The sequence below is a fragment of the Desmodus rotundus genome, chromosome 10 (assembly GCF_022682495.2).
Source record: "Desmodus rotundus isolate HL8 chromosome 10, HLdesRot8A.1, whole genome shotgun sequence".
NCBI classification, from domain to species: domain Eukaryota; kingdom Metazoa; phylum Chordata; class Mammalia; order Chiroptera; family Phyllostomidae; genus Desmodus; species Desmodus rotundus.
Window position 1 is genome coordinate 110,828,661 of NC_071396.1, and position 70,240 is coordinate 110,898,900.

At 50.7% G+C, this 70,240-nt stretch overlaps 2 protein-coding genes across 2 annotated transcripts; one reads left to right on the forward strand and one right to left on the reverse strand.

Annotated features, from left to right (window-relative positions):
• The first annotated feature begins 4,291 nt into the window (after positions 1-4,291).
• Positions 4,292-50,430, forward strand: C10H18orf63 (chromosome 10 C18orf63 homolog). Its single transcript, XM_053912253.2, has 16 exons — positions 4,292-4,392; positions 5,607-5,775; positions 8,063-8,141; positions 9,880-9,936; positions 14,430-14,541; positions 15,105-15,146; positions 16,633-16,709; positions 17,899-18,008; positions 18,834-18,930; positions 19,038-19,123; positions 20,272-20,455; positions 24,719-25,759; positions 25,944-26,033; positions 27,293-27,317; positions 48,942-49,088; positions 50,312-50,430. The coding sequence occupies exons 2-16, from the start codon at positions 5,642-5,644 to the stop codon at positions 50,428-50,430; spliced, it is 2,400 nt and encodes a 799-aa protein (XP_053768228.1). The 5' UTR covers positions 4,292-4,392; positions 5,607-5,641.
• Positions 50,431-58,195: 7,765 nt separating this feature from the next.
• Positions 58,196-69,507, reverse strand: DIPK1C (divergent protein kinase domain 1C). The gene is made up of 4 exons (XM_053913219.1): positions 69,310-69,507; positions 62,646-63,311; positions 58,717-58,881; positions 58,196-58,402 (listed from the first exon to the last, which is right to left on the reverse strand). The coding sequence occupies exons 1-4, from the start codon at positions 69,505-69,507 to the stop codon at positions 58,196-58,198; spliced, it is 1,236 nt and encodes a 411-aa protein (XP_053769194.1).
• Positions 69,508-70,240: the final 733 nt, after the last annotated feature.

The following is a 70,240-nucleotide window of genomic DNA, read 5'->3' on the forward strand; positions in this document are numbered from 1 at the left end:
ATTTGTAGATTATACATGTGAAAATATCTTCTTCCAATTTGTACCATGTATCTTCATTTTATTTGTTTTACTTTTGAAAAAGCAGAGAAGATAGTACCGTATTTTTCGGACTTTAAGACGCCCCGGATCGTAAGATGCACCTAGGTCTTAGAGGAGGAAAATAGGGGGAAAAAACCCTCCACCACCCCCCCCAGCGAGGCAGGCTACTTTTGGACTGTAAGTCGCACCCCCATTTTCCTCCCAAATTTGGGGGGGTGCCTCCTATAGTCCAAAAATACTGTACGTATAATGCATAAAAGCACAGGTGATAATATGAACCTTCACTCATTTTCCACAATTATCAAAATGTGGCCAGTTTGGTTTCTTCTTTATCACCACCCTTATTGCCCATGGGATCGTTCTAAAGCAATTTCCAGTTCTATACTTTCATCCATCAATACTATTTAAACACATATGTCTATAAGATAAAGATCTTATCAATATTATCAAAGTACTATTCCCATCTATAAAATAATTTATTAGTACAATCACATATAGTCAGTATGCAAACTTTTGTTTCATACCTAACTTTTTAGAGTTGCTCCTTCTCTTTCTGGCTCCACCCTGCCAGCTGGTCACCGTCCTGCCTCCTGGCTGTGTATTCGCTAAGCCCTCCCTTGCAAGGTTCTCCGCCAACACCCCACGGCCGCCCCGCCCTCCCCCTCCAAGTCCGAGTGTCACCTTCTCCACGCTGCCTGCTGATTTCCTAACAGCTTCTCCCAACACTCCCTGGCTCCCTTTCCCGCTTTATTTTCCCCCAAAGCACCCGTCGCACTGTTTTGCTCATGTATCTTATTATTTGTCCTTGACCTCCAGTAAAATGTAAACCCCATGAACGCAGGAAATGGTGTTTGCTTAATGCTCCATCACTCAATCCTAGAAAAGCTCCCCAAGCAGAGCAGACACTTAGTAAAAATGTGCCAACGTGAGGAGAGGCGCCTGTACTGCGCTCGCCCCAGGCCTCCCCTTCAAGCAGCGCTGCATGATGCTCCCATCATGGCCCGTGAGCCCCCGCAGGTCGGGCCCCTGGTTCCCGCAGAGAAGAGCTGGTGTGGCACCAGTGGTCCCGGCCAGGGCCCTTGACATCCTCGAAGGAGAGGTCAGCTGCATCTGCGCGGTAGGGACCCTGGGGAGCCGCAGGCACAGAAGCCCTGTGCTGGCCGCGCTGGCGGGCAGTGCGGCCCCGGATGCCCAAGTCCTCCCTGAGCGTCACTGTGTGGCGGCATTACAGGGCAGGCCGGAAGCACGTGGCGCGCAGGGCATGCTGGGAGCTTTGGGGCATGCTGGGATTGCCCGGCTTGTCTGGAGAGCTGGTTCGCGGGGCATGCTGGGAGTGGCGCCTTAGAGCAGCGGGGAGGTCACAGAGGCGCGAGGAGCAGTGGGCTGCAGTCCCACGAGGTGAAGAGGGACGGGAACCTCTGCTGAGGGGGCCGCAGGGCCAGGAGGAGGCCTCTGGGGACCTGCCTGCCACCCACAGCTTCCTCCGCCTCAGGAGGCGTCAGCTAAGCGGCTTCATGTTGGGTTTGCAGGGGCGTCTTGCGGCTAGGACGCAGCCCAGTGGGGAGGGGGCTCGGCCGTGTCTGCGCCACCCGGGGGTGCAGCATGCGTGGACCCAACACCAGTCACGTGGGAGGTGGACGTGCGCCAGCTGCAGCAGTGGGCCGGAGAATGCCCCTTCGGGGGCCCTCGGTCCGGCCTTCAGGGCGTCTCCTTTGTCGGTCAGTGACCGTCGTCACCCTGCAAACCGCCTATTTACACTGAGGAAAACCTCGGGGTGCTTCCACCCAACGCAGCGCCGCAGTGGGTGCGAACGGCAGGCGCAGACAGGAGAGAGGAGCCCACCGCACTTCCGGTCCGAGCTGTCCTACGGCCCGCGGAGGGGAGAAAGGCCGGAAGTGGCGCCCACTTACCGAGGCCCGGCCCGCCGCTGAGGAGTTGGGTTCCAAGGACTGGGTGGGGGGGCACTGGGGGGGCGCCCGTGCTGGCGGTGGAGCTGTGGCGGGAACCGGGTGTTCATGCTTCACCCAGACCCCAGGTGCTGACGAGGCTGCGGCCCAGGTCCGGAGCCTTACCTCGTCGCGTCGCTCTCCGCGGATCTCAGAAAAGAAGGCAACCCTTCCGTGTTCACAGGGCGCTAATTATGACCCTAAAAAACGTTCAAGGTGCTGCTCAATAATCAAAGTAAAGACGTGCTGGCCTGTTCCTGAACAGATCCGTGTTGTGTACGTGCAGTTTCCTGATCAGCCTTTGGAGATTGATGGTATTTACTGGGAAAATGAGATAGAAAGTAATTTCAGGAGGAAGTGTGTTTTAGAAAGAAAAGTGACGTCGCAGATTTTCGTCCACAATGACGTGACCCATTTTCTTTAAACTACACCGAGTTGGGCCTCTGGACCCAAGCCGTGATGGGTTCTGTGCTGTATGTTTTTTCTCATTCATCGTTGATGCCTTTTACTAAAACGCGTCACAGGATGTGCCTTCGGGCAAAATTGTGAAGGAGGTTGTGTTTGCCTGGCATTTACATAGGAGAGTGGAAGTGCAGAGAGGAGGAAGGAGTGTTTTCACTTTTAGTCTCAGAAATCATTGGGTCGTGAATCCCTTGTGCGAATTTGTTTATTTGCGGCTCTGAGGGCCCTTTCTAAAGAGCCCAGTGGTCACCAACAATGACAGCTTCAAACGCTGGTTCTGGGCCAGCGGGGCAGTGCCCGAAGTGAGGCTCAAACTCCTTCCCCAGGTGGGGCTTCAGACTAGTCGCCCTCCAGGTGCCGGCCCACGTGGGATCGCTTTTCTTATTAAAGAGAGAAGATACGTCCACGACAAAGCGTTTGGCGTGCTGGACCCCCAGTTTTCTTCTGTGTTGTATTTGTGCCCGTTAGAAAAGTGGAGCTTATGGTCAAGAGCTGAACAAGCAGCACTGTTCCGTCTCCGGCCTCTCTGCCACCTACAGCGCCACAGCCCAGCAACGTGGGTTGCCTGCCCTGGTGAACACCTAAGGCTCTGCCCCTTACTGTGTATCAGGTGCTGTGGAGACAAAAAAAAAAGAAAAAAGAAACAGCCCAAATGAAAGAACAGATCAAAGCTCTGGAAAAAATACAACTAAGTGATGAAGAGATAGCCAACCTATCAGATTCACAGTTCAAAACATTGGTAATCTGGATGCTCACAGAACTGGTTGAGTATGGTGGCAAAATAGAGAAAGAAGTGAAGGCTATAAAAAGTAAAATAAAGGGAAAAAGTACAGGGAACCAACGGTGAAGGGAAGGAAACTGGGACTCAAATCAAAGATTTGGAGCAGAAGGAAGAAAGAAACAGTCAACCAGAACAGAAGGAAGAAACAAGAATTCAGAAAAAATGAGGAGAGGCTTAGGAACCTCTGGGACTACTTTAAATGTTTCAACATCTGAATCACAGGGGTGCCAGGAGAAGAACAAGAGCAAGAAATTGAAAACTTATTTGAACAAATAATGAAGGAGAACTTCCCCAATCCGGCAAAGAAAATAGACTTTCAGGAAGTCCAGGAAGATCAGAGAGTCCCAAAGAAGCTGGACCCAAGGGGGAACACACCAAGGCACATCATCATTACATTACCCAAGATTAAACAGAAGGAGAGAATCCTAGAAGCAGCAAGAGAAAAGGAGACAGTTACCTACAAAGGAGTTCCCATAAGACTGTCAGCTGATTTCTCAAAAGAGACCTTACAGGGAAGAAGGGGCTGGAAAGAAGTATTCCAAGTCATGAAAGGCAAGGACCTACCTCCAAGATTACTGTATCCTGCAAAGCTTTCATTTAGAATGAAAGGGCAGATAAAGTGCTTCCCAGATAAGGTCAAGTCAAAGGAGCTCATCATCACCAAGCCCTTATTATATGAAACGTTAAAGGGACTTTAAGAAAAAGATCAAAACTGTGAACAGTAAAATAACAACAAACTCACAACTATCAACAGCTGAACCTAAAAACAAACACAAAGTAAGCAAACAACTAGAACAGGAACAGAATCACAGAAATGGAGATAACATGGAGGGTTATCAGCAGGGGAGGTGGAAAAAGGGGGAAAAGGTACAGGGAATAAGAAGCATAAATGGTAGTTAGAAAATAGGGAGAGGTTAAGAATGTTATAGGAACAGGAACTACTATAAAGGACACATGGACAAAATCAAGGGGGAGGGTGGAGGTGGGGGAGGGAGGGGGGTTTGGCTGGGGTGGGGTGGAGGGGTGGGGAGAAAAGGCACACAACTGTAATTGAATAACAATAAAAAAATTTTTTTTTAATGTTACAGGAAATGGAGAAACCAAAGAACTTATATGTGCAACCCATGGACATGAACTAAAGTGGGGGAATGCTGGTGGAAGGAGGTGTGCAGGGTGGAGGGGAATAAAGGGGAGAAAAAAATGGGACAACTGTGATAGCATAATCAGTAAACTATATTTATAAAACAGAAAAGTGGAGCTTAAATTCCAGTTTTTCTTTAAAGTGGTATGTAAGGCAGACTTCAAAGGTGAGTTTTCACCTGTGAAATGTGTCCCTAGTAGAAGTTTTACAGCCAGATAATTAGTAGAAAGGGAAACTATGTAATTTAGAGATTCAGTAAAGATTTTCTTTCATGCAAAATGATGAAAAATATATTCCTTAAACTTGACTGACTTTTCAGAGATAACCTGAAACAGCAGAACACTTTGCTATACATTTTGATTTTTAAAAAATTATTATTGTCATAGGAAAGATCGCAATGAAACCTTAAGAATAGCCAGGAACTTTAGAAGGACTTTATTAAATAAAGACAGTATGATAGAAATGTATCTAGTACCTAGAGCAGAGTAGGTATTTAATGAACAGTTGGTGTTTTATTATTATTTGTACTCAAATGATTCTATTTGTGGTATAAAACCAGATTTGAAATTCTAAATTATATAGTTGGGGTGACAAGAGTGTTCTAAAATGTATTGTAATGGTTGTGTAACTCAGTAAATAGAATAAAAACTATTCAATTGTACACTTTAAATGAGTGACTTGTATGTTATGTGAATTATATCTTAAAACACGTACCAAAAGAATTCTAGGTTATTAGAGAGCCTGAAGTACAGGGAACCAATGGTGAAGGGAAGGAAACCAGGACTAAAGGGGAGGCTGCCAGGAGCAAGGTACCACGCTAAATGTGGGGAGAGATATAGAAATCTGTAACACAATCTTTGCCTAGAAGAGACTTAAATTTTTGATTAGAGCAAGATGTTTTTATTGATTGATTTTAGAGAGTGGGAGGAAGGGGGAGAGAGAGAGAAATATCAATTTGTTGTTCCACCTACTTGTGCATTCATTGGTTGATTCTTGAATGTGCCCTGACTGGGGATCTAACCCACAAGCTGGGCATATTGGGATGCTCCAACCAACTGAGCTACCTGGCCAGAGAGCCTTAAAGGTAAAATGGCAGTGATATTTAACTGCTGAAGTTTGCTGATTTATTTTTATTATCTAACTCCAACACAATATCAAGTATTCTGATGAGTTGGTGTTGAAACCCTGTTGGTAGGAGGGTTTACTAACTTTTTATTGATGGGCGTTTGGTTTAAAGGCCTGGTTGCTGAGACGTTCGGCTGACAAGAAGAGATGAGCGACCCCAGGCAGCAGTCACTGTTCTTCGTCACGGTCCCAGATTTGCAGAGACTCTGTGCTGTCAGGGCGACACTGCGCCATGGGGGGGCAGATGCTGAGGTCAGGAGCACACAGCTGAAGATGTGCAGGTGAGAAATACATTCTACTACGACACTTCCCAAAGCTTCTGAGACCTGTAAGAGCTGTTTTAAAACAAAATACTCATTCACTCATTCTGTGTATATAATTGTAAAACAAATTCAGTTTTGTTCTGTGCAGGTACAGAAGACTTAAAATACTTGAGGTAGACTGTCTCACTGTGAGTTGTTATATTTATGACTTCTTGTGTGAATTTTTTTAAAAGATTTTATTTATTTATTTTTAGACAGAGGGGAAGGGAGGAAGAGAGGGAGAGAAACATCAATGTGTGGATGCCCCTTGCTTGCCCCCTACTGGGGACCTGGCCCGAACCCAGTCATGTGCCCTGACTGGGAATTGAACAGGTGACCCTTTGGTTCGCAGGCTGGCACTCAATCCACTGAGCTACACCAGCCAGATGTGTGAACTTTTTAATTTAAAATTTTTATAGACATTGATGAATTAAATCAGGCTCCCAAAAACTTAGAAGTAGCAATTAATAAATACTGAGTACCTTCTGTTTATGAGGCACTTTAAGAGATACTGTGAACATTTTAGATTAATATAATTTCTTAACATTCAGGTCAGTATAAGAGTATTTCTGAAGAGTATTTTTCCAAGAACGCTGTTGAAATGCCCACTCCAAGACAGTCTTTGAAAAGCAGCTGAGTGGAGGATCCACCATGTTAGTCCCTTACCTGGTTTGAGGCGGTCAGAGGAAGACTTTGAGAATACGTGGTGGGATTCTACCTGTAGCTGAATTTCTTGAAGATGAACAAATGCTTCTGAGACTGCTAGGAGTCAGAAATAAGAAAGACACTTGGGTATCCTCCATTTTCTCTTATTCACAAAACTTTTTTCACCCATTGTACATATTTCCACCCAGGGGCATCCAGCAGCCTGTACCCTTCCTGCTAACGTGCAGTGTGATAGCAGTTACCTGTGACCCCTTTGGGAAACACATAGATAGAAAACGTGTGTGAGATTTTCTGCTGTTGCTCTCAAATTGAAGGAGACCATGGCCACACAGTGGGGTGTTGTCAATCGTCCTCCCAGTAACTGAGAGGCTGAGACAAAGGCAGGCCCTGCAGAACCACGTACCATATCTTTCGGACTATATGACGCACCAGACCATAAGACACACCTAGGTTTTAGAAGAGGAAAATAGCGAAAAATTTTTGAAGCAAAAAATGTGGTCCTGCTCCTGCCTCCTGTGACCCTGCTTCACCGCCGCCAATCCCCCCACCCGCCCCTGCGAGTGAGGTAAGCTACATTCGGACTATAACTCGCACCCCCATTTTCCTCCCAAATTTGGGGGGAAGGGTGAGTCTTATGGTCCGAAAAATATGGTGCCCGCCGCACCAGGGTTCTGACAGAAGGGGAGGCTGCCAGGAGCAGTTGTCTAGTCTCCCTTTTTGAGGTAACCCCCCACAAATTCTCATGGTTTTTAAAATTTGTTTCCTTGATGATTAGTAATTTGGAAAATTTTTGTATTTCCAATTTTATTCCTTTTTGTGTTTTTCCGACCTTCTCCTTGATCTTTGAAGCAGAATTATTGATGATAATTTCAATTGTGGTAATTTTTGTTCTAAATTTATTTGGCTGCTGAATGCTAAACTAAAACCATTAATGTCATTCTGGCTTGGAAAAAAATTCATTTTTGAAGGAAAAGAATCCAGTCAATAATTCTAGCGTTGAAGTAGTTGGTAACTTTACTGATAGTTGAATCCTTAGACTGCCCCCCTTGTTCCCCCAGCCACGTAAAAAACAAAGGAAAATGGAAGAAACTGGAGTTAGAAGAGATGGATTCTTTAGTGTTAAGACTTCTTCAAGTCTATAGTTAGGATGGAAATGGGGCTTTAAAAGAGGAATTCTCATTCACAGATGAAAGAGGTTAGGTCATTCAGATGCAGGGACAAGTTTACATGTTAATATCAGTATCTAAACTTTTATAATTCTATTAATTCAAATCTTGGCTGAGTGCCTCTAGTGTTCAAGGTACCACGCTAAGTGTGGGGAGAGATACAGAAATCTGTAACACAATCTTTGCCTAGAAGAGACTTAAATTTTTGATTAGAGCAAACCGATTTTTTTATTGATTGATTTTAGAGAGTGGGAGGAAGGGGGAGAGAGAGAGAAATATCAACCCACAAGCTGGGCATATTGGGATGCTCCAACCAACTGAGCTACCCGACCAGGGCCAGAACTAAGTGATTTTTAAATGTTCTGGTAAAGTAAAAACAGACAGTAGGCAAGTCCACTTTAAAATTAACACTTTCATACATTTCATCTCCACAGGCAATTGCTGTTTTTACACCAAGATATTCTTGCATCACCTGTGCCTGGAATATTTAGCCAAATTTGGGTGGTGATGGCGGTTAGTATTTTAACATTTTATATATAAAGTATTACTACTAATTACTTTGGGCAATACTGGTACACAGTAATTCAGGTACTAATTATAGCTTAAATTAAAGATGGTTTATGAAGATAAGTTATATTGTTTTGTAGTTTGATTGACCATTAACAGACTTTAACTTCGATAAACCTGATGTTTAAAATTCATTTTCATGGTTCTAATATTTAGTTTTCCATGTCATAAATGTTAAGATAAAGAGTAGGAATGAGGATGTTGTAGCAGAATTTTTTAAGATACAATCCTTTTCTCATATTTTATTCTTTACAATTACACTTAATATAAAGGAAGAAAGTTCTCATTCCAACAAATCTCTAATTGCTTTTACACAATTTAGATCAACATATTTTTTTAATTTGGAAATTTAATTTTTACACTTAGTAAAGATTATATTTCCCAGTGCTATATATAACTGGGAATGATAATGAAGTACCAAAAATCTTTATAAAAATGATACTCTCCTGAGATTTCTGTTAAAAATCTTTCTGAAAATCCTCTTACTCTGAGGTTTTAATTCCCCAGAATCTGGTGAAATCAACATTTGTTAACAGTGCTGATAAGCCATATAGAATATTCGGGTCTTTTCTTTTTCTTCTAGGTTATGTGGCTATATGTCCAGCTTTTTCTTTTCATCTTTAATATGGTTTTTAAGAAGAACAAGCTATTAGTGAACAAGTAGACACTAATATCTCTTAATTGTGTTTTTTTTTTCTACCTGAAGAATTTATGAAACAAAGAGGAGACTGTTTTAGAGTTCTAGTAAATTCAAGTATTCTAATCTTAGAATAGCCATCTGAAAAATATGTTTTGCTTTTTTACAAATAGATTGCATGCTATAATAAATTACAAAAATATTTAAAATGGAATTTTCATGTGTACTATTTTGAAACTTGCCTTTCACTTTCTCTTTAGCAGCCTCTCCTGGATGTCGTCCGTGTCCGTACACACAGCCTTCTCGTTTCTAAGGCTGTGAACTTCTGCTGTAAGGGCACACAGTGGGTTGATTATCACTTTCTGATGCACACCTTCAGCTTCTAGTGTGCTCTTGCAAACAGTGCTTCAGAAAGCAGCATTGGAATTTATTATTTGCATTTTTCTGGTAGTTTCTAGGGGTTGAATTCTTAGAACTGAGATTGTAGCACATTTTAACTATAATCTCGATACTGTGAAATTGCTCTCCTAAAAGCTGTACTAGATTACATTTTAACAAACCGTGTTTGAAAAGTTCTGTATTTCCACGTGCCCACAGACACCGGGTATTTGCAGACTTTCCACATCTGCCAATCTTTTAGGTCACCAGTACTGGTTGTTAATTTGTATGGCTTTCATTGGTGAGCTGGAGTGCCTTGGCCATTTGAACTGTCTCTTGATGTTCCATTTATGTCCCCTTTCCTTGTGAATGTCTAAAACATACTATATATAAAGAAACATATTAATATTTATTATATGAAACTTACTGGCCTCTTTCATCATATGGTCTCTGGGTTCATGTCACCCCCAGAAAGGCTTTCCTCCCTTGGGGGGAATCCACCCACAGATGCATGTCAGGAAGAGGTTGGCGTCCCCGAGGTGCAGGGGCCGTCTGAGAGACGTCCAATTCTGTGCTCTCTGCTGCAGAGCCTTTAAAGTCTTTTAGGTATTGCTTTATTTAATAACACATTTGTTAAATCATTTTTATAAATGTGGATTTTTGTTATAGATACCATTTTATAAAGCTGGAAAACTTAATGCCTATCTTGAAAAATATGGAGCTGAGGTAAGTGTTTAAAAAGATATAAATCCATATGTTGTTTATATTGATTTTGTATTCAACTTCTTTTGTCAGCCAACAGAACCTGGAGTATCTTTCTCATAAGTGCATGTGAAAGAGCAGAACAATTGTTTTCATTTTGTAGAGACAGAGGGGAAGGGGCTTAATTTTTGCTGGGTAACTTCTTGTGGGCATTTTACCTGGCTTAGTCTTACTTATCATACATAGCTGCCAAGAAGTGATAGTCTCATTCTACAGATGAAGAAAAACCCTGAGATAAAAATACTGTTTGTAACACTATAGCTAATAAGTGGAGACACAAAACAGTATAAATGGTATTCGTGGTGATGATTCTGGATCTTAGCAAGGAAAATAGGAATACATGGGTTGAGCACCTTGTGTGTCCCGGTTACTCAGGGCAAGGAGACATGGCTGGCGCTCACGTCACATCTCCACTTGTCTCTCGGAGGCACTGTACCCTCCCTTACTCCAGCAGGCCGACCTGCTGAGGTCCAAGGGACTGAGGCTTCTGGCCCTCTCCAAGATGAGGCGTGTCCTTTAGCATCTAGGAGGATGATGAGGTCTCCCCAACCCCGGAGGTGCTCACACAGTTCCCTGAGGAGCCTCTGAGTCACCGGACAGCAGGTCTCAGCCATCAGTCACAGTCCGCAGGAGAGCAGTGTTCTCCAGGAACCATGTGGAACGGTGTTGGTGTCATCTTTGTGCTAACACAGGTCTCAGCTATGAAAACCAAATTCACAGGGTACCATTTATCTAGGACTAGAAGCTAGGTCTTTCATGGATCTCTACAAAACTCTGTCCTTTAGCGTGACAGGTGTCTCAGTTTAGTGGAGATCCCGTTGCTGTCTTACTGGCTGCTTGTGGAGAATGTAACCTTGTTAATGTATTGACTTAAAGGTCAAAATTGTGCTGTTTTTTGACAAGTGTGTCACAAAAACAATAGATACAATATGATTTTAGAGATGAATTCTAAAGATTAAGTTATTTTTAGCATAAGAATAGATCACATTTGAGTACTGAGTTAGTAAACAAATATTTATACCAAGTATATATATCTTAAGATTATAAGAAAAAAATAAAAAATTAAGAAACATAGCTTCCGCAGTCATTATACACTAATAAAAACACACTTTATGAACTATTTTCTTCCAGTCTTTTACTTAACATCTTTGGCTTTATCACTGCAAGTTGTCCAGTGTCCAGAGTCTTTTTGTTTATACTCTTACCCTTTTTCCACTTATCCCAGTTCCCCATTGTTACTAAGTAAACTTGCTTTGTCCCCTTCCCCAGACTTCCAGATCCCAAATGCCTTGACACTCATAAGCTTTCTCCCAGCCTGACTTTCTTTCCCTCTTGGGCCTTCACGGTTATGCTCAATTTTTCTCTTTATGGATACTTTCTAGATAATAGTAATTGTAGTCAGTGGATATTTATTGAACACCTATTATATGCTGAGCACCCTACTTGCTTCTGGAGTTAAAGCCATTAACCAGATAAATTCCCTGCCCCAAGGATAAATTTTCCTCCTTTTTAAAAAGTTTTTGGAGTTTGTGTAGAATTTTTATTATTCTTTCTATAAATGTTTGGTAGAATTCACCAATAAAGTTATCTGGGCCCGGAGTTATTCATAAAGGAAGGAATTTAAGTACAATTCAGTTTCTTTAATAGGTAATGGAGACATTCAAGTTTTCTGTTTCAAGGACTATGTCTGTTTCATCTAAGGCGTCAGATCGGTGACATAAACTTACTTATGGTGTCGCCTTGTTTTCCCTGGCTGTGGAGTCTGTAGTGATGTCTCCTCTCTTGTTCTACTTATCAGTAGCGTGTACCCTTTTTTCCTCCCTTACCAGTCTTGCTAGAGGCTTCACAGTCTTACTGATCTCAAAGAACAGCTTTGGTCTCTTTGATTTTTCTCTGTTTTTTATTTCATTGATTTTCATTTTGGCCTTTATTATTTCCTTTCTTATGCTTATTTTGGGTTTATTTCTATTGTTTTTTCATTATGGGGAGATGCAAACACAAATGAAACGTGATCCCATGCAGTGGTGATGATAGTGCCTTTGGGAATAACCAGGAATTGGCATCGGATGTAACAGGAAGCTAAGCTGGATCTAGGCAAGACAGCACATCACAGAAAAGGCCTGGCACTGTCCAGCCCAGTGGCTGGGGGAGGCTGCCCCCAGCCCGCACACAAAACATGAAGCCTCACCTAAGGCCACGATGTCACTTGATTTGTGCTTGCTGTTTTCAGTTACCAAGCCCTTCTTACCTTCTCACCCAAGCCCTTGCCCACAGAGTACTAGACTGAACTTTCTCCATAGGACAAGGTCCAGTAAGGCACGGGGTACATCTGCTTCTGTTCACTCAGCACAGAGCTGAGCTCACAGCAGGCACCCAATGAAGGTGCTGAAGGAATAAATGAGTAAACGCATCTCCTGGGAAACCTTGTTATCAAAAATAAATGATCCTTATTTTCCTTTTTCTAGTGTCTTAAGGTGGAAGTTGATGTCACTGATTTGAGAACTTTTTCTTTTCCAACAGAGACACACTTAAGTGCTATAAATTTCCTCGTAACCATGTTTGGCTTTCATTTTCCTCAGTTCAAAATACTTTCTAATTCCCCTTTGATTTCTCTGACCTATAGGTTAGTTAGAAATGTGTTATGTAGTTTGCACATATTTGGGGGTATTCTAGGGATTTTTTAAATCCTCACCTGAGGATATGTTTATCAATGTTAGAGAGAGAGAAACATCGGTCAGTTGCCTCCCACACGCGTGCCGGCCGGCGTTGAACCACAGCCTTTTGGTAGATGAGACGACGCTGCAACCTACTGAGCCACCCGGGCGGGGCCAGAGATCTTCCTGTTACTGTCTTCTAATTTAACTGTAGCTAGAGGACGTGTTTTGTATGCCCTGAATGTTTTAGAATTTACTGAGGCTTGTTTTATGGCCCAGAATATGGTCTGCCTTAGAAAATGATTCTTGTCCCCTTGAGGTGAATGCGTATTGTGCTATTATGTCACACAGTCTACAAATGTTAATTGGGTCACATAAGTTGAGAGTGTTAAGGATATCCTCACTTCCTGTCTACGCGTTTTATCAATTATTGAGAAAATATGGTACAGAATTTGCCCGCAACTGTAGCAGACGGGATCAGTGAGACCACTTTTGCCCTGGAAGGCATCCCGGGCACCAGTCAAGATGTGTATGGAGGGTACAATTGCCCTAGCCTTCCTCTTGGCATGCCACAGCTGCGGTGAGCCCCTGCATCCCACTGAACCTGGGATGAATTTGGCTTCCTTAGGCAGATCCGGATAGTTGATGGGATTTGTTCAGCTGCCTGGGTCCTGGACCCTGGGGGCACATGTGAAGCCAACATTGCAGCTTGGCCGCCGCCCGCTGCTTGGAGCCCTGTTGGCAGGAGCCCTAATTCTCTGTGAGACAGGTGAACAGATTTGGTCCTATCCCCACCAACAGAATGCTTACTTGCATCCTAGGAAATTCACTAGAAGCCCAAACGGTATGAAAATGAGGGGGATGATGTTGGGAGACAGTTCTCCTGGGCACCGTCTCTTTTCTGCATGTCCCGCCAGCAGAGGCACATGCAGCATTTCCCTCTGGGCTGTGTTTGCACAGGTGGGAAGAGAACACAGCCTTGGTTCTCTCCGCAGCCCGGAGTAGCTTCCTCACAGGCTCGTGCTGATCCATACTCACAAGGGGCTCTTCGGTCTCAGAGTCTGCTCTCTGTGTGGCTCCCTCACCTCCAACTCTTTGTCTCCCAGACTCTACCTCCCTTGTCTCCCTGGACTGTCAGCTGTGTCTCCTCAACCCAGGGACCCCCCTGGCTCTTCCAGAACCCCCACACCCCCGCACCGTGCCTGGAAACCCACTTCAGTCAGCGTGTTGGTCTCTGTCTCTTAAGGACTGCCCCTCTTTGTTGCTTGATGCACAGTGTCCTGTGAGCCATTGTTTCATACGACTTGCCCAATCTTTAGTTTGTCTCAGGTGGGAGGCTAAGCCTGCATGCTACTCCTCTCATTGGTCAGAAGTCCTACTTTTAAAAAATCCTCTACAAGGAGAGATGCTTTGCTGGTGCCCATGTAAGTGTTTCATTGTTTTCAGGAGCTGAACTAGATGGCTGCACAGTAATGAGGAATATTACAGTGCCGTTCTGGTTGGTATCTTCTGTGCAGAGCAGGCCATGGGGTAAAGCGTCAGGGCCTAGCACAGGTGCTCTAGAGGCTTAGGGTTCTGGGTCAGGACAAGCAGGGAGAGTCAGGCTGTCATGGCTTCAGAGAGAAAAGAGTTCAACGCTTCTTAACCTTAGGACCGGCCACGGTGACCATGGCGATGACTACAGCTTACATCCAGAACAGCCCAGCCTGTGGGGGGTGGTCCAAACGCAGGCATTTCCTGTGAGTTTGTAGGGACATACTGATTGCTGTAATTTACTCATATTTTGTCCTTTAACCTTTCTAGGTGGAGGCACCACAAAGAGTAATTCCTGTAATTCTTCAAAACTGCCTTTCATACTCACTCACAGCTAGACTTGCTCCAGCCTGGAATAAAACTGGCCATCTCTTGGTGCAAGGTGACTTTATCTCTTTTAGTCATTGTGACTTTCTGAGGCAGGTTACTTCTGTTATGGGAATCTGCTTTCAGGAAATAGTTAGTAGAGCGTAGCCCCACCCAAGCATTCTCAAGCAAGCCCACAACAACATAAATGTCGTCTCCTTGCTTGGGGATTATATCCAGAGGCCTGCTGTTGTTTCTTTAAAGAAATATGTTTATTATATAATACTTGATGCTTAGAAGAAAAAAATACAAGTGATGAGAATTACTATAAAATAAACAGAAATTACTAATATTGCTGGAACCAAAATGGTATTGAGTTTTATGTCGAGGTCTGACCATTTTATCAGCATTTTATACTGCAGAATAAATATTTAAGGGTATAATAAGGTATTTTTATCCTTTTAACTGAAGAGATAATTTTTTAATGATTATATTCTTTATGTGAGCTGACATTTCTTTGTATAAAACTGCATTTTAAAGAATTTTCCTTAACTTTGATAATTTTACATAAAAAGGTTATATTTATCAAGCATGATTTATGGGTTATAATAATATGGTATATCCTATCAATTTTTTAAGGAAGAGAGTTTCTTTCTCAGATGGGGAAGCAAAATGCTGTTGGTAAGTAAAAATGCTTAAGTTAATAGATGAAACATTAATATATTAACCGTTGTTGAAGTGTTACAGATCGTTGAGTTGTTACAGGCGTGGTGGTTAGGTCGTATCAGAATTCACACAGGTGTCATTACAATCACAATTTCACCTGGGGAGATCACTTCTGATTCAAAGTACATAGCCTACCTCACTGAGAAAAGTTCACTTCTCTCAATTTGAATAAAAGCTATAATTTTTTTTCTTTACTTAAATAAAATTATGACTGTGAAAGAGTTTAATTCTTACAGCCACTTATAATGTGTAGTTTCCAGTAAAAGCTTTATTTCTTATGAGAGCATGATTCTTCTTTTAAAAAAAGTCTAAGACACAGATGATCTAAAATAACAGTTTATGATATGGTCTAACCTAATTCAGTGATGCTGCATTTTGCAGGCAGACAACTTCCTAAACAGTCGTCCCGAGAGAGCAGACAGGTGGAGGTCCTAAGCCCACGTAGACATGACTGATCGGGCGCGGCAGCTTTCCCCACCATTGGGGCACAGCCCCGAGTCCTGGGCTGACACCCGTAGTCCGCAGCGCTCCAATCTCAGTTGCCCTCCTCGTGCTAGTTCTTGCTTATGGGCAGCGGCCGTGATGTACTGCAGCTGTGGACGAGTGGGTTCCCCACCACTCTTCGTTCATCCGCGAGTACCACCAGGAGACGACAGCTGTCAAAGATTAGAGATGACAGTTTAGGAGAGCAAACTTCTCCACTTCTGTGTTAGAATTTTGCCTTTTACTGAATGTAGTATTCCACAGCCAGACTGACAAATTGGAAGTGTAGAGCTCCTGGGGTTTCCACACACTTAAGTTACCCTAAGACCAGTTCTCAGGTCAAGAAACAGAACTTTCCCAGTGCCCCCCCCCCCCCGCCCCTCCTGCTTTCTTCTAGGTGTCACCCCTTCCCAAGGTAACCGTATCTGACTTCAGTGAGTGCTTTTAATTAAGAGAAAGCAGGGCAGAAGCCCTGAGGCCACATCCGATCCAGGGGAGCCTGCCAGAGCACCTGAGGGCATTGCTGGGAAAAGACTGCTGGGGTCAGAGTCGGGCGGCACCTCCCGATTTAAGGAGACAGTCTCCATTTTGCACACAGAATAGGCGTCAGACTCGTAAGAGGAACTCATGGAGTTTTCCTCTCAACTGTGGGACCTCATTTCCCTTCCTGCAAGCCTGCCTGTGACGCCCCCACCGCTCGCCCACACGGCTGGCCCCCGCACGGCCACGTTGTCTCAGCCTCGGTCTTTCAGAGGCCTCAGCTGCGACTGCCAGGCACAGTGCGGGGCTGCCTTTCACTGTGCGTGGAGATCCGTCCATTCTTACCAGATGGGTAATTCTCCATACTTAATTTATTCCAAGTTGAATAAATTAAGTTCATTCTTTTGTTACTGAGGTAGTTAATTTGAGTGGTTAGAGTAGTAATTCCAGAAAGTATAATGAAATATTTTATTTTCAGTATTAGACATCAATGTAACAGAAACTCAAGTTTGTCTGAGCATAGAAGCTTATACAATCAGACTGCCGCCACCTGAGGTACCACATATTTTTATCTCTATGCTTAACTTTATTATATGTGCTAGATACTTAATACATTTTTATTGTTACATGCTAGCAGGTTTTGATTTTTAATGAGAAGAGTGATAAGATTTTTAAATTTTCAAAATCCAGATTAAATTTTTGATATATCGATGTTGTTATTAGTCCGTTTACCCAAAGAAATTATCGTCAGCTCAACACAGATCCAGTCATGTTATTCCCTTGCTCAAAAAGCTTTTAGTGGCCTTCAGGACTCCCCGCTACCCGTAACACCCAACAGCTACACATAACACTTCTTGCCTTCTTAGGAGAAGGGCATGTCATTTATTTTGCTGGCCTCGTAGCACCCAAGTACATGGCTGAACTGGTTTTGTCTGCATAAAGCACTCTCAAGTTTGGTCTCCATTGTACTTATTTTAGCAGACACACGGTCACACTCTTTATTACTGAAAAAGATGGACAGCTCTGGGAGGAGGTGGCCTGTCTGCACCCTAGAATGAGGCAGACTGACCGGCCTTCGAGTGGTGGCGTGGAAACCCACAGGCTCCTTGGGGAGATCAGGCCCCGCTCCCAGCATGACACGGCATGCACGGCGCCAGCTCTGCCCACAGGCCAGCTCCCACGGGGAGGAGGAAGGAGCTGTCCCAGCTCTGCCCACCAGATGAACCGCCTACCTGCCTAGGGGGGCGTGAAGCAGGCGCACAGCGACATCAGGGCGGTAGAGCTCCTGTGAGCACAGGAGCAAGCCCCAGAAACGAGGAGGAGCTCCGCTTTCTCCTTCCTGCCCAGCACTGCACGCTCAGCATGTGCTTGTTCACTTCATTCAAGTTCATTCCCTCCACTGTCATCTGTCCTTAGCCCCTCTCAGTCTCGCCGTACTTGCCTGCTCAATGGGGCATTTGTCAGGTCCCAACTGCTGGAGCAGTTAGCTCTTACGTGTCTGGGAAGCAGTGCAGAACAGGGGGTTCGCGTGGGCGACAGCGGGGACGGGGGAGCATGAAACACTTGCAGTAGTGTAGAGGAGAGACAGCGTGAGCTGGAACACGGACCACGTTACGGGCAGTGGCCGATCCAGTGTCACCGCAGCCTTCAAAATCATAGCTGCTGTGTGTGAGTCTTCAGGGTTTCTTTTTGTTGCCAAATTCTTTTAAGGACTTACACATTAAAATCTTATTTCTATTAACAGCTACAAGAATTTGGTATTTCTCAAAGTGTTATAAAGGACTTTGATACTCACAAGAATGCTGTCATTGAGGGACATTGGATTTTAAGCAACAGGTGCTACGTTTTGCCAAGGTGAGGTTTCAGTCTGTGGTATCTAGAGGCGGTGCATGCTGTACCGTTTTTCTCTAATTTTGCTTCAACACTGATATGTGCAAAAGTAGAAACCATTTTGTGAATTTTCAAAACTGAATTATAACTTTAAAGAGATATCACAACTATATTGTCATACTTCAGAAGCCATCAGTTCCCTCTATCAGGTGACTAAAATAGTTTTATTGTATAGTAAATATATGACATACCTTTATAATGCATTTTATTAGATCTATATTTAAAGTAAAATTTCTAGATATCTCATGAGATTAAAACTATTACAATAGTCTCAATATAACCTTGAGAACTTTTACATATAATTAATGATTCATTATTATTTGATACGAGTTAAGTTTGTACTACGTTCAGAAGAAAATGGCTTGTTACTAATATGAATAGGACTAGTGGGATGAAATTTTAACCTGCTTTATGAACAATAACATTAGCAAGCACGCAGATAATAATTTAATCATTCAGGAAAGGGTAGATGGGAAATACAGATTTAACTCGTATTTATTCAACTCTTAAACTTTTCCCTTAAGTCTAACAATTACCAGGCATATCTATTTGTGGCATATTAGTCATTATTTTCTGTTTATAACTGGCATGTTGTTTGCATCAATTCAATTTAGTTTTTCCCAAAAATTCTAGTTGAAATTTAAATACAGTGTATGTTTGGAATGAGGAACAAGTGATTAGTTTACCACTCATGTGTTGGTAGTTGCTAAATCTTGAACACGTCTAAATGGCATGGTTAAACCATCCCTAAGCATTGGCTCATGCTACGTCACCACTCACCTCTCACAGCATGAAAATGGGACAGATACTCAGCATTCTTCATGCCGCGCCTCCTGACTGCCCTTTTCACTCATACGCAGACTTCCAGACGCACTGGGATGACCTGGTAAGGGACAGAAACACACGCTACAAGTTACCTGGTTTGGCTTCTTATCATGTAATCTAAGTCTAGCTTTCTCTCCAGAGAACTTCAGCTTTGCTCTTCATTTTCAGTACGGCTATAAGCTTCCAGAAGACCCTGCAGGTGCTGAAGTGTACTGCAGCGTCCACTTCGGGATGCTGGGAGGGAGGACCTTTACATATCCTTTACACGCAGGTGGGGGCAGCTGCTCTCCACCCTGGTGTCGTGTCACTGTCACCCTTCTCTGTGTGCAGATGGAACCGCTCTCCTCTCCACTCCTTTTCATTTGCACGAGTTTTGTTTTTCTCAGCATCTTCCCATTTCTATTTGAGGGTGAGTTTCACAACAGCATTTCTTCCCTTAAAGTCTGTGCGACAGTTCAGACAGCGAGGGAGCTTGGGTAGACAGGAATAGCACTTACCAGATTTCTAGCAGACAGGTAGAAACTAATCATGGATTCTCCTTAGCTGAGGGCTCCCTCCAGTGGTATTTTGGTATTTCTAAAAGGGAGGAGTTAGAGTTAGTTTGACAAAGAATTTTATTTTTGGAAAACTGTTTTACAGGCAAAATTTAGAGGGCTTGACTTGTACTTGATGTACTCCATAGACTTAAGAAAACATCTTAACGTTAATTTTAAAACTCTGCACGTGAAAGAGCCCAAGTGAAGAGCTCGGGTGAAACTCTTCAGTCTGCATCCTGACCCTGTGGTCCCTGTCCTTTTGTGTTGTCACCTCTGGGTTTCAAAAGGGGGGAGAGAGGAGCCACAGTGTTCTTCCTCTGTCCTGTTTCCTAACCCAAATGGTAACGTAAAAGGAAAGTAGACAGAGAGGGATTTCGATCATTCCCTTTCGTAGATGCCAAGTCATTTTTCCAAATCCTCAGAAGAGTCTTCATCAGAAAAGCAGCTGCTCTGGAGCCTGAATGAAGTCTACCTGTGCTGCTTCTCTGCACTGACCCTTCCCTGCCTCTGGAGATGCAGCCTGCTTACGGTTGACTGTGACCTCTTTCATAATCTACGCAGGTCACAGTGGCTTTCTTAGAAATCATCTCTGCAGTGCCATAGTTTGCCAGTCTGTATAGAAAGCCATCTCCTAAGGATACAGTGAGTTGTCTTGATTGTGAGTATTAAAACAGAAGTAGTTAATATTATTCCTGTGAGGAAATGTGCTTTTTTACTTTGGATTATAAACTTGGAATGAGTTAGCTTGGAATAAATAAGCAAATGTAAAGGAGTTAGGATTTAGGTGTGCACACTTTTCAGCAGCTGCTGTGTCATACTTTTTCTCAGTCCACAAAGATGTCCCACTGTTCTTTAACACTGCTCACGTACCCTCTCCGCTGCGTCAGAAGTCAGCCCGTGCAGTTCTTCCCAAGGGTAGATTTGGAAGGCGTGTTGAAAAGTTTTCTTTCAGATGTAAAGTCCAAATTGCCCCATATCTGTGGACTTCCCATTAAGATGACCACGAAATCGTGCTACTACACACAAGAACTAACTAAACCACGTGTACAGGTAAGAGACCTGTGTCCTGTCAAGTTCTCTGGGACATGCTGTGCACCTGTCTGACTCAGACCTCAGCTCCGTGCTTCCCTAGTGGCTGTTAGTGTACTTACCACTTGTCGCTGCCGTTGGTTAGTGTGGCGCTTAGTGAGCTCTTGTCGACGTAGTTTACCGGTCTGTCTAGTGTGAGCCCCTGGACTGGGGACTGTGTCTATCTCCTCGTCCCGAGCACCTGGGACAAGAGTTCAGCTTTCCCAGTGAGTGGGTGACCTCACAGAATAGTTTGGAAACGTTTGCCTCATACAAACCCAACTTGACTTTGAACTTCTTCCACTTCATTTGAGTCTGAGTGATTGAAAAAGGCTTTGAGTGATTTCACTTATAGAGATTAAATTATCTCAATACCATTTTCATTGTAAGATGATGTGCTCAGTGAAATCTTATTTATGAAAAGCAAGGAGAAATTAAGTAATACTGGTAAAGAAAATATGATAGCTATCTTCACACTCACTGGAATAAGATATTTTTGATCAAAGAAAACAAAATTAAAAGGAAAGTTTTTAAAGAAAATCTAAGGAAGTTAAATTTTCAACAGTGATCTTTCTTTGGATAACAAATAGTTAACATATTTTCATCAAAGGCAAGATAAAAGTTTGAACAACTGGAACAGTTTGAAATAGCGTGTGAAGTAAATAAACACTTCCATGTCTGCTCGGTTGCCTCTCTGTGCATGTCAGTGTCCCCTGTTGCTTGCAGCTCCCGCTGCTCCGGGGATCTGCCCTTCCTGTGGCGTTGACACGCTGCGGCTCCAGCACGCTGCCTCATGGCGCTTCTTCAGCTTTTGCCAACATGCTGACTGTTTCATCTCTTTGTAATCCCCCACTGCAATTCGCCAGAGCCGGTGTGATAGGCCCCATTCATCCCCTCAGGCCAGGCTACATCACCCGCCACTAGCCAGCATGTGGAGCTTGTGTCCTCAGCAGGAGCAGCACCTCAAACCCATGGTCTAAATTAAAACCATGGCAGCTTAGACGGCTGGGCTGTGGGCAAGGCCATGTCCTCAGAAAGGAGTGTGGAGGGACAGATACCATCCACATCTCTGTGATGATGAATCTGAAATTTTTGCCCAGATATAACAGTTTAAAAAGTTCAATTGTTGGACAAGTCCAAACCTGAGGAATTTAGAGGATAGGCCACACTTTGTGCATTTTTACTGAATATGCACAAATAACACCCCTTTTTATTACAAAATCACAAGCATGTAATTCTGTAACATACCATCACACTCAAGCACACCGTAGGACGTTTTAGGTGGAATGTTCGAATTGCTGTCCATCCCGTGTGAGACATTCACGTACCCTCCCAGCCACACTCGAGTAAGCCTTACTTCTGCCGGCCTCTGTATTTATTGAATCCTAAATATTTCTAGCCCATGTCTGTTTTATCCAAATGATAAACTTAGGAAAATTTGCTTCTTAACTGTGAAATAACAGATTGGAAATTCAAATATAAAGATATTGCTCCTGAGAATAAAAATGGTGCCCACTCAATTTTATTTAGTACCTTCTGTATGCTAGCTGCTTAATTTGTGCATATTATCTCATTTAATTGTCAAAATAACCTCTTGGAATAAAGGATTGTTTTCTCAATTTTGCAGAAGAGGAAACTGAATCTGAGAGCATCCAAGTAGCCAAAGCCATACAGTTCAGTATATTGCAGAATTAGGACTGAAACCCAAAGTCAGATTCTTAATCCTGAAGTTGGAAAAAGTTGAGGTGCGTGGTTAAGATCCCAGGCTGCGGAGACAGGCTCTCTGGGCTTGAACTCCTTTACTCCTTGTGTAGTCTGGGCAACTTATCTGATCTCCCTGTGCCCCGGCTTCCTTGCTTGTAAAGGGGGCGTGGTGGCGGTGGTAAGAACAGCACTTGTCACAAACCGGGCTCTCTAGGAGGCTGGCTCTGAAATGGAGTCTAGTGCACATGATACTTACTGGGGACTACCATGGAATCAGCACCTACCAGGTGGGCATGGGGTGAGGAAGGAAGCCAGCTTGCCTGAAGGGAGAAGTCAGAAGCAAAGCAGGTGTCAGGTAGCCCTGGCCAGCCTGCCGTTATTTCATCTGTACCGCCTTGAACATACGTGTCTGTCTCACAAGGGCCTTTAAAGACCTAACAACAGTTCCTAGATATCTGATACCATGTCATGGCCCAGTTCCCCACCATCTCTGAGGTTTATTTGTAGGCATTCTATATAAGTCAGAATCCAAGCAAAGGCCATGGAACTTCATTTGGTTTTTATGTCTGTTAAGTCTCTTTCATTCCGTAACATTCCAAACCCACTTCTCTTTATTTAAGCCAGTTATTTCCTGGGAAAACTAGATCATTTTCCCTGGCAAATGTCCTACATCCCAGATTTGGCTGATTCTTCCTTGTATCATGTCATTTAAAGTTAATGTATTCTTCTAAACCCCGTATTTCCCACAAACCTGTGGTTGGATCTAAGTGTCCCTGAACTCTGGTTCAACTTCAATAAACACTCAAGCTGTGCAATGCGCAGCCAGATTTTAATAGATAAAACACATTTGATGGGTCATTTTGGTCAATCCATTCACATCTAAGAAGAGGTTAAAGCTTTGGGTTTCCTTCTGTAAGTTCATGTTAATGTACAAAGGTATATAAATTATGTGGAAAGTTTTAGAAATTAAAAGTCAACTTTAGAAATTTTAGTAATTAAGAAATTAAGAAATTCTAAAATTTCGAAATTTTAGAAATTAAGCCACATTTGCCAGTGACGCCTGGCAGAATAATGGTAGCAGTGCGGTGAAGTGTATGTTATTTGTGGGGTTATGACTTCCCAAAGCTTTGGTTTGTTGACCATTTAAGTATTTTAGGTTCTGTAAATTATTTATGATCTCATCTGCTGTTTCTGTGGGCCCTTGTTGTAGTCTTTTTATAAATTTTGAATATAAACCTAGAGGTTCCCCCCTTTGGGCTATTTACTGTATTTTAGAAATTGGAAAAATGAGTAAATAATGTATTGACAGGCTAGGGGGCAAAACAAGCTCCTGGGAATTATTTCCATCAGAGGTACACTTCTGAGTGACAGGTAGAGGTAAAACAGGTGTGAAGATAAACATATTCCAGATGCACACTCTGGAGAAGTTCTGTGTCAGGACACAGGTAGCCTATTCTTGTACGAGTCTGCCTATAATGAGCTGGTTTGTTTTTGCTTCTGTTTTTATTTTGGCATGCCAAGTACTAGGCATGTTGTTTGAAAGTTACTGTCGTTTGTGAAACCCAAGAGTCCAAAAAAAATAGCTGTTCTTTGATTTTCTATGATCGATTTTAACTTAGTTCTTTAACTCTATTTTTTATCAAATGGAAAAAAATTCAGTCTAGACACTTTAAAATGACTCAGTCACTTCTGGCAAGACATCTGCTGTGAGGAAGCACTTCATTCAAATGTAAGACCTGTTCTTCTCCTCCTGATAGCCTCTGTGTGCAGGGGAAGCCTTCGGAGAGGGTGGGCAGGGGTGTGTGGTAGAGGGTGTCCCCTGCATTTGCCTGTTGTCCACTTCAGGGCAGTGAGTGCCCCAGCACTGTTTCCAGATGCCTACGAAGCCAGTGGGTGGACCCTAGGCTTCTGCTAACTCTGCAGCTAAAAAACTAAAGACGTTCATAGTTAAACTTTTCATTAGCAGCTGCACACATGTGGCTTTACCTCCTGCCTGCCTTCAAAACATGGTGTGCGTGCACCTGATTGGTTGGTCCCAAATCACATCCTGAACCCTGGCTACAAAGCAGAAGATGTCCGATTTCGATTTCCCAGCTCTAGAAGGAACACTAGAGGAAGCGTGGGGTGGGCGTTGAACCCAGCCCCCATGTCCATTGTGCAGTCACAGCTGCACATGGCAGGAGTCGAGGGAGAAACAATGGAGTGACGAGACAGCAGCATGGGCTCGTTTGGAGGACAGCTGGTAGCTGATCATATTGTTAAAGTTGGTACACAGAATTTAAAACACGTCTTCATCTTCAAATATGTCATGAAAGGCTGGTGTCTGAAGAGGGGTACAAACCATAAGATATACATACATTTTCTCGAGAAGCCTCCTTTGGTTTTTGTTTCTGGGTGTTTTGGTTTGGTTTGTTGGTGGTTATTTTTTTTTACCTGTTTTACATATTATAGTGTTATGTCTGTATTTTGATGTTTTATATCATTTTTTTCCATGAAGTACCTTATTACATTTTTAAAATCTCTTAATCTGTATTCTTACAGGAAAACAAAATCAAGCCACCCAATCTGACCTCAAAACAAAGGTTCCAGTGCTCTCTGACTCGGGCCCCTTCCACGGGACCCACCCTGGCTCAACACCTTCCCGAGCGTTCAGCAGCCACAGACCACAAGGTGGAGCTTTGGGTCAGCCAGCAGAAGCCCCACAGGTGCGCAGAGCTGCCTCTCCATCCAGACTCTGCGCGGAGCACAAAGACAGCCCTGTCTGACAAGGCGCCGCTTGGACATGTGGAAGTACTGCAGCCCACCAGAGGAAACACTCAAGTTCAAGACACAAAGTTTAGCCCCCAAAGTAACATGGCCCCTAAATTCATACCAGTCTTCAAAAATCGATCAGTACAGATGAACAAAAAGGTCTTAGAACCTGGCAACCTGAAAAGGAAACAACACATTACATACCTAGAATCAAAAACGACGTTAGAATCTAAGTTGTTTTTGCTTAAAACCAGTGTGATCCAGAATGACAAACCGAAGTTAGACCCAGTTATTACAAAAAGATTCAATCGTGACATTCAGATGAATGCTAGGAATTTAAACCAGAAGACTTCTACAGCTCTGCAACAAAAAAAGACTGAGTCCTGTGAAGAGGTGACAAAATACCCCCCTTTTAACAGAAAATCATCAGCTGTGGGTATCAACGGAAGTCAGCGACTCTCTGATAGCTCAGGATTTCAGATGTCAGATAAGAATTTAAGTGTGATAAGAAGTGCTGTTGACCACCAGGTGAATGAGAAAGAAACTTTAACAAGCAAATACATAGCACAAGTTTTAGGGAAAGGACACGAGTCACTAAAAGTAGAAAGACCATACATTTTTGAATCCGACACAGAAATGGAAGATGCCCAACTGCTACAGCATCAATCAGTAAATCAAACTAAAGAAACTGATGTGAGTGACCACAGCCTGATAGAAAGTAAAGCAGCCCCCAGGTCCAAAAGAAAACCGCGTCAGGAGCCTTCAAACACTGTAAAGCAGCCTCGTTCCAGTAATGCCCGTCACGGACGATCCAGTTCTCCTATGAGCCAGGTAAGAAAACAGTTTTAATCTGGGGATGTTTTCATCTAGTAGACCGTGAAAACCCCTAAGTAAAGATTTAAAGGATTTTCCCAAAGTCCTCCAGAAGCACACTGAGACAAAAGTTGTGCCCTAACAGAACTGCAAGTATATATAGTTAATTTATTAAAGATGTGATTCTTTAATCTGATTGCAGATACATGACTTGGACAAATCAAAACCTGAGAAATCTCTCATCATCCCTCAGGCTTACAGCATGAATGCAAAAGCAGGAGCTATCCCTCAGGTAACTTAGGTGATATCTTTTGATTTATTTTTCATTCTGTTACTCGAATTGGAATTGCCAGGTTTAGGTATCTCCAACCTCTTGATAAGAAGTAGCTACTTTTAGAGTCCTTGAAGCCTTAAAATCAGCAAGGATATAGGAAATGTTGAGGACAGTACAGCTCTTGAGTCAGCACTGCACACAGCATTTGCTATGTGCAGCTGCGACCCCAAAGAGGGGTGAGGTGGAGAGAGGTCCCATTGCCTGCCCGGCCCGAGCACTGAGTGGGGGGCCGCCCGGCAGCCGCAGACTGCCCAAAGGTATGAGTCCACAGCCTCCGGAACACACACCTTCGGGGACTCTTCCCCAAGATGATTAACCTTCAGTGATGCTCCAATTCAGTTAAAATTGACTCCAAAAATATTGCAGTGGTGACTAAGGGTGAGCTCAAGATCCAGCTGATAACGCTGAGTCTACAGCACTGAATTCAGAAAGCCATGCATCTGGAAATTACATTTTTTCCCGTTCTGCCATCTGTCTATTCTAAGAACAAACACACTGCGAAAACGTCCACAAACACATTTTTTTGCATGGAAATATTGGAATACTTTCAATTCAAAATCTTTATGAGCAAACTAGAAAATGTTTTCTTTTTTTCTTCCAAATGCTATTTCCTTTTATAATTAACAGAATTGGCAGCCTGATTTGAGTTAACCAAAAGCTACTTAAGTCACCTATATATTTTACTGTGTGTTTTATGCAGTGTGTGGCACCTCCCCTTTTAATGCTCTCAGTAGGTGTGCGTTTGAATGCCTTAAAACTTTCACTTTTAAAATAAATGAATTCTATTCCAGATTTCATAATTTTTAGAAACACATCATTTTCCCACTTTGAATTACTTAAGACCTAAGACTATCTTTAAAACACAAAATCATTCCTATCACCTAGAAGGAATAACATAATGAGAAAAATTATGGGATATCATTATAGCAATCAATTTCCCTCAAATATAAAATTAATAAATGCCCCTATAAAAAATTGAGAAGCACAAAAGAGTTTCAAGAAAAAAGCTTGGAAAACCACCTGTAATTTCTCTTCATAGAGAAAAGCACTGGGAATGGTGAACGGACGCTCACACACTCCGGCAAACAGGAATTAGGCTCCATACGTGACGGTGGGCCCCCTTCCTCCCTCGACAGCCTCATTTTTCATGGTCGCGCACGTGGTCCACATGAACATAGTTAGCTGTGCCTGCTCATTGACACTGATGTTCTTCCCAGCTCTTCACCATGACGACCGCGTCGTGTGAGTGGTCTCAAACAGGTGTCTGCGAATGCCCGTTTATGTGACTGGTCTTGTTAGTTGAAAATATCTTTATTTCGCCCTTACTATTTCTACTATTGAAATTTATTTGCATTCAGTTTTTATTATTGAGAATGTGCTTGTATATATGACATGTTGGGGTGTCTGCCATATCTTTATGGACTTACTAAATTTCACTTTATCACAAACTGACAGAAATCCAACAGCCAGAGCCTGCCGTCACATAACCAGACTTGTGGAGTAGAGGTGTCTTGGTTTGCACCTACCAGAAGCTCGTGCTCTGTGCTGGTTGTGGGTGAGGTGCAGGGTCGCTGAAAGGGTGCCCTGGGCCCAGCCTGCTCTTCAGCACACCCTCCCGGCTCCTGGCAGAGACCTGCCAGCACGGGTGTACTAAAGCAAACGTCGAGAACAGCCTCCTGGTCCATGTTACGAATAAATTATCTAACATGTAAGGAGAGAGAAAAAGAACAGAGCTGCTCACTAGTAGTATTCCAGCTTTCAAACATTTTAGGTGTTTAATTTACAAAATGTGGTATAATTTTTGTGGTAAGATATTTTAAAAATTCTCAGTATTCCATTGAAAAAATCATTTAATTTTTTAAAAATATCAGAGAGCCAAGTTTAAGTGGAACTTTGATTTTTTAATGTGATTTACTGCTTTGCTACCTCTCTAAACCATTGCAATTAAATGCAAAAATGAACATGAACCCTACTTCATAACTGTAATATTAAATTTTTTCTCTTGAAATTCTGCCTAATTTCCTATATACTTTTACTGTAAGCATTTCTGTTTTCCAGAATTATCTCTTCTTTACAATTATCTTCTCACTTTCATAAGGAAATACCTCTAATTTAAAGCCCATCTCGAGTGTGTCTTTCTCATCTGGACACTGGCACAATAGGTGACTAGCAGACTGCAGGGGAGAGTGGCCGTCACTCTGTTTCTGAGGCTGTGGAGAGAACATTCGGCGCACGAGGCGGGCGATCAGTGTGTGTGCTGGGTAGCACAGTCGTCCGCAGCGGCACTCGTCCCTCCCACCCCACTCCCTGTGCCCGGCTGCCTTCCAGTGGCGTCCAGTGTCGTGCCGTCAATGATGACGGCTTACATCGTTAGTGCACCAAGCGAACTAATTAGAAGACAAACCCCCTGCTTAAGTAGTGTGTAGTATCTTCCAGTTCTTTAAGTAAATATCCTTGATTGTTCCTCCTCCATTCCATGAGTGTCTACAACTTAGAATTTAAAGTGTAGTAATTCATTTAGAGAAATGTTAACCTATATGGCAAGGCCTGCTGATGTTAGGTTCAGTCTGTTTTGTGGTGTAGAAGTAGGTTTCTTTTTATCTTACAATATTCATCCTAATGAAAGTTCCCCCCAAATACCTGTCTACACATGTGTGCCTGTGTCTGTGTGGCTCACCATTCATTTACTGTCCATGTTCGGGAAGCGGCTCTGGGCCAGATTTCTGTGCGGGGTTCACTGCAGAAATCAAGGAGGATTTTGGCTCATTTAAAGATTATAATTTCAAAAGCCAGAATAATTCTAAATTCAATTAAGGAAAACTAAATCGCACTTCCGTTAGGTTTTTGATGATCTGTGAGCATCGCGCACACCCCCTGCCCTGCCCCCAAATCATTCTTCACATTCCAATTGTGAGAGAGTTTTATAACCATTATAACTTTAGAGCCATCCAGGAATGGTTTCTGTTATCAAGAATCTTGTAAGGGCAGCCAGTGCGTTGAACCCTGTGACGGTCTGACAGAGTCCCTGCAAGACTCCCCTTCATAGAACCCTGAGAATACTTTTCATGTGCTGTGCGCGTTTTAAACTTCGTAGTGTTTATTGCTTGCTACATTTGTTTTTAGTTATATTTTTATGTTATACATTATTATACATTAGTTGTGCTTACTATATTAGCAATATTACTATAGCAAACAGGTAGAAAGTGTGGGTTTGTCATCGATTAGCTTCTGTTTGACCAGCTCACTAACCAGATTTTGCTCTGTTTTGAATTTCTCGTTGTCTGGTATGCTGGAACTAACAGTGTATTAGGTAGTTTATTGATACTTCAGAATGCTCAGTGTTTGTCTACAAGTGTCATGGATGTTGTGGTCATTATATACGTATGCTTAAACTGTGTTGTATCCTACATAGTGTCTTTTTTAAAATAAAAAATAAAGGTATGTCAAATAGCTGTATTTTTCATATGTCACAGTGACTGTAGATAGGATGGAGAGGCTTAGACACATTACAGGTTGTTACCTCTGTGGCTCCATTGTTTCCCGTGCATTTGCTCCTGGAACCACGTGACCTAGTTTGAGTCTCCCTCACTTCATAGGACTTTTGTTCCAAAACACCCTCATCTTTCATTTGACTGCTCTGTATTTAACACCTGCCATGTGCCAAGCACTGCTGCAGACGCTTGTGATGTGTCAGTGGATGCTGACCTGATATTCCAGTAGGGAGAGACGGAAAGCAAACACAATGAACAACATGTATGATGTGTTAGAAAGCGACACGGGTAGGAAGAAGAAGAGAGCAAAGTAAGGGAGATGGTTAAGGTAGGCTTCCTTGGGCAGAGACGTGCAGGGAGGAGCGCGTTAGCCACACGGCTGTCTGAAGGGCGAGCCGTCCAGGCCTCAGGGACAGGCTGTATGCCCGGACTGCCCTGAGCGACTCGGAGAAAACCCGATCGTATGAGCAGGGCGAGGGTGTTTACCCTGAGTGAAACTGGGCTGAGACCAGAGAGTGACAGGCTCTGACTCAGGTTTTGACAGGGCCATGCTGACTGCAGAGCCCAGAGGAGAGCAGGGCAGGCAGAGAGGCCTGGCAGCGGCCCGGGCCGCAGCAGCAGTGCTGGTGTGCTGGCGGTGGTGGAGGAGGGGGTGAGCGGAGGCCCTTCCAGTCTGTTACTGTGAGGAGCAGGACCCCTGGATCGGGACACTGAGAGAAAGGGCGGGGTTGGGCTTGATCTTGCAGGAGGATGGCAGCATGGTCAGCAGGAGAAGAGGAGCGGGCGCTGGGGCTGGAGGAGGGCTGGGGCCAATGCTGGGGTTCACAGTGCGGTGGTGACGGCTGTCTGAGGGTCTCTTTCCTCCGACTGATGAAGCACAAGCCCGCCTGAGCGTCAGGGAAAAGGGGGAGCAGGTAGCGGGTGGCAATCCCAGTGCAGACGTCTCCTTTGGGAAAGGTCATCAGCAGCTGTCTCTCATTCCTTCCTGACATTGGTCCCTTAACGGGGTGGTTCTTCAATGACCCCCTTCTTGACTCACCAGCCTCCTGTGGCCTCTAATCTTTCTTACGACTTCAGACCCAATTCCTCTGTTTCCGCTGCTGGTTGAATGCACCAAATACACATTGGGATGCGGAGTACTGGGAAGAAGGGCATCCCAGAGAGACGCCACGAGCCCAGGCAGGACCAGCATCAGGTCCTTGGACACGCAGCGCAGCCTCCCTGCTGCAACACATTGCTTTCCATCCTTGAAACACAGGTGTGTTTCAAGGACTCTGTAGTGCTGATGTCAAGGCAGGGTTCACAAGACACGTTTATGTGAGCATCTGCCCGGGTACCAGCCGTTTACATACAGCTTCTTCCAGAGCCCTTCTTCACATTCGGAGTTCTCAAGCTCTGTCTCCTCTCTGCTCTCACATAGACTCGTTTGCTCAGGGACGTCTCTCATTTCACGCAGGGAGGCTGGAGGTAGGGAGTGAGGGTCTGGGATGATGTGAGCAGCTCACGTATTTGAACAATCCCTTCAACACTCACGAGGTGTAGGCGGGGAGGGCCTTCCCACCTCTCCCCTGGGTCTCCTGGGCATCACTCAGTGGGTTCAGGCCAGGGCCGGCCTGGAGGTCTTCCCAGTTTACGGCACCGAGAACTCTTTGAGAAACCAGTGTGACTTCTCTCAGTTCTTAGCAGAAGGGCCTGTCCTCCCAGAGATCATGGTCAAGGTTTCTGGGGTCTATCTGGTGTCAACATACATTCCCCCAACAGTCCCCAGGCCGTACGATTGCTTTGTAGATGGTGAAGCCACAGGGCTGGAGACCCTCTGAGCCCTGCAGCCCACGTGATGTCCACCTCACGAGATCCCCACGAAGCTCGGTGCGCTTGCTGCAGCACCCGGCATGAACTGGCGTTCGTGATTGCGACCTAGACTTCTGTGGCCTTACCTATAAAACAAAGGACTTTTATTTGTTACAAAACTGAGCAAGCTCTGTGTCTCCCAGAGCAATAAATCCAGCCTGCCTTTTGCCTCCTAAGAACTGGTTTTAGTACTTTATAAACTGAGATGAAACAGAGGAAAGCCGTTTTAGTCATATTTCTCTTTAACCAGATTTACCACATTTCATTACTTTGCTGCCTACTCTTGCTCTGTGGTCCCCAAGGAAATGACTGGATGAAACTGAGAATAAAAGCGACATAAAGCAGGACATTCAATACCCCAAGTTGCATATACCCAGCCAGGTCACACGATGTTCAAATTTAGCGCTAGTTAACCTAATGCCAAGTGCGCTTCAGCCCTGGGGACAGCGAGAGACAGAATGCCAGTCTGCGTTGCCAGAAAGCATGTATATGGACACACGGCTTTGCGTGTCCCCGCCATGCAGGAACACTGACACGTAACAGGCAGTCTCTCCTTTGGCAGGTCCCCGAATATTGTGATTGAACCATCAACGTGACAAAGACTGTGTTGGGACGAGGGCAGCATCTGCCCGGTGTGTCTCGCTGCTCCCTCTCCACACTCATGTGCTACCTGCAGCGTCTCTGCCTGTGGGGCTCTCAGAAAGGATACACAGTTCCACCTGGAGGTTGGGGACCATGACATTTCTGACAGGTGGCTCCATTTAGACTGTGTCTCCCCAAACTTTTCAGCTTTGAAAGGAGTGTCTCACAGTTTGGAACAAGCCCCCAAGGTGAAGAGCTCCGTGTAAGTCGAGAGAAGGATGTTCAGACACTGCAAGTTGACTCTGCACCGAGACTGGGTAGTTTCTTCCCAGGGCAAGGGGGATCGAATTCCAAATCAGACGGGCCCATTTTGCCTGCACTGGTTTTAATTAACTAGCAATTTGGGGGGGAAGTATGGGGGTTGACCCAATGTCCTGGGAAGGCTCCTGCAAACCTGCCTGTTTTGGGCTAAAAGACAGAAAGAAAGAGACCTTGGCCAACAAGGCCAGTCCTTGCACTTAACAGAGAGGAAGCCAAGATACGGGGAGTTAATGCAGTTCACACCCGTATTATAATTATGACGAAAAATAATTATGTTGCTTTATAGTCCCATTTACTCTTAAAAAACCTTTTTGTGAAAAATATGAATTTAAAAGTTTATCAAGTATATGTGTGCAACATAAAGAATAAAAGTAAAACAAAGGCCTCTTCTTTCCATTCTCACCGCTCATACATGTGCACCCCTGGGCAGTAGGTTTGAACACCGTGCACAGTGACGCAATGCCGTGTGGATTCTTCCGTGGCTTCCTTCTTTCAGTCAACAGTATGTCTGAGGTTCGACCATGCTGATGCTGTCGTTGCAGCCGACTCACTTGCCTTTCCAGACCCCGTCCCACGGTGTGAATATGCCATAATTGAGTCATTCCGCGGCGGGGCGATTTTGGATTATTTCCTAAAGGCATTTTTGTTTATTTGTGTGGATTGTTTTGCATGTGACTTGCACGTGTGCAGGTTCCTGGGACTCTAGAGTCGATGTGTAGAGAGAGAGAGAACTTTAAATTGGAAAAGTCTCTCTTTTTAAGGACTTTTTGAGCCAAGTCCGGAAAGGAAAGGAGGAGGGCTGTGCGAACATTGCGAGCACAGTGTTCCAGGGAGAGGAACAGCAGATGCCAAGGCTCTGGGGTAAGGAAGCTCGGCACGGCAGAACAGAGCAAGAAGGCCCCAGTGGCGGTGTTAGCAGTCCATGGGAGGGCCCAGAGAGGTGAGCTCTCACAGGCAGCAGGAGTCCGGGCAGGTGGTGGCGAAGGCTTGGGTAAGAAAAGAGGAATTGCAGGTGGGGAGACAGGGCTGAACTGAGACATATTTTGGAGATAGAGAAATGAACTTCATTCCTGGTGGGCTGGGACAATCATGGGACTTCCTGAGATGCAGAAGGCTGGGGGAGGACAGAGGTGTTGGGGAGATGGGGAAATAAACAAATGTTCTTGCATTAGCAGTGTGAAGTTTGAGATGCCCAAAAGACATCCGGGGGAAGGGTCTGGTGGACAGGCTGATATCGGCACATCACTGGTAGTTGAAATCCTGGGAGAGAATAAGATTCTCTTCTCGAAGGGAAGAGGCCCAAGATCTAACTCTAAGGTAGCCCAACATGCTCTGCACAAGCTGAGGGAGAAGAGCCAGCCAAGGATAACCGAAAAGGGTGGAGTTCTGGACACCAATTAGGGATGCTTCTGGACAGAAGGCTTCTGATGGGTGGAGTTCTGGATACCAGATTGGGGGTGCTTCTGGACAGAAGGCTCCTGATGGGTCAGGTAGGATGAGGACGGATGAGCAGAGACCAGAGATGGGGGTACCCTTGCAGGAAGGGAAGCCACAGTGCCTGAGGCGTGGAGACTGTTTCAAGATCAAGCAAGGGGACTGGGCGGGTAGACGAGCTGAGCAGGGTGGGAGCCAGAGAGCAGAGGGCCGGAGGGGGCCTGCTGTTTAAGCTGAAGGGAAGGATCCTCTGGAGAGGGAAACTGATGTCGCAGGGTGGCAGCGGCAGGAGCAGTGTCCCTGAGATGGTAGGAGAGGACCTGGACATGAGGAGACGCGTCCTGGGGTGTGAGCAGAGGTGCTCCTGGAGATGCATGCTCGGCGCTCTGCATGGCACCTTCGTGACGGTAACACGAGGAAGGACCTTGCGTTCAGCAATGGGGGACGGTGTCTTAAAAGTCACAGCATGTCAACAAGATTTGGGGGGGGTCATGTTGTATGTAGAGAGAATATACAAAAACATGCATTTGAACTTTGAAAAGGAACGTGCACATCTGTGTTTCCTGTACGAACACTTCTGAAAGGAGATGCATCAGAACTTGACCAACGGCTACTTTCTGTGTCATTCTGGGTGATTCCTACTTCTCAAAAACTCTTTTTAAATGTCCAAACCGCATAGTGAACATGAATTATTCATGTTATTTCTAAAAATAGATGGAGCAAGGCAGCCACTTCCTTTTGCTTGACATATGCAAAAACGCCACAGGAGTGATGCTGTTTAGAAACCCAGGTTAGTTTCCCCCGTTCATCCTCACCTGCTTCATCTTCTCTGTGACGCTAGGCTGTTTCACTCGGACATGTGGCAAGCCACAGCTGATGCTTTACAGGGCACTGGGCAGTCGCCCGGATGCCGTCTGATAGCCCTTCCAGAAAGCATGATGGGAACCCTGCCAGGGAACGTCACCCAGTGCCTTTCCTGATAGGAAGGTGACAGAATGGGAGGCCCCAGAGGGAATCCCACTAACTCACTGGATTGAGAAACTGCAGTTTCAAGCAACTGAAGCCCCGGAGAAGACCAGCTTTCCCAATGGGGAGTACTTACACAACTCCTGGAGGCAGCGTGAGGACATGCTTTGCAGAGGCCACACCGGTCCCCAAATAGAGTGCAGGGCTGCTGTTAGGTTGGAAGAGCAAGGAAATGCCAGGAAATGGCCAGTGTTGACCGCAAGCTATAACCCAAAAATCCTGACCTCATTGACCTATAACCACAAACTTAGTGGTCACATTTCCACTAAAACAGGTTTCGTTTATTTGTAAACTTTATTTAGCACCTACTACTTGCCAGGAACTGTACTGGGGCCCAGATACACAATATCAGACATGGAAGATCCAGCAGTCTCTGCTCCTGCAATCCAGGGGGAGGAGAGACTATGAAACGAGTTGTGATAAGGCATTAAATATGATCACAAAGAAAGAGCAGGGGGCCTCCATGGAAGCTCCAGCAGGAGCAGAGCTCCCGGGAAGAAGAGGGGTAAGTGGGGTGTTTCTGTGGGTGGAACTAGCAGTGTGGACCAGAGGTGGAAGGGTGGTCAAAGCAGAGGAGACTCTGAGAAGGCGCAATAACTAAGGACCAAGAAGAGGTCAGTAGGGCCATGCCGAGGGGCAGAAGGAACTGGAGATGTCAGGTTGGAGAACGGCAAGGCTGGGGACGGGGATCAGTTAGGAGGCTGTGTTAACATGAGGGAGAGAAGTGAGCTAAGAAACATTTAGGGAGGAAAACGGACAGGACTCGGTGATTAACTGATGTGGTCAAAGCTCGGGTCATTGATACTAAACCTTCCCCTTTTCTACTATAAGCAGTTAGTGCTATAAATGTCCCTCAAAGCACGGCTTTAGCTGTCTCCCACAACTCTGACATGTTGCATTTTCACCTCCATTGCATTTAAAATACTTCAGATTTCTATTTAGAAGCTTGTTTAATTTCCAAATAGTTGTGCTGTTTCCAGATACCTTGCTGGTAACATTTTCTCGTTTAAGTCCCCTTGACCATTCATTTTAAATTTACTGGGACTTCTTTGATGGCCTAGGACACAGCCTAGTTGTGGGCCACCCCTAGCCCAGTCGATTAGTTTCCCCTTTTTATCTGCCTTACCTTGCCTTACCTGAGTTTTCTTTCTTCTCTCGCTGTCTTGGTCAATGGTCTCCTGTCCAGGTCAGGTGTGCATGGCTTCCCTGTAGTCTGGGGTCATTTCTCAGCACTGCCTGTGAGGGGCCACACACCCACTCATGAAACAAGCAATAAAGCATGGGCACACTGTAGCCCGAATCCACATTTGGGAAAGAAAATTCCTCGGCAGAGCCATGATCTGCAGAATGTGACCCCAACCACAGTAATCACAGCCCTTGTGGGCCATGCAGAGGAGGCCAGCTGCTGGGGACCAGTGCCACATGGTCTCAAATACCTTTTTCCCAGCAGTGGGTCCTTCCCCGCTGGGGTGGCTTCCAGAAGCAACATACGCTCGACCTCAAAGATAAATCTACCCTCATTGCTCAAGAGGCAGGATATGGCAGGACCTTTAAAATTAGATTTTTTTTTGATTCCTCACTTCATTAAGGGTGTATAGTATATATTTATATTTATATAGTATACATCCTAATAATTTCTATATAACTATATAATTTTCATATGTCATTTTAGCCATATATGTATATATGTATACGTGTGTGTGTGTATAAAATCTTGGTGCCTGGTCTGCCCAGGGTCATCGTGCATCACACTGCTGTTCAGAGAGGAAGAGAAACACATATCGAGCTGGGAATTATGGGTTCTGCTTTGCTTCCCGTAAGTTGTTAGAACATACAAATGACGCCTGAGTTGCTGTGGGTGCCTGCTGGTGCCTCGTGCCCGCTCATAACTCTCCACCATCTGATCATAATGGAGTCTGGGAAGTGGTTGCTCAACTTAGTGCTTCCGACACTGGGGTCCCAGTACGTATTGAGGCCTGGGTCCTACCCGTCACAGACAGCCGGGACCCTCTGTGACCAGGTCGGAGGCACCTGCGGAAGCACCGCACAGGCCCTTCCTGGGAACTGGCGGTGGAAGGAGCCGCTGAGAAAAGCACGCGAGGACCTTCTGGAGTCGGTAGTCTGAGTCCCCGGCAGTCTGCGCACTCACACGTTCTGGAGAGTTCAGTAGAACCTAAAGGGCAGGAAACACAGAGAAATGTCTTCTGATCATCCCGAATCCTGGACTTTGAAAGAGGAAGGGGGATGGAGAAAGGGTGTAAGACGGGATGAGCGGTCCTGTGGCCGCCAGCAACTTGAACGTGAAGCAGCTTTAGGGGACTTTCTGTTCTCTTTGGAAGGTTATTTCATCTTGGGGTACTCACCACGAGGTCTCCCCACACTGCTGCACTGGCCACCTCCACATCCCGCATGGCTGCCAAGCGGGGGCAGCTGCTCAGCCTCTCTCCAACCAACACCTACCACTCTCCACGGACTACCAGCCCATCTCATGTAATGTCACCCAGCCATCGCCAGCTGCCAGTGGCCCCCATACCCCCAGCCGCAGTCACAGCCACAACGACCCATGCTGGTCGTTGTCTGACCGGAGAGGGTGCCAACCAATGCGGGATCATGCCACTCAGATGGAGCCCCCAGCTCCACAGGGGCAGGTGGGGTGCCCTCCCTCCAAACGGTGACACACAAGGACTGACTTCTTCCATGAGGTCACACAGGCCGTACTCGTCAGAAACCAAAGGAGGCTTAAAGTAGACTCAGTTTCCTGGCAAGAAGCTGAGCCAATACTTCTTGAAAAGACCCTATTTTAATGCAGGAACAGACCTGGACACCAATAAAATCCTAAGAGATTGTGAAAATCGTAGGTTGGCCGCTTCCTTCCAGGGTTCAGACACCACGACAAAGGGCAGGAAGGGAGCAGTTCCTACAGGGACTGCTGCCGGCCACCCAGGTGCTGCCAGACCTGGAAGTCTGTTTGCAGACCCACCACAGGCAAGAGGCCCTGCTCAGGGAGGCCAGACGTGTATCCAGGACATATTGATTGGGCACTTCGTCATGTGACAAGTCTGGGACACAGGGACAAGGCTCCCGTGGGTCCTCCCCTTAGAGTGAAGGGTCTGGCAGCCCTGGGCCTGTGTGCAGCTTGCATCGACCCTGGGGTAGGTGGGGAGCTTGTGCCTGGGAACCACTGGAATTTGAGTTGTCCCATGCCACCACCCCGCTCAGACCTACCGCTCTGTCCTGGAGCTCCATGGACTTCCTGTAGACCAGCCAGATAGAATGAGGGACAGAGCCAAGTGCATGAGAAGTGAAGGAAAGCGGGGAGCTTCGATACTCTAACATATGGCATCTTCTCCTTGGCTGGACTTGCAGAACGTTTGCCCAGCTCCCCATCTCTGGGCAGCATCTGGAGGAACAGGTACTGCTCAGTCTATCAGCAGAGCTCCCGGGGGACGCAGGGGGTCCTCGGGATTCCAGTTCATGCATCGTGGTCTTGGGTTTCCCTGCCGGAAACGCCGCAGTTAATATATCAACATTACCAGCTCAGCACTCACGTAGTTGCTAATGTTTAATTTAATTCCACATTTCTCTGGCACCTGGAGAAATTAGGAGCCTGGGGGAAAGAATAGTTAGCAAGCAGTGTGCCGGAAAGCCCCCGGCAACTGGAGAAGTACTTTTCAATGCGTGTGAGGTACTCTATTTGTCAGCACCCCCCACTCCACCCCACCCCCACCCCCGTGAGAGGGACTCTAACTCCTCAGGAGAGGTAGCTGGGCGATTCCCACCAGTAGGGTCGAGTTCGGTTCGAGGGAGATCAGGACGTCCACGGTGTTCAGTCCTGGTCCCTCTGCATCCCTTGTGCAAAATTCATAGGGGCCCTTGCTCAGCACAAAGCTGGGTCTGAACCCGGTGTCTACCAAGGGGTCAGCCTGAGAGCAGAGGGTGCCCTCACCCTGGAAGACACAGGATATAGATGGTGTACAGCGCTGGCATCACTCTTCTCTGCGTGGTGGGTCCCAGCATCCTCGCCTCACTGCGTGGCGTTCAGACAACACTGGTCGCAGGGCCCTGCTCTGGTCAGCAACAGCAAGTGTCCCTGGCAGTGGCCTGGGCAGCAGCCGAGAGGCCTTCCTGCAGACCCAGGAAGCTCAAGGCAATGCCCGCCCCTCAGGCCTGCTCCCCACCAAAGGGGCGCATTGCTAATGCTGGGGTTTCCTGTATCTGCAGGGGTGGGGAAGGTGGGCAGGGGAGTCCCATTCTGGAATCTCTCAGACCTGGGAGCTGACCCTGCAGATGGCCCGTGCCCGCAGACCAGCTCCTTGACTGCCACGCAGGGGTCTCCAACTTGTGAGTCTGGGCTGGGACCCCACCCTTGCTCACGGAGCTGCTGGGGCTCGTCCCAGGGCCAGGGCCCTCCGAGACCTGCACGAGCGGCCGTCTTGCTCTGGTGGCCTCCGGCAGGTGTGCAAGCATCACCAGGCTGATGGAGCTCCCTGGGTCGCCGGGCCCCGGGCTGGAGCCACGGTGTGTGACGCAGTCCCACACACCCCCATGTGTTCTCTTCAGTGGATTTGGAGTGATTAAGCAAAATTATTTAAGGGGGAAAAAAAAAAACCTTTGCGGTCAACAGAGACTATGAACTGCATTGGGTTTTGTTTTCAAAGAAAGTTCCTCGGCTTTGAAACTGTCCCCTCCTGGATGGAAGGGGGTCCAGACCTTCCTGCAGACAGTCTCCAGCTCCCCAATCGACTGCTCTCTTTCTGCTTCCTAATCCTAACACCCCATGTCCTGAACCACTGCCGAGCTTATCTGGTCTCTCCAGCCCCATAATTATGTAAGGGATGCTATTTTTTAAGGGAGGTGTGGGGGGAGAGTCAAAAGCCCAGTGAAAAGGCTGCCACGGGTGCAGAAACGATTTGATGTCCCAGCACATTTCTCTGCTTCAGAGAAGCCGGGGCCCAGAGGCCCCCTCGCCCCGAACTGCCTCCTGACTCTGCCCACAGCTGCCCTGGGGGCAAGGCCGCAGCCCTTCCCTTCCCTATCCTCTGGAAAGTTCTGGGGGGTTCTCGTGCAACCCCCCAAAAAAGAGAAAAGGTGAAGATGAGGTAGAAGAAAGTGGAAGTGCATCATGGAGAAGTCTGGGTAAAAACCAAAGTCGGTGAAGGGGACGGGGGATCTCTGCAGACAGGCGGCCGTTGTTCTTCCAGGAAAGTCCGTGTCGAGAGAAGCTTTCTGTCAGACTTCTTCATGCTGGACCCACCACCAGGCACTGGGTGCAGTGCCTACGGTGGATTTGGGGTGGGGTGGGGGCAGAAACTGGGGTCTCCCAGTGTGCGGGGTGGGGAGGGTAGACAGAACAATGGCCCCCCAGGGATGCCGCCTTCCTCGTTCCCAGGAACTGAGTGTGACCTCCTCTGGAGTAAGGTGCTTTGGAGGTGTGATTGGGTTGGGGTCTCCAGAAGGGACAGTGCCTGGGACATTGACGTGGGGCCAGTGCAACCACAAGGGTCCTTCTGGGGGAAGGAGAAAGGCAGGAGAGGCAGAGGAGGAGACGGGAGGATGGGGACAGGTGAGATGGCGATTGACTGAGGTTGGGGGCTTCTGGCCTTGCAGGGGGAGCAGCACGCCGGGAGCCCGGGAGCGTGGATGGTCCCGAGAAGCAGCTGGAAGTGGCTGGGACCGGAGGCTCCCCTACAGCCTCCAGGGGAGAGCCATCCTCCCACACCGCTTCAGACGGTTCCAGAACTGCAAGATGATGAACCTGGGTGGTTTCCGGCCGGTAGGTTTGTGGTGATTTGCTGCAGCAGCACTGGGGAATTCACACAAATTCACACTGGGGAGGGGGGCGGGAGTGAGAAAATGTGACCCGTCCTGAGCCCCACCAGCCCGGAGCAGGGCCTGGGCTTCTGTGCGCAGTGTGGGAGCCCCACCCACGGGTTTTCTTCACCACACGGCCCTGTCCCTTCACCTCCACTCTTGACCACAAGTCTCTCGGGACTCATGGGGCCTCCTGCTAAGCCAGACAGATTGAATTCCGTGGCAATTCTCGCACAGCCCTTTCAGGGCCCTCCCTCACGGTGGCGGTGGGCTCTTGAGAACAGCTCTGCAGCAGACAGACACCTGGATTCTCCATGGGGCTTGGCAGGCAGGCTGCCCAGCGCCCACAAGCAGGGAGCTGGGTCAGGGCAGGATTTATGGGCAGGAGACCCTCTCCGATGGTGCCCCAAGTGCTGCATGCAGACCAGCCCTCCAGGAAGCATCGGGAACAAAAGACATTGATTTAAAGACTTTCACTGAACGAGCCAAAAATAACTGCCCCAGAGGCCTGGGACGAAGCCAACAAAAGCACCGAGCAAAGCCCACGGAAGGGCGGGCAGCCTGGACAGGCACAGGCGTCGAGATTTGTGGCTCTCGACAAGACTGTCCTCCCTGGCCTGCACCCTATTTGGAAGGAAACCAGAAAGCAGGTGATAGACAGCCTCCCAAGTGCAGGTCAAGAGGAGGGAAGAGGTCCCAGGAGCTCAGAGTGGGGCCCGGGTTCAGCCAGGTTCCTTATGTGGTGCGGAAATATCACCCATCCTGACTTCGGAGGCCGCAGTGGGCGGCGGGGAGGGGGTGGCAACAGAAAAGGGGACTGGGTGTCATGGAGTTGAACTCTGCCCACCACCCATTCGGACCCTACGCCTGCCAGTGGCCCGGGTCTCTGCTGACTCTTCTCCACCCATGACCTAGAGTGAGGGCGTGTTCTGAGCCACGTCCCCAGGCCCGATGGGCAGAAGTTTCTTGCCCCTGCTCATGGATGAGCCCTCCCTGACTCCCTGGAAAATGTCAAATCCCAGCTCGGAGCTGAGTGTGGGGATGGAGCAGGGGGCAGGTCACCTGTGGTCTGGGCTCCTTCTTTCTTGCCGGTGGGGGTGGAGTTCTGAGAGCCCTGCAGGCCACCCAGGCTCACTCACGGTTCTGTCCTGGTCCTCAGCAATAGCTTTGAGCCCCTTCAACCTGGCACTGAGATTTTCAGCCTGGCTCTGAACTTCCAAATGCGTTGTCATCTCATCGAGCTCCTTTTTTTCCGTGTCTGGAGCAGGGCCACTGTGTTGTTAACTTAAGGAAAGGGCTCCCAGATCAGCTCCCCCATCCACCCGGTCCTGCTGACCAAAAGTCTGAGATCATGGGACAGAACTGGAATTTTCAATTAATGGCACAGCCAAGTCCAGCTGATGACAGAAACCCACGGATGCTGTCCAAGTCCCAGCAGTTCTCCCGTCAGCCCCTGAGGAAGGGCAGCCTCTCGTCTCCTTGGGGTTCCCATGCCCAGTACCTGCCAGGCCCAGCTGAGCACCCGGGCAAGAGGAGGCTGCTCTTGCTTAGGCCTTGCAGACATCTCCGCCAGCTCTCACAGCTTCCCCGCACTTAAACACACAGCGAGATTAGGTCCCAGGCCCGAGGCCGCACGGCCAGAATGCCAAGAGCTGGGACCCCTAGCCGAGGTCTGTCCGAGGCCAGAGCCCATGTTTTTAGAGGGCTCATGCTCTGGAGCCTTCCGGATGTCTGCTGGACGGAGGAGTGTGGAAGAAGGGAGAAGACTTACTCAGCTCAGCCTCCGTAGTAAGACAGGTAAGTGGGTAGAAGCTAAGTGGACACTGATTTTGATTCTGATGAGGACTTCTTGTACCAATTAAAGCAGCTGAGCAGGCCTCAGGGATGGTCTGAGCCGCTGGGCACTCAGAGAGGTCAGGTATGGACTGGATACCCCGGCAGGGGTGTTGGCAGAGGGAAGGAATTCCAGCCACTGCTGAGCTGAGCCAGGAGACTAGCTCGTTTTAGGTCCTTTCTGCCCTGGGTTCTGGGATTCTTGCAAAAGCCGTTTTCACATCTATTCAGGGCCTGCCATTCGCCAGACTATAATGCCTCCTTTGATCTCATTGATGACCCAAATAGCTGTAAGGGGCTGCGGGTGGCCCATGCACTGTGCAGGGAGTCCAGTTCCTGGTGGGCTTTCCCTCCACAGGGGGCCAGGCATGGAGGCCCCCCGGGGTTCAGGACAAAGGAGATCTTTGGCTGGTAGGGCCCCAGGCTGTCCCTAGGCCCTGCCAGGGGGCAGAGGGGAGTAGGACTTCGAAGAAAAGGGAGAAAGAGGAGAGAGGAAAGAAGGGGTTGGGGGAGGGCAGGAAGGGGAGCCAGCCTTTGAAGGTGTTTTGCAGCCGTTGATTCTGTTTCCTTCCACCTGCAGCTCTGCAGAGGGAGCTCACTGGGCACTAGGTTTCTTCACCCGACAGCCCTGCCGTCCTGGGCCCTGGTCTCACCCCTCTGCTCCCCGCAGGGCATCACCACTGGGAACACTCCCCTTCTGCCTCTCAGGAACCCCATTTTGGCGCCCCTGCCCTGCTCAGCATCCAGACCCCAAAGAGGGCAGCGGGCGAAGCACAAGCAAAAAGCAACAAAAACAGGCAGGTAACAGCCCCCAAAAGGCCACTTTTGCTGACTGTCTCCTTTAGGACTTTGAAGGAAAAGAACTAGAACAGCTGTTGCTGCTGCAGTTGTCACCACAGCCCCCTCGTACCTGCGTTCTCTGGAGCCCCAGGACGCCTGGCTCATGCCCACCGCCCAGCACAGGGTGTTTCAGACACGGGGCGCGCCTGCCGCGGAAGGAAGGCGAGAGGTGAGGCTGTGCATCCGACCCAGACAGGCCGTCCTTCCTGGGTCCACGCTAGGAGGGAGGCTTGGAGGATTACAGGATTAGCCTTTTAAAGAGGAGGCTCTGAGTGGCTGTGTCCCCCCCCAAATTCATCGGTTGAAACCTACCACCCAAGGTGATGGTGTTAGCAGGTGAGGAGGACATGAGGGAGGAGCCCTCATAAAGGGGACCCCCCCGGAGCTCCCTGTCCCTCCTGCGGTGCAAGGACAGCGAGGAGGAGCGCCCGTGACCCAGACAGTGAGTCTGCCAGCACGCGGGTCTGGGCCTCCCGGCCTGCAGGGCTGGGGAACTCGGTGTGTGCGTCCACAGGCCCCAGTCTCGGGGGCTTCGCACCAGCCGCCAGAACACAGACTGACGGGTTTCTTCCTCGCGAGCACCATTCGTCTTCCGATGTGGGGATGCTCCACAGGCCTGTCTCCAGCCACTTAAACATCCAACAGTTCCTGTGCCCAGCGAGCCCGAGGCCCTGGCAACCACAACCACAGTACTGTCACCCCGACCCCGGCACAGACAGAAAGACGGATGCCCATGTTTCCAAGGAGCGGGCGGCGGGCGGGAGATGGGCGTCCTCCCCTTCTGGTTCAGCGGAAAGAGAGAGAAGCTGAGTGCTCTCATTACGCTCCCATCTATGACCAAGGAGGCCAGACAGAAGTCACTTCTCAGCCACAGGTTCTCCTGAAGAAAAAGGCACAGGTCAGGCAAGGTCCACAGGGTGGCCCCTGGGGTCGGGGTTAGGGTCAGGGTCAGGGTCTCCTTGGCCTTGCTGCCCAGGGCTGGCGTGGTTCCTGGAAGGAAGGGCACCCATAGAGCCAGGCCTCCTGGGGGCAGCCACAGCCACGAGGTCATGCGGGGCAGCCGGGTCCCGGCGTGTCCTGCGGCCCATCCCCATGTTAGAAGGCCGGGTCGAAGTGGACATGAACGGAAGTTAAACACTCTGGGAATGCTGGTTCTCCGTGGACACCACGGGCATTGCAAACAGCTCACCACTCTGAGGACCCAGGTGGAGGCCCGCTGGTATGTGACAGGTTCCGTTTCGTAGGTGGACACGGTACTGTGACCCCGAAGTGGAGCCCTGTGCTTCCTCAGGTGATGCTGCCCCATGAGTGGGCGGGGCCTCCCCAGGCCGAGCCCTGCACCCCTCTGCACTCAAGTCCTCCTTCGAGAAGCAAATGGCCTTCACTGGAGTCCCCCAGGCCCTTCTCCTCCGGCTCCAAATGGCTCTGCAGCATCTCACTCGCTGGCCTCTGCTTTTCCCTGACTTTGCTTGACTTGGACGGGGCCCAGACCCAGAGCCTCTCCCCCATGTTGTCATTGGGGTCCAGCCACGGGCCCACTTTCTGGATAAAACCAGGGAGCGTGGGGCCAGGACACAGGAGCAAGCCTCTCCCAGCTCCTCCAGGCCTGGAGCCCAGCAGCCAGTCCCTGGCGAGGCCCCGGTCGACGCCACAGGCAGTGCAGCAGCTGGAGGAAGGGCCCGGCGCCGGCTCCCCAGTGTCAGAGCCTGGGCAGTGGGGGGCACCCCCGCGATGACTGTGCTGCTCAGTGTGGGGCGAAATGAGGGTGGTCACACTAGCGTGCAGTGCAGAGATGACAACCACCAGCGCAGCCATGGGACACGTTCTGGTGGCCAGTCCTCAGTGGGGGAGTCAAGTCCTGGGGGCCACAGAGCCAAGAGGTCACAGTCACCGTCTCCCTGCTCACACAGACCGCTCTGGCTGGGAAACCCCTGTCACCCTGTCCTGCCCCTGGCCTTCACGGGCACGCCCCCTTTACGCCAGGCCCTGTGCAGCGCTGCGGGAGGACCCTGCCAGCCCTCGGCCCTGGCTTCCTGACAGTCCCTGAGCCTAGGGCCGCTCTTAGGAGCGACAGCATCTGATCCCAGGTGGGTCACTGAGGCACAGTGGCAAGGTGATTTGAACCCACCTGCACACTCCAGCACTAGGCTTTGTCGCCTGCCGTCCCCGGTGAAGTTCAGGAGCTCAATCCCACGAGACCAAGGAGCAAAAATGGAGCTGAGAGAGTCAGCATTTTCTTCAAGGTCAACCCAGCAGCCAGCAGCAGCCTGGGTGGGGGTCTGCCAGCGCTCAGCACCGTGGCCCCGACCCCAAGGCCACAGGGTCGGTAAGGCCCCCTCTGCTCTACAGGAGGGCCCCAGGTTGTGCCGTGAGGGCGGGAGGCGGCCTTCCAGGCCACGCACACATTCATCGTTCAGGCATGTTCCCTCCCAAGACAAACACAGAGGGTCTCTTGAGATTCCGCCCCACTCCCCAGGGGCCCCGCTGTGATAACCACCCCGGCCCGCATCTTGGCGTCCAGCGGGTCCCAGGAGAGAAAGGGCACATTCCCACACTCAGCGGGGCTCAGCCTCTCGGTTTTCAATCAGTTTCGAGCGTTAGCAGCTCACAGCAGTTTTTCATCTTAAGTGACTTTATTTAGTGTGAGAGACAAAAAACATTGTTATTCACTTACTGCTTGAAGGAAAAGAATGTCTCTTAAAAACACAGTTATTTAAGGTCAGTGATTTTCTATTCATAACCTTGAGGTACTTGTAAAAAATCTTCCCTTCCTTCCAACCTCACCAGAAAGGCCTTGTCGACAGACAGGCTCTGGGTGATTTGTAACCTGCGGGCCTCCGTGTTAATATCCGCAGCTGCTCCGCTTAGCAGCGATCTCCGTTGGCTCACGCGCGAGGTCTCGCTCCACAGAAGGAAAAGGTTTCTCAGAGCAGAGTGGCTTCAGGTTAAAAGGACAAAATAAACAAAGTGAAAAGGGAGTGCTTCCTTTACGGAGCATGGCGGCTCACTGTGGAAGTGACCTTGGCGTGCAGGCCGCAGCCACGATGATAATAACTCACATGTGGCTACAGGTCTCCATTCCCAAAACGGCCCCCACCGCCCGGTGCTGGGAGCAGAGGTGAGTCTGACCCCTGAGACAGGGCCCTGGTGCTTGCCCGCCCCCTGCTCCCCCACTGCACCCTGGGCTTTCCTTTTTCTCAGAACCATTTAGGGTTCCCCAAATGCTGGCTGACGGAGCAGCCGGGACCTCCGCTTGCCCCTCCTCAGTTCTCCAGCTCTCCTTCCCATCACACAAACTCTCGTCACCCATGCGGCTGACTGTGGGCACACATAGGAGGTCAGTGAGCTTGTGAAATGCCCGCACAGTCATCCACTCGGGCTGACCCTGTGGTAGGCTGACCAGTGAGCCCTCCCCATGTGTCCACCTCCTAAAGCCAGGAACCTGGGAACACTTTCTCGACCAAAAGGACTCTGCGGGTGTGATCAGATTAAGGACCTGGAGACGGGAAGATTATCCCGAGTTGCCTGGAGGTCCAGCATGTCATCACAAGTGTCCTTAGGCCAGGGAACAGGAGGAGGTGATGTGAGCACTCGGAAGGGAGGGCTGAGGCCACCAGCCAAGGAGGTGTAGAGAGGGGTCCTCCCAGAGCCCTGCCCACACCGACTCCTGCTCAGTGACAGTGACCTTGGACTTGGGGCCTCCAGAATGATGGGGGAATACATGTGTGTTGCCTCACTGACGAGGCTTGTGGTACCTCATTACCGCAACCCCAGGAAAGGAACACAGGTGTACCCCACGGCAGTTTAACTACTGCGGTGCAGACTTTGCATCTGCGCAGGGGCGTCCTCGGAACTGGGGTTCAGGCTGCAGGCTGTGGGGTATTCAGCAGAGGGGAGGGCAGACCCTGCCTTGGCTTATTAGCATACGGTTGCCCCCCAGCCCCCAGCCTCTACAAAGAACGACACCAAAGCCACTTCAAACAGATTGGCATTGGTTTTTAGAGATGTCCCACTGGATTATTTTTTTGTACTGACATTTGGCAAAGCAGCCTGGTAGAGCATCAGGATCACATGGGAAGATGGGAAGCTTGAAAAAAGTGGATTCCAGAGACAACCCCAGTAGACTGACTTGGGAGGCTAGGGACCGAGGAGGCTGCATGTGTCTCTGACAGAAAATCTCGGGCTCCGGCAGCCCAGGGGGTCCCGCCAGGCACCCTCCAGTATGTGGTCACATCCGAGCAGTGCCCCCTGTCCTCCCAGCTGACCGTATCTCTGCTCGCCGCTCTCCTGGGTCGGATAATGTGGAAGAACCCACCACTCACTCTGCACACCCCCACCTCTGGCTCTCCGGTGGGGATGTCGATAATGGGGTGGGAGGAGATTGTGGCAACTCCACTTTCTGCACAACTCAGCTGTGGACCAAAAACTGCTCTTAAAGGCAAAGTCCCTATATTTTTTTAAATGGCCTTTCTTGGCAGGGAGCTAGGATGATTCCATTCAGAGTGGGAGCTCTGAAGCTCACTAACCCGTGGTCCTCTGGCCGGCACTGGCAATTTTTTCTACAGGCAATGAAGCAGGAAAATGGGGCAAGCGTTAGCGTTAGTGTGTTTTCAGAAGACAGTTGAGTGGGGATTCCCTGAGCTAGTGTGGACTTGGGGGTCCCATCAGGATTGCGTGGAGACGGCCCCCCACCTCCCTGTTCCCAAGCCATCTGCCTTAGCCACCTGAGGGGCCTGCAGAAGCCCTTCGCAGACCAAGGCAGGCCGCGGTGCGCCATCTCTGAGCGCTCCGTTTTGCCACATCAAGTTCCAGGCACCCTCCTTCTGAGAATGGGGGCCATTCACACACGCGAGCTCTACCCGTGGGTTAGGGAAACCCACCAAGGGGTCTTCAGGTGTGCGGACAACAGCACCCACTTGGGGTGGTCGGGCACCTTGCCGTCCGCCTACGAATGAGCGGTAAACTCAGTCATGTTCCAGGAGCCTTCCAGAAGGATCTCGCCCGACCCCGTCTGCTCCACCACTTCGCATCGACGTTTTCCGTCTCTCTTTCCCCACCCGCTTCTTTGGTGGGGCCCCGTGAGTCTCCTTTTATTGATCCCCATTGATTTCTTCCAAGGAATCAGGAGGCTGAGTGTCAATTTCCATTTCCAAGGCTGGTCACAACCGAGAAAAGTGCTTTCTGCAGATCCACGCCCCTCCTGGCTCGACTCTGAGCTGTCAGTAATTACTGGTGTGTGATTTCGCTGGGCAAAACCGGCCAACAGCCCGGCACTATATGGATATAAAACAAGATGGTTTTCTCCAAGACAGGCTTTCCCAGGAGGCCACCAATGCGCCAAAGATGCAGAAAGATGCCCCAGGTCACTGCTTCCCATCATCACCGCGCATGGGCACCCATCACCAGGGACCGGGTCCATCTGGCGGGAGTCCCATCAGCGGCCTGCTCTGCCAATGGTGCGTGCACACCTCATTTTCCTCTCCACGGTTTCCAGTGCAGGGCTTCACTGGCCAACTCAGCAAGTCGCTCCGCATCAGAAGTTACTTACAGTCAATGAAAAGGTTTTGGGGTGATTCTACTCTTAAGGTAAAATCCCTCCAGGGCTGCCTCTCCCCCTCGGGTTTTCTCCCCAGAACTGCCGTCCCAGCCTTGGGGACATATCGCCCTCCTCTCCCAGGCTCCACAGAGGGTGACGCCGGCCTCACCACTGCCTTCCCACCTCCACCCTCCACCCTCCACGTCGCCCCCCCGGAGGCTGAAGAAGGTTCCCCAGAAGGGTTCAGGACAGAGCTGGGGGAACTTTGCCAGGTGGAAGAGGAGGAAGGTTGGGTAACAGTGTCAGATAGCACCGCCTCCTTCAGTCTGAGGGGGGAGCCAAGAAAAGCCTTCACCCCCGTCACCCGCAGTGCTGCTGAATCCAGCTGGTACCCCAGTTGTCCCCGTGTTCCCCAAACCACCCCACTAGAGTTTGCTTCAGAATATGCCCGAGGGTGTCAGAGGACATGTCCAGCCTGGTGTGGCTCCCTCAGGGTCCTCTCCTCTCTTCCTTTCAAACATCAAGCTGGTTCCAACTGGTGCAGCACACACGTGAAAATGCACACAAGTACACGCACACACGTGCACACATGCGTGCTCACACACACTCCCACGTTCAGCCTCAGGGCAGAGCCAGAGGGGCAGAGCCATGTGGAGGAAAGCACACACTTGGGTCAGACCCACAGCTCACAGGGCCACAGCGCCTGTGGGCCGTGAGCTTTCCCGGACCTCGAGCTCAGTTCAGCGGCTCGGGGCCCCTGCGCACTGCCCCCCCTTTTCAGGTTAAGCTTCCCTGGCCCTGCTGAGGACGAGACCTAGGCCCCTTTCTGAGCCGCCTCCCTCTCGTGGGTTGGTGCTGCAGAGGCCTGGGAGGTTGGGCCCCGTTCTGCAGCGGGGGTGGGGGTGGAAGGGAAGTGGGAACAAGGCATGCGGTTCGTTCTCTCATAGGTACATGGAGGGTTTGCACTTTAAAGGAAAGTTCTGTGACGGGAGAGGGGTCAGGGAGGACTTGGCTCCCACCCTGGCTCTTCGCTGCCTCTCTCTGGGGAGTGCTGACTGTTCTGCAGCTTTGGGGGGGACGGGCTCCGCCGGCACACTGAGTGAGGCTGGGCGGCCCCTCTGTGCACGGTGTCCAGTCTCCATGCTAACCTGGGTCACCACTACTGTGAGCGTCTCCGCGCACATTGTTTCTGCCAACAGTACTGTCTCACTTAATGTCTTCTCTGCAACTTTCATGCAAGCTCTTCTTTTTAAAGAAATACCTTCCTTCCGAGTTGGATAGATGGGTGAGCATGGGCGGACCTGTGGATTAGCGGGCTGAGGAACGGCTGAGAGAACAGCTCTTCTCTCCAAAGCTAGCACATCCCAGATGTTTCCTTACGGCAGGCGCCTGAAACTTCTGGCTATTTACCAGCTGAAAACAGCCTCTTGGTTCCATCTTCCGACTCATGCTGGAGAGGAGAGGGCCGTACTGACCGTGTCCCTAGGGGATCTCGGGCCTCATGTCCCCAGGACAGCGCACATTAGAGTTCATCAAGAGCCCTGTGGATCCAGAGCAGCAGCAGGGGCAGCGTCTTCAGAGCCGCTGGCCAACGGACCTGAATATTAGCTGCACCGTTGACCTCAAGTAGAAAGGTCTTCACCCACCCTGCCAGCAACTTTCCAAGTCACCATATGGCGCTTCCTGTCTATTTCTGAGCCTCCCCCCATTCAGGCCCCCCAGGAGTCATTACAGTCCCAGGAAGCTGGGAGAGCCGAGTTGCGTAGACAGATGTGAGCAAAGGCGAGGCCAAGAGCAGATGTGTTTGTGTGCGTTTCCAGAGGCCGCTGCACACCAGCCAGCGCTGGAGCCCAGCACCCGGGCTTCGTCACAGCCTTCTTGTCCAGAGGGGCCTCAGACGGAGTGCTGTGGGTCACGCAGCCTCGGTTCAGGCCTCGGAGGAAATCCGTCTTCTCAAGTAACCTCCGGCAGGACGATCGAAACCCAAACCGAAGCAAGGCCAAGTCTCAGGGACCCCAAAGCCACAGTGGTGGAATTTCCATCCCAAGTCTTATAGACCCGCTTCCTTCAGCTGCCGCATCTGTTGTTTCTACCAGTGTCTTCAAGTCTGAACAAAACGCTTCGTAACTCCAGTGTCCTCGAGGAACCGAGGACATGCCACTTGTCTCCATTTAAAGTTAGGCATATGGGCCACTGGTCATTAAAAAATCAGTATGCCGTGACCGGAGTGGCTCAGTGGGTTGGGTGTCGTCCTGCAAAGTGGAAGGTCGCCGGTTTGATTCCCGGTCAGGGCACGGGCCTGGGTTGCATTTTGGTCTCCGGTCAGGGGGCATGTGAGAGGCAAGCGGTCAATGTTTCTCTCTCACATCGATGTTTCTCTCCCTCTCCCTCCCTCCCTTCCCTTTTCTCTAAGAATAAATAAATAAAATCTTTTTAAAAATGACAAAATGTCTTCAGAGAACTGCAAACCATTTTTTAAAAGGCAATATCAGAAGTCAAGTCAAATCCCATGCAGTCCGCATACAGGGGTGGGCAAAGGCGGGTCAGTAATACAAAGAAAGGGGACAATAACTAATCAATAATAATGCAGGAATAAACTCTGCGTTTCATGGACTCACAAGGGTAACCCTTGTATTTGAGTAAATAGGGCCTTGAATGGTGAAGCGTTTCAAACGGGAGCAGTGGGTTCAAATACTGTAACTTTCTCTCAGAACGAGCATCGCCCGTCACAGACACCGGGTTCGTGAGGGTCGGAGTCACAGGCGCAAGTCCCCAATGCCAGGGAACGTGAAGGCCAGCCCCGCATGGGAATGAACGTCGGGGCGCCTCCGAGGCGGTTTGCAGACAGGCAGCACGGGTTTTGAGTGGGGGACGGTGCTGCTCGGCCTCCCAGCTCACAGAAGCGTTCTGTGCTGAGGGTCTGAGCAAAAATAACCTGGATTTTTATAGACTCGTATTTTTTCCCAAGGCCTGGGCCCGTAATCATAGTAAATGGAATAGTTCAAAATAGGTTTCCCTGGGAAACTCTGAAAAGTCACTCTTGGAAGATTTTAAAAACATTGACTCTTAAAAATATATATTATTATTCATTTTCCATGACCCAAATGATGATTACCAAAAAAAAAAAAATCAGAAAAATACAAGGCTGAAGAACACAATTTATGAAGTAAGTACCCCTCCCTCAGAGAGAATCACAATCAGCAGTTCTGTGTGTATGCTCTCAGATGTATACACACGTTTTTGTACGTATGTGTACACACACACAAACAGATGTGGTTTTTTCTTTAACAAAAAGTGAATTCCATGCTAAGAGACAGGATCTTAATTGTTCCTGCCACAGAAAAGAAATAATCACATAACGGCACAGAGGTGTCAGCTAATGCTGTGGGCTGATCATATTGTAATACGAGGGAGACCCCCAAAACTGGAATTTATTTATAAAAAGTTGTGTATTCATATCTACATGTTTAAACTTCAGTCCCCTTCAAAGTATTCTCCATTTGGTGCAATACACCTATCAAGATATTTTTTCCACTGCTCCAAACAGTTTTTAAACTTGTCAATTTTGATGTCTTTAAGTGCTTCTGCCATTTTTGGTTTCACCTCCTTTACATCAGCAAAGCATTTCCCTTTGAAGACTTTTTTCACCCTGGGAAACAAACCAAAATGTCACTTGGGGGAGATCGGGTGAATAGGGATGGTGGGGCACAGGGGTCATGCCATTTTTGGTCAGAAACTGCTAAACACCCAGTGCACTGTGGGCAGGTGCACTCATAAATCACCCATCATGAAATGGGCAAACGCATTGAAAGAGTCTCAAAAAAAATTCACTGAAGCTGAACACAGCCTCTCACAACAACGCCAGCTGGTGCACTGATACAGATGGGTTCCCAGAACACTCACCTAGCAGGGGAAGCCTGTACTACCAGGGGCCCGCCCTCCAGAAGATAATTCCAATGTTTTCTTGGGTCCCCACTCATATATAAATGTATTGAATCAATGTGTTATATACCTTCAACTTATACAATGTTATACATCAAATATAGTTCCAATTTTTTTAAGATTTTAATCTATTTTCAGAGAGAGGGGAAGGGAGGGAGAAAGAGAAGGAGAGAAACATTGATGTGAGAGAGAAACATCTATCAGTTGCCTCTCGTATGCGCCCCAAACGGGGACCAAACCAGCAACCCAGGCATGTGCCCTGACTGGGAATGGAACCGGCGACCCCTCACTTTGTGGGACAATGCTCGACCAACTGAGCCACACCAGTTAGGGCAATGGTTCCATTTTTTAATGAGAAAATATGTGAACTGTAATGTAGCAATGGCAGCGTGTTGTTTTCATTTAACAGTTTATCGGTTTACTGGGGACACGGGTCCTGGGTGGGGGGCGCACAGGACGGCCATGTTGTGGGGCAGGTGAGGACCGGGGCTCTGGGCCCAGAGGGGGCAGAGCAGGTGGGGAGACTGGGGCCTTTGCTGCCCGTGCTGGCCCTCATGTCACTGAGATGTTTCTGGAGGTGACTTTGCCCCAGTCCAGGGACTTGCCCAGTTTACACGCCAACGGCCCTCGGGTGGAACTGGACTCCAACACGGGCCTTTGATCCCAAGCCCGGGTGAAGTGAGCTGCAACCCGACTGGAAACCAAAAATCCATGGGGTGGGGAGGGTGTATCCGCACAATGGGGACCTATCCTGTCATAAAGGGACAGACAGTCTGACGCCTGCCGCACCACGGACTAGCCTGAGGACGTGATGCTCAGTGACGTGATCTGGACACAGAGGGCAAATCTGTGTGGTCCACTTCTCCGAGGGACCCAGACGAGCCACGTGCACAGAGCTGGCGAGCAGGAGTGAGGGTGCCGGGGGCTGGGGGAGGAGGAAGGAGTCAGCGCTGGATGACAGCAGAGCTTGAGCTTGGGAAGATGAGAGAGCTTTGGAAGCGGACGGTGGTGAAGGTCGTACAACATGGTGAGTGTGCCTGATGCCACCAAATTGTTCCCTCACACACGGGCAACTGCGCGTCAGATTTTACCTGAAGACCGGACGTGGAGTGCGTGGCCCTGGCTTCAAGGACAAGCCACACCACTTCGTTCTGTGCTTTGCCTCGTCCTTCCTCGGCAGTGGCTGGAGAAACCGGCCCTTTGTAGAGAAGAGAGCCAGGTGGGCGCGGCCTGGCCCCCGGGGCGCAGAGCTCCACAAAACAACCATTCACGGAGCTCAGTAAATCCAAACTGTTGCTAAAGCTTCTAGTTTGCTTTCCTAGAACCGAAGCCCAGGACTGAACGCTCTGGGAGGCAGAAGAGGCCCTGGGGGCCCATCAGACCCTCAGCTGCTTCAGGTGTGGCTGATCCCCTGCCGATTCCCGATTCCCGATTCCCGGGCTGAGTTTGTGGGAACCACTCTGCACCCAGGACCCCCTCGGCCACCACCCACCACCACACAGAGGTTGTGCCTTGTGGTGGTGCCTCCAGAGTCCCCTCCCCTCCAGCTCCAGGAGCCCCTCCCTGGCCTCTGTGTCGGAATCCTGGTGGGGATTGCTCACCCTGCGAGGGACTCAGCCGCATATTTTCAGAGAAAACAGAAAAATGAAGACTGCGGCAGGAGAAGAAGTGAAGCGGGAGTTTTCACAGTGGGCAGAGGCGTTGACTAAAAGCAGGAATCTGGAGAATTTTGTAGCTCCCTCAGAATTACAGGGCTTCTTAGGCTGCGGCCTCCAGTCTCGGCTCCTACCTCCCAAAGAGGTTGGGAGGATGAAAGGAAAAGGGATTCCAAAGCAGAGAATCAAGGTGTGGACAGCTGAGCGTCTGAAGAACAGAGGCCCAGGACTCGCCGGCTGCCAGCAGCGGGCCAACGGGCTCTCAGAGCCCATCGGTGATGGGGCCCCGCAGCACTTTCATGCTCCCCGCAAAGGGAAGATGTGCCTTAGGAAGGCGAGGTGGTGGCCCAGGTCCCCGCCAGTGGGCCAGCTAGGTCTGCTCAGGGACAGTAACCTCTCTGAGCACCCACAGGTGTGCCCAGCTCCTAAGCAGAAATAGACACATGGTCTGTCCCAGCCACAAGCAAAGCACTGTCTTTGGACTGTGACAGGCAGGGAACAAGAAGCTGTCGGAGGGCTTCAGGACCACCCATGGGTTCCCACGCCCCCGGGCCCAAGGAGGGGGTCGGAATCCATTGGGCCTCACACCTGGGAACCTGGGAACGGGGCTGGGGAGAGGCGATGGTGAGTGAGAGGGGCGGGGGGTAGTAAGAACAGAACTCATCCCTCCCGGCCTGTCCTGTGAGAGGGGTGGGTCACAAGCCACCGCTTGACTTCCAGACGGCCTTTTACAGAACCCCTGACGGAATGCCCTGTCACGCAGGGGCGCGCGCTCGAAGAAAGGCCAGCTCTAGACGGCACACCCCAGCCCAAGGCCCGCCTGGGCCGCCTGGTGACGGCTTTCACCAATTATAGACACCGAATGGAGAAGGACTCGGGCAGACACAGGGAGCAATGTTCTCAGACTTCGGGACGCATCAGAAATCCTCAGGGAGTGGGGCAGCCTCAGCCCCAAAGACCCTGATCCCAGACCCCGGAGTCTGCATTTTGAAGAAGAGTCCAGGCAGTTCCAAAGCAGCGGTCCTCTCGCGGACAAACTGCCCGCGGCCGCTCGCTACTCCGGTCCAGTGAGGAGGAGGGGAGGGTGGAAAGGAGGGCGGAAAGATGTCCCACGCCTCCAGGGATCCACCCGCCCAGGCATCGCAAGGTCAGCAGCTGGGGCCCGAGCTGCCTCTGATTTCTCCACAGTTCCTGCTCGCCTGCTGTCACCCGACGGGGGGCGCCCTCTGAACGGCTTCATCACAAGGTAATGTTGACGAGAAGGTGCCAGGATGACTGGTGACAGCCGACTTGGAAGAGGCTGGAGACTAATATTAAATTTTAATTCGGGTGCAAGCGGAAGAGGCGCAGCCCGTGCTTGCGGAAGCCCCGTTTTAGTCTCTCCATCCCGATTCCCGCCCACCCATCTGACAGTGGTCTGTCCAGCATGCGTGCCTGTCATCAAAACAAAGCGTAGGGGTCGCTGAGGCGAGGGTTCCCCACCAGCAGGGTGGCTGCTGTCGAGTAACAGTGTTAAAAACCGACCCAGCCCCCTGCATCTATCAGTCCTGTAAAGGTATCATTTTTGCAAGTGTTTGGAAATTTGAAAAACAAAAAACAAAAACTGAGCTTCCCCACAGAGAGTTTAAGAGCCCTGCTGTGAGTGAAGGTCCCCAGGAGGATGGGAAAGTGGGGGGTGTGTGCATGTGTGTGAGAAAGAGAGAGGTCAAACCAGGGGGAAAGGATACAACCGTTCCCTTTCAGCAACAAAAACACCATTGTGCTGGGTAATTACATGTTGCATAGTTTCCAGGATGAACGAAAACATTTGTTTCCATTTTGGTGGAAATGAGAACGAACCTCTTCCCCTTCCAGAGCCAGCCCTGAGGCCTGGCCAGTGAGCTCCGGGCTGGGATTCCGGGGTCAACCGGCCCGAGACCCAGGACGCAAAGGCCAACTGCTTCAGCGCACAGGCCACAAGCCCCCGCTGTGCCCTCCCTGCCTCGGCCTCTGTTTCACGCCCGGGTGCACGGGAACCTTTCACCCATGAAAAGAACCTGACTAGGACTGCTCTGTGGTCCACTGAGACCCCCAGCACCACGGCCCTCACTTCCACCGGGAGGCCAATTCCCTTTCCTTTACAATCAACTGCTCTGAGGCCTGTGCATCAAACTTCAGTTCTCATTTGCTTCAGCCACAACAGTGACCGATGTGGGTTTTTCCCAGTCGTTCATGTTCACGACGAGAGGGGCCCCCTTCTGAACTTCAGTCACGAGAGGAAGTGCCGTGGTGGTGGACCAGGGGCCCAGCCGGCGACTCTGGCCCTCAGACTCAGCTCAGGAGCCTCGGAATTTAGAATTAGAGCTGCCGGGCCTCGGGCTGCTCTCTGCCCCATGCGGCATGGCCCAGGGTGAGCCGAGGGGCGCCCGGGGGGCCTGTGTGCGAGCAACAGAAGCAGACTGTCCCCGTGACTGGGCCTGAAAGGGGTGGGCAAGGAGCAGAGAAATAGCATGGGATTTGTCACCGCGGGATTTTTTAAACTGCAGATTAATTTGTCTTCTCTAATTTGCAAGCCACCAAGAATTTTCCCATCCTCCGTCAGCATCTTTCTCAATACCTTCTGCGTGACCAGTTCTATCTGTTGAGTCTCACTCTCCCGGGGCCGGAGTAGAAATGAGGCCCCTCTAAAGGGATATCTGGCTGGCTCCCGCGGGTCCCCTGCCTGGCCACCAGAGTGACCACAATGTGGTCTCCCTTACATTTGCTTCTTGTGGAAGAGCTTCGTGGGGAAAACCGCAGAAATCATAGCTGCTGACATGTGACATGAGATGTGAGCCTGTGGCTGGGCCACCATTCCACTGATGGGTAGGCGCTGGCCTCGGCCCTGTCTGTGGCCCAGGCTGACCCGGGCTCCTCTGCTTTAGGTTCTCAGGGGCAAACCCCGAGGCCTGCAAACACTGCTCCCCAAGAAGACAGACTGCGCTGCGGGGCCCAGCACTCCCTCAAACCCAGCCCAGAGTTGTCAGGCCCCCAGCCAACACCCGTGCGGGCCGTCCTCACACGCACACCAACACATCGCACCAACACTCACATCCTAACAACCGGCTGCTGTTCCCGCTGCGTTGGATGCCCAGGGGACGGCAGCTCTGCTCAGCCAGCTAGGCCAGCTGTCCCCGAAGACACACCGGGGAGGCTGCCTTCCCCTGTCCCACATTTCACACTCACCGGTTCACAGGCACCTGCTCACCCTCACACATTCACCTGTTCACACCCACCCACTCACACACCCACTAACACTCACCCGCTCGAACATGCCTGGTCACACCCACCCACTCACTTAGGCATGTGTGCTCACATGTGTGTACAGGCATGCACGAGTGCACTCACACCCACACATGTGCATGCACACACCTACATAACACTCACATGCACTTTTTTACACAGCAACCATTTGCAGCAAGAAGAGCTGGAAATGTCTATTCTGAGTACAGGCACCTTCTTAAGAGCAATTGCATGCTAGGATTGCGCTGTTTGGGACGAGGGGCCCTCCCAGCAAAACGCTCTGTGCCCACCTCCCGCATGTCCTGCTCAGAAGGATGACGGTCAGAGGCCAGGACGGTCTCTCCATTCGAGGGGCCAGGCAGGATGGCGGAGTGGAGAGGAGGAGGCGCAGGTGCCCACCGCAGAGGTGCGATGGGGACGGCGTTCGGTGAGCTCACGCGGAGAAGGCCACGGTCATTTGCATGGTGAAAATGTCTCCTCTTTGAAACCAGGCAGAGGCCGCCTCTCCTGAGCAGGCATTTGACAGCCCAGTGGTGGCTACTTCTCTGCCTCCCGCAGTTCCCTCAGCGCAGCCTGGAGAAGACCCTGGAGCTTCCAGAATACGGTGGGAACAGCTGTCTGCGGGCCGCTGGGGTCTGCACATTCCTGCACTGCCTCTCGCAACTGCCGCTGAAGCCGGGGGGAGACGGCGGAGCTCCTGAGAGCCGAGGAGAACCAGTGTCGGAATATCTTGTCACAGACCACCTGAGGGGAAGGGCAGGGGGCCGTTAACTCAGGGCAGTGAGTCCCCCTGAGAGCCCCCCAGCCCGCGAGTGGCCCTTACAGACCTCGTCTTTGCTCCCCCACCCACCCCCAGGGCCTTCCGGGGTCGGGGGTCCTGCAGGCGTCCTTGGACTCAGCCCCACAAGTAAACCTCACAGCCGGGACCAGGCCACCTTGTGTCAGGTGGAAAACTCCACTTCTGGGCTCCGGGCAGGTGGGGAAGTCCTGGGGACCGTCACCAGGACAGAAGACAGGGGAGCGGGAAGTCGCAGGCAGAGACCAAGGCGGCCGCTCACCTGCAGGTTGCTGTTGACTCGCTGTGCGCCACACTTGTTGACACGCAGATCACACCTTGAGAAGCAGTCAAAGAAACTGCAGTCTCTGTCGCCCGTGCAATTCTGCTCGAGAATCTCCCTCATTTTAGGCTCGAAAAAGGCCATGTCCACATCGATAGCCACCACCTGTAGCCAAACAGCACCGGGGATTAAGGGGCGGTGGGCTCAGCCCCGAGGGAGGCCGCGGGGCGCTCCGTGTCCACCCGCGAGCAGGGGCCCCGGGGGTGCGGGCTCACAGAGCTCTGCCGCCAGCGGCCGGGCCCAGGCCGTCCTGGGAGACGTGACTTGATTCCACTCGCAAGTGACATCGACACTGACTAGGCTGCAGGGAGGGCCCTGGCTGTCACCAGGCAAAGCCGAGGATCTGGAACCCTGTACCAGCAACAACCCTGTTCACCTCCTGGCATCTCTCAGCTTTCAACGGAGAACCTCTGAAATGTCTCCGGAACAAACTGCCTCCCCTCCCGGCCTTCCCGCTTTGGTCACTGACCCTCAAGGTTCGGGATTCCGAAGCGGTGAGATCAGGTCATTTACCCGCATGGACAGAGGCAACGAAAGGAAACCACATTCAAGAGGCAGCAGGGTGGTGGGCACGGTGGCGAGGAGGAGGGGGGCGGTATCTAAGTTGCCTGCTGGTGGCGTCTCTGTCACCAGAGTCAACTGCTTTGCCCCTGACAGGTTGGATGGACACGGGGGGAATGGCAGCATTGATGTCCTCGGGTCGGGCTGGTGCGTGTGGAGCCTGACGCCGCATCAGACCCTACATCCCAGTGTCAGTGTGCGAACTGCGACCCCTGGAATTCCAGCTCTATCTTCTTGGCTTCGAACCAAAGAGGCGTCAAAACCACAAGAATAACATCTAAATTATGCAGATTTCCCTTCATCACCTGAACTTAAAAAAAGAAAAAAGATGAGCTCCAACCTGAGAAAACCTGGAGTCGGCCCAAATCAAGCAGTTCATAGCTTCAAGGTATTAAAAAGCTATTAAAAGACTTGATGGATTTGCGGGAGTCGGCGGCATCTCACAAGCCTTCTCAGGTCAACGTCGGAACGTCACCCTTTCCTTCTCCCCTTGGTAACCTCTCCAGAGAGGGCTCCTTGCTTTGGTGTCTCACTCAGGATTGAAGCCAAAAGGCAAGAAACTTTCTCGGGGAATAATCAGTAAAACGGAGGAGGGAAAATAATTTATTTCAAAATATGGAGAGAATAATGAAAAAACAAAACAGGGAAGCTTTTCTTTGTGAAGAGCTTTGCCCAATTATTAATTCAGGCACAGCAAACAGAAATTATCATTTTAATCAGTTTTTCCTGTCTCATTATTTAGCCAAAAGAAATAGCTCACTTCATTATTTGCACTGGCTAATAGACTGAAAAAGGATTAGGTTTATGCTAATGAGCTACTGGCTCTCCAGTGTATGATTGGACCTGCAAAACCCTTCTCTTTTTCCGACAGTTTCTGGCAATGCCCCCAGCTGCCCCGGGGTCCCCCACCTCCGATGGAATTTCGGCTCCCTGCAATTTCTCTCCCTCCCATTTCTGATGGTTCCCTTCCCATCTCCCAGGAGAGCCAGATTCTTTTTTAATTTTTCTGTAAGGCAGAGAAGGGATTACAGCTACTGTGTTCAGAACCGTAAGCACCTAAAATAGGAACGGCAACCAAACAAATCAGAGAAGCTGCGGGAGGCTTCTTACACTGCATCTCAGAGTCCTAATTCTTCGCGGGTGGGCGGACCCAACCCACTCCGTCTGCAGGCTTCGTCCTGGCCTCGGCCTGGAAAGGACGGATCGTTTTGTCATCCCCTCAAAAGTGTGTCTCCGGGGTAGGAGACATGCCACCAACTGGAAAGGAGCCCTTGCTGGCAGTAAGCAATGGTGTTTTGTACTTGTCTGTGGGGCAAACCGTCAACACCTGGACGTAGGGCCTGCAGAAAGTGAACGGCTTTGAGTCCTCAGTTCTTCCCGCCACCTGGGCGACTGCAACCTGGCCCGAAGGGAGGCCCCACCCGTGGTCCCGTAGCTGGAGCGCGTCAGAAACACCTGGAGGCTTGTTCCCCAACACAGGTTGCCACATCCCACCCCCGGAGCTTCCGACTCTGGGGGCCTGGGGTACAGTCTGAGAACCCGCATTTCTAACAAGTTCTCTGGTGATGCTGATACGGCTGCTTGTTACTTAGAATTGGAAAACCATAGGTGAAGTTAACTCCTTGAGCCTTGGCCCTGGAGGGAAGGTCACTAATGGGGGTGAGCATAGTGGAATCCTGTCTTTACCGACCCAGCCTCACCCACGCTCGCACGGGGCCGGCGCCTGTGTGCTTCTGGAACAGTCTGCCCACACAGCAAGTCGGGGCTCGGTCAAGGGTGCGGACATGATTTCATCAAACCCATGTCCCGTGCCTGCTCTGCTGGAGATGCTGGCAGGCCCACCTGAGGGGGACCACGCCCCGGCAGACCCATCGGCGCCTCCTCTCCTGAGCTTTTCCCCGAAACCCAGCCTAGACAGCCCCTCGGGCCCCTCCACTGACATCACTCCCTGACACCCGGACCAATGCACGAGGGATCCGATGCCAAGACAATGGGCCCCTTGCTGCCCAAAGCCGGCAGCTGGGTGACAGCCCTCCACCCCTCCTCTCCCGGGGCCTCGGAGTGGCTATGTCCCCAGGACTTCCCTGAGGAGAGCGGTGGCCTCCGTGTCTGGCACAAGATGTCCCCGCTCACACCGTCGGGCAACTATGGCCAGGTCCTCAGCTCTGGGAAAGAAGCTGATGAGTCCAGGGTTCCCCGCCCTTCCCAGGTCGTCTGCATGGGTCTCTTCCTGGAACTTCCCAGAACCGTCTGGAACCTCACGGAAACCCCCCAGCTTATCAGCCCCTGGGGACCTCCAGGGACAGGGCGTTGGGAGAAAGCAGTTTGGGCAAGATGCTGCAACGCCCTTCACGTTGGCAAAGACTTGACAGGACAAGGGGTTCATGCGGTTTCAGGCTGTTTCTTTAAGGAGACATCCCTGAGTCACCTGCCGTGGGGCCATGGCTGTCACAGGACCTCTGTTTGTGCCCCACGTTCTCACCAGGTGAAGAGCATTGTCCACCGTGAGCCAGCCCCTCAGTGACCAGCCCACCACGGGGGCCAGAGTCCAGCTGGCCTGGCCCTTCACCTACAATCACTGACCCCAGGCAACGAAGCCTGTGGCGCAGACAGCCCCTTATTCTGACACCTGGGTGTGGCCTGGCTGGGGATGACCGGAGGGATGATCTATCAATGCTGCCATCCCTCCTGCTGCTCCTCCTCCTTCATGCTCATTTCCATGGATGCTGGAGAGGGAGCTGAAACGCACCTACCCCGCGCTGAGCAGTGCGGGGCCGACATCTCCACCAGGGCAGGTCTATCCTTGCAGAAGGCACCCAAATTCCAGGTGTCCCTCTAGAAGGCTTATCCAAGGGAAAGCCTTCTAGAGGGACCTCCAGGAAGAAAGTGCTAGAAAACGCTGCATGTCATCATGGAGCCCAGGCAGTCTGAGGACAGTGTCCCCAGCTGGGCCATTGTCCAAAGGTCCCCAGAGGCCATCCTCCTCGTGGTCTCTAAGGGCTGCTTTTTGCTCTCAGCGAGGACAGGCTTTGCAGGAGAAACCGGGACAGGCCTCAGGGAGGACCTGACAGGTCACAGCCCAGGCCCCTGTTGTCCCCACCTGTCATTACAGTCCCCTTTCCAGGACGGGGAGGGGTGCACAAGCCCTTTGAGTTCTCACAAACGCAGCTCGGGTAGGGCAGGCTGTCCAGGCTAGAAGGCTGTGTCACATTGCCGTGTTTCCCAGGATTTCAGAAATTCTCTCTTTTTTGACCCCCCTGGACCCAAAGTCCCCCATGTGACACGCCTGACCCCCCAGGAGCACTCACCGTGAGGTCCCTCCTGATGGCGAAGTTCTCAGGCTTGACATCACAGAGGTGGAGGCGGTGGGAGAAGCCTTGGTCGAACTGCCTCACCAGGTCCAGGAAGCTGAGCGCCATGTCGCTGATGGCCCGGGCCCGGCCCCAGGGGACCCCATCCAGGGGGAAGAGAGCCCCGTGGTGGGCACTGCCGGCTGCCAGGTACTCCACAGCGTAGAAGTGGCCGCAGGAGCCCAGCACGGGTGGGGCGTGAGGGCTGAGCCCCCGCAGCACGCTGAGCAGGACGAACTCCTCCTGCTGCACGAGGGACCACAGGCTGGCCAGCTGGCCCGGCCACCGTGGGCCCCGGCGGCCCGGCCACAGTGGCCCCAGGCTGCGCGTGGACAGCTCCAGGCCCAGGGTGCTCCTGACCTCCCCGGCCACCAGCAGGAGCAGTTCTGCCTCCGGCAGGACCGAGCCCCCGTCCTCAGCTAGGGCCCCCAGCAGGCCGGGCGGCCGGAAGCTGGAGAAGGCTTCCTCCTTGGACTTGAGGATGACGGGGCGGCCGCGCCAGTCCGCCTGCAGCACCTTCTTGCCCCTGTCGTAATAGAGGCAGCGCCGGTACAGCAGCTTCCCCGCCACACACAGGTCCTCGCAGAGGTCGCCCGCCAGCGCCCCGCCCTGGTAGTCCCGGCACTGGAAGGAAGGGACAGTGGACACGGTCACAACGCAGTGGGGGAGGGGGCAGGAAAAGAGCCCAGGCTGCTTCCTGCACTTGGGATGCTTTCACTGGGCCGCTGAAACCCGGTGAGTGCGAACCACTCAGGCTCTCAGGTCAGTGCGCGACTGAGCAAAAGACGTAGGCGCCTCTCATTCGTATGATTCTCAACCAGGCCCAGAGCCAGGTCCTCGGAAACAGCACCCAGGGGAGCAGGAGGGCTCCCACTGTCCAGCTGGATGATGCGGGAAAGGCGGTTTGCCATCTGGGTTTTGGTTTTCTCACCTGTCGGTGAGATGGCACGGCCAGGTGATAGGGCCACCGAGGGCTCGTGAGCTCATCCAAGGAGCTAAGTCAGATCCCAGGGGGTGGGGCCCCAGGCCACAGCCCTGGCCCTTATGCTGGCGGGGCCCCGGACGCTCAGGAGGGTTACAGGACTCAGAGAACTGGCTGCAGGAAACGGGAGTTGGAACGGGCCTCATGGCTGCTGGTGTCCAGGGGACGTCACCAGGGACGCACTTCAGAAGGGAGGAACCACGTGGGCTCAACTGTGGACAGGGAGGGTGTTTGGCGCCTGGTCCTGGTGAGGAAGGCACCCGGGAGCACTCAGATGGGGCATTTCTCCTCGTCTTTGGGGGCCCTTCTGACAGGTGCCACATAGGGAGACCACTGACCCCCCTCACCACACTGCTGTCGTCCCTAAGAAGACAGTCCAGCCAGGCCCGACAAAAGACCTGCTGGAGGAAGGCCGTGGGCAAGGCCGACCTGCCTCAGCCACACCTGGCCACCTCCCTGTGAGCAAGTCCAGGTTTACGTGAGCTGAGCCGTGACCCAACTCCAGGGACCGGGCTCCAGAGTTCCCAGAACAGAGGTGGCTGCCTTTGAACCTCAAAATGACAGTAGGGTACGACACGGGAGAGGTAGGAGCATGGCCAGCGGCGGTGGGGGGAAGACTGGGCTTGCCTCTGGGCTCTGCCCCTCACTAGGTGTGAGGCTTGTTTTCAAATCTGTAATACGGGGTGATAAAACCGTGTCCCAGGAGACCTGTGAAGGTCAACTAAGGTCACGGGTGCAGAGGACTGGTCATCTCAGAGAATGCTAGTTCTTCAACCAGCCCTGGGCATTAGAAGCCGGGGGCCTGGGAGGCTTAGTCCAGGACAGTTGCATCCAAGCTCAGTTTTGAAAGACAAATCGCAAGTGTGCCTCTGGGACAAGGGGGGCGAGGGCAGCTCCATGGAGGAGAACTCAGCCTGCGCGTTGGCTGGAGTCGCAGAGCTGCGAGGGCCAAAGACCCAGGCCAGTTCAGGGTGTAAGAGCAAGGTCAGAGTGCAGGCCTATGTGTGATGGACCAGGGAGTCCAATCAAAAGTGCATTTCCTACCTCTCCACCGGATACAACTGCTTCCTGCCCAGCAGAGGTCAGGGCCACCTGCCAGCGGGGGTGCTCCTCTGCCCCAGGCTCTCACGGAAGGCTCCACCCGAGTCACTTGCTCACCCCTGCCCCTCCTTCGGGCTCCCCACAGCTCAGCCTTCCCTGCAAAGCTGGACTGAAATCAAATTCAAATCGAACTGAAACCTACACAAGACTTGCCCTTGCAAATTTGGAAGGCAATTCCCAACAGGAGTTGCAAGATACTTTGAACAATCGTCTACTCATTGAATTTGGCACATGGCCTATTGATTTTGGAGGGGAACATTCATGTCGGCTGTTTTCTGAAGATCAGCTCCTTACGGCATAAGGGATGAGGTGTTAGCCTCAGAAAGGACAGGAGGTGGAGCAAGGCGCCCAGGTGAGCTCTGAGGTCTGTGACTCCTGGAGCTCTGAGACCTCCTTTGTCCTAGGATACTGTTTGCATCAGCACCGAGCACACACAATCCCGCTACTACACAGCTCCACTTTGTCGTCATCAGTCAGGGTGGAGGATTGTTGGTGTTTCGGTTCCTACGCCTCTCATGCGGGACACAAGCAAACGTAAACTCAGACCGCCCGGCTGTCGCCGCGTCCAGCGTTAGAGCACCCCAGGGGGGTCTGCTGGTGTCCGAGCCCCCTGCACACAGAGACACGCTTCAACCAGCATTTAAACAAAGCAAGCCAAAAGCATAAGTTATGAGATTACAATCTAATTAACAGTCGTCGTCATGTTAGAGATAATCGTGAAATTATTTTATCCGCAGCAGGTCCTATTGAAACGTGGCTATTTTTAACTAAAAAAAGTGGTTTTATTGCGTTGAATCCCGTTGTTAAAATCGGTTTTCTCTGAGTATGAGGCGGTCCTCGGCGCCCGTTTGGAGACAGGCTCGTTTCGGTGCCCAGATGCGCGAACCCACAACATCCACAGGTGAAAAGAGGGCTCGTTGCAGGTAAGCGGCCTTTTCCAATCCCTTGAACTTGGAGTGTGCCCGTGCTTCCTGTAGGCTGTGTGTGGAGGTGCAAACACACGTAGTCGGCACGCCCAGCTCTGCAGGAAGCGTTCTCATGGGTTGCCGTTTAGAACCTCTCCACCCGGTGTCCCGCTTCTCCAGTGGAAACAAAACCTGTCCACTCCAGTTTGGGCACCGGCTGACGGTCTCAGAGTCACACCTAAGGTCTGGGTTTTCTTCTGTGTGTTTGCTTTTGTTTCTGAGGAGCGTTAAGTTCCCACGTGGTCAGAAACCATCCTATCACACGACGGGGTCCTTGCCCGCAGCGACCCCGTGCAGCGCAGAATTGCAGAGCAAGTGGCCAGTCCCCCTGGCAACCCTTCTTGACCCTGGACGGACGAGTTCCAGGGGTGTCCAACCTTTTGGCGTCTTTGGGCCACACTGGAAGAAGAAGAAGAGTTGTCTTGGGCCACACATTAAATACGTTGTGACACGTCATCACAAGATAATCTCATGACGTTTTAAGTACATTTGCGACTTTGTGTGGGGCCGCATTCACAGCCGTCCCGGGCCGCAGGTCAGACACCCAGGCCCTCGGACAAGGAGCACTACAAACACAGCCAAAGCAAGCGGGAGAACAGAGCGGTCCTCTGCCCTCATATCTTTCTGGGTGTGTGCCCTGGGTGCCATGGTCCCTCGGGGCCCAGGGTTCCCATCACAGCGAAGAAAGACAAGCCTGTGCTGCGCACAGGAGCCCCGAATGCAGACAGCCCCATGAGATCTCATCGAGCCTCACCAGCTGAAAGGGAGTTCAGCCTCTGAGCAACAGTCCGAGGGAACCGTCTAAGATGCTTTGACAGCGACAAGCTGTGGGGGGTGGAGTGCACCCAGGTGCTCCTGAAGGCTCTCGTTATCGAGGAAGCCACTTGCTGTCACGGGGTGTCACCATCAGACGGCACAGGGCTCACCCTGGCTCCCCACACACTCACTCACTCACTGCGTGAGTGAGGGCTCAGTTTCTCCATCTGCGAAATGGGGTGGTGGAAGCACACACGCCCTGGGGTGGACGAGGGGAGTAAATGAAACGATGCGTGTGTAACGGCTTAGCACAGTGCCTGCCCAGCAAGGCAGCTGGGCTCCGCGGCCCACCCTCTGTGCCACCGCCTCCTGGGGAGCCCTGCCTGCGGAACAGAGGCAGGCTGGCCAGAGCCTCTGGGCCCTGCTCTCTGGAACAGTTGGGCCAGAGAAACGTCACAGCAAGGTCAAAGAGGGCACGAGGACGTCTTGGTTAGGGGGTGTGCTGAAAAGCCGCAGTAAAGAGAGCGCTGCAGTCTGACTAGAAAGCTCCAAAGCTCTCAGATCCAGGGCTCGACTCTCTGGAACAAGCCCAGTGGGCTCTTCCAGGGCTGGGGAGTGTGGTGGGCTCCCTCAGGACGTGGGTGGGCTTGGGGCTCCCAGCAGGCCTGGCTCCTGCCTCCTCTGCTTTGGCTAGGCCCCCTGCAGGCCAGGGATGCCCCTGCGCACTGGGGGGCCTTGGAACACACCAGGCCTTGCCCACAGCTCCGCTGCCTTTGCCCAAGCAAGGGTGGGGTTTGGGGGGGGCGGGCTCCCTGTGGCTCGGCTCAGCTAGTCCTTCTGTGCTCTGGTGCTCGGAGGGAAAGCTAATGAGAGTCTGGAGGCCAGTCAGGAGACTCACAGCCAGCTTTATTATTGAGGATAAAAGCCAGGCAGAATGAATTGAAAGTGCTCGAGAGACCAGAGACAGAAGCTCGATTCAGCCCAAGCCCTGCGAGGCCACCATGCCAGCCTCTGCGTGTGACCAGGGCCCGGCAGTCTGGGTGTGCGGCCTGGGGACAAATTCAGTCTTCGTGCTGGTGTCCTCGTGGGGAGTGCTGGGGAACGGGGGCCAGGGTGCTGCGTGGGGCTCACCTCAATGTGTTGGAAGGGAGAAGGGAAGAGGGGGTGTGGCAGGAAGAGGGGGAGAGAGCCGGGTCCTGAGCACCTGTGAGGGACCATGGCCTCCAACTGGGCAACCAGACAGTGCACCCCGAAAAGTCAGTTCACTGAGACAATGGCAATGAACTGGAGGAAGACAGACCTGGTATCTCAAACCGTTCTTTTGGTGATAGGAAAGGGGGAGACCTCCAGAAGTGGGGCCGGTCTGTTTGGCTTTTTGTCGGGCGTAAAACGACCCCATCTGGCTGCCGTTGGAGATGCATTGGTAGAACCTCTGATTAGAATTGGTTTACATTCATGAGCTGAAATGCTGGGAAAGTTATGAGGAGCAATTACTTAAATTATATTAGGCTAATTTCATTTCCATTTGGCCTCTCCCCACTCGACCAAAGGTAAATAAAGGAAAAATGGAATTCATTTTTCACTTTCTGCAAGATTATTCTTTGTGTAAACAGAAGTACCCACCCTGGCCAAACTATGATCTGTTCACTTGTAGTCTTATCAGTTCCCCCCAAATGAAAGGAACGTTCTAGACGGGTTCCTGAGAAAATCGGCAGTCTCGTGGAGCTTGAAGAAAACTGGACAGAACTTCAGTGTGCCGGCGGGGGGTCGGGTGATGGAGGGTCCAGGGCAAGCGTGGCTACGACCATATGCATTATGACCAGTCCATCGTGTCAGGCTCGAGTAGGAAATACGATTGGTTTTAGCTTGTACCTTTCACTCATTATTTCTTACATTTTTCCAACCTCATTTTTTTAATGTAAAAAACAATCATTTACTTGAAAAGCTTTATGCTACCCCATTTGGATCACCTACAATATGTCAGCAATTGGACCCAAAACGTCCCAGGCGTTTCTTGGAAAATAGATCGCTTTTCACACCACGCACTTAGTTACCCGCTGTTTAGGGAAGTGAAGAAAGTCTTCGAAAATCCCTGTAACAGTAGAAGCCGCTCTCTTTGCCTTTCTTGGCTTTCCTTTCTGGAATGTCCACCTTTGCGCAAGTCTCCGAAATGCGCATAATCTTCCAAAGCAAACGGAGCGACTGAGGAGCTGTCGGCGCTGGGGAAGCAGCCGACCAGCATCTGGGACCCAGTGCGGTGGTTCTTTCTCCCCTCCTGCCCCGCCCAGCTGAGCGGCGTCGGGCCGGGCCCTCCCCTGGAGGGACGGAGACCGCAGTCACTACTCCAGGACAGGGGTCCGCAGGGCTCGGAGGAGGAGCGCGCTCTGCTGGGGTCCAGCTGGCAGGACCCTGGCAGCCCTCTGCGTCCGGGCTCGGGGTGGAATCACAGACCGGAGCCTGAGCGAGAGAATGGGGCCCTGAGAGGCGTCCTGGCCGGTATCCTGGCCAGCGCCCCGAACCCGGCTGGCCCGCCCGGGGTGCGGCCACAGAGGGACTGTCGGAAGACTCTGGGCCAACCCCCAAACTTTCTCAGCGGCGCGGCTCAGAGGCGGTGGGTGAGCAGTCCGGCAGAGGGACTCTTGGGACAAAGGACAAGTTTGGGCAACAAGGGAGAGACACCCCCGCGCCCCCAGAGGGCTCCCGGGCACAGTGCCAGTCCCAGGGACCGGGATGCGCGCGTCCGGCATTCCACGCACCGTGCGCCCACCTCCCCCATCACCCGGGTGCGCGCCGCAGGGCAGGGCGGCGGCGGACCTACCAGTGCGGCCAGGACGCGCCGGCTCTTCTCGTCGGTGCAGCGCTCGGAGAGGGCGCCGGGGTGCGCGCGGAGCAGCAGCGCGGCTGCCAGCACCCAGCCCGCGGTCCAGGCGGCACAGGCCACCAGAGCGCCCCGCCCGCACCGCCAGCGCCGTCCGCAGCACCCCGCGCAGCCCCGCGCGCCTGCAGCCCGCGCCATGGCCGGCCTGCCCGCCGCCCACTCGGCCGCCTGTGCCCAGTGCCGGTGTCGTGGCTGCACTGCCGCGGGCTCAGCGGGGGAGGGGGCGCGGGGGAGAGGCCACGCAAGGGGAGGGGAGGCCCGGAGGCTGGATACCCTGCCCGGTGAGTCCTGCCGTGGGTGGGGGTGTCTGCCGGGGCACCGGGGAAGAGGGTGTGCGCTGGCGGCTCCCCGGGCCGCGCACCCTGGACGCCCTGCTCCCCTGCCGCACCCGGGCACCCTTTCCACTTTTTTTCACCTTTTCTCCTAAGACCAGCCCCTCTCTTAAACAGAATCCGCATAGATGCAAACACCCTGGGCTAGCTCCTGGCTCCTTGGTCAACGCACCTTCAATTCAGACAAGACTCAAGACACCCCGCACCCCCCTCCTCTGGGCTGCTCTTACCGTCCCTAATGTAGACCCCTGGTTGCTGTATGCCCCCCCCCCCATTTGCCTCTCTGCTGTATTCCTTCCTCCTCTGCATCGCCCGACTTGGGAGGGGCCCCAGGTGAGACCTCCCAGGAGCATGAGTGGAGTTGGGTCCCCACAGGACTGTCTGGGACGCTGTGGCCACTGTTGCCTTTCCCATCTCAGGCAGCCTCCCGAATCCGGCGCCCCCTCCCACCCCAGCCCAGGCTGCCAAAAACTCCAGGGTGTCCTTTGCAGGGGGAAAAAGCACAGCACTCTTTAAAAAACAGTTCCGCTTCCCCCTAG

Bases quoted from the DNA above. Each gene is read 5' to 3' on its own strand.
- C10H18orf63 (XM_053912253.2), top strand. From the start codon at position 5,642: ATGAGCGACCCCAGGCAGCAGTCACTGTTCTTCGTCACGGTCCCAGAT. The intron at 14,542-15,104 runs GTGACTTTATCT...CAATTTTTTAAG, and splicing joins TGGCCATCTCTTGGTGCAAG to GAAGAGAGTTTCTTTCTCAG. The intron at 26,034-27,292 runs GTAACTTAGGTG...TGTTCTTCCCAG, and splicing joins AAGCAGGAGCTATCCCTCAG to CTCTTCACCATGACGACCGC.
- DIPK1C (XM_053913219.1), bottom strand. From the start codon at position 69,507: ATGGCGCGGGCTGCAGGCGCGCGGGGCTGCGCGGGGTGCTGCGGACGG. The intron at 63,312-69,309 runs GTAGGTCCGCCG...CCTTCCTTCCAG, and splicing joins GGCGCGTCCTGGCCGCACTG to TGCCGGGACTACCAGGGCGG. The intron at 58,403-58,716 runs GTGAGCGGCCGC...CCTTCCCCTCAG, and splicing joins GAGTCAACAGCAACCTGCAG to GTGGTCTGTGACAAGATATT.